Consider the following 72,089-nt stretch of genomic DNA (forward strand, 5'->3'; position numbering starts at 1 on the left):
AAGACGTTAAAGGATAATTTTGGACAAAAAGGTAAAATCATGACTATTTCACAAATATGAAAAGAGTATGTGTTTGAGATGTTATTTAACTCATGAGTGAATGATGGAACCAGGAACATCTTATAAGGGGTTCAAGGGGGAAGTCAAAGAAGCACAAATTTATAAAGAGTAAGGAACATGGACATAAATGTGCAAATGGATGCAGAACTGGCTTTTCCACAGAAAGGAGGATTGTCCTTCGTCAGGACAGTCCCTTTGCATTTCTGTAGGTGAGAATTATTTCCCATTGTTTTCAGATGTCTATAACTTAGAATTGTAAACTAGCTCCTGTAGAATCAGAATCTCATGTCAAGAAGACTATGTATTGGTTTCCACTGAAACATAAATATTTACCTACTAAGGCAGAAAGGTATATTCAACACAACATATTTAGAATTGTTATAAGGACTGGGGCACCTGGGTGGCTCAGTTGGTTAAGTGTCTGACTCTGGGTTTTGCCTCAGGTCGTGATCTCATGGTTCGTGAGATTGAGGCCTGCATCAGGCTTGGCATGGACAGTGTGGAGCGTGGTTGGGATTATCCTTCTTCCTCTCCCTCTGCCCTCCCCCCAAAGTAAATAAATAAACTTAAAAAAAAAAAAAGAATTGTTATAAGGACTAAATAATATAATCTCTAGTAGTATTTAATAAAATTGGCAGTGCCAGCCACTGTCACCAGTGTCCTTATTTCATGTACTCATGACTGAGTCTCCCCATTCAGACTGTAAACTCCTTCAGTAATAAGAAGTGAACGTACCATGACCTTCGTCTCTTCTATCTCTTCTTTCCTACTCTCCTTACTGTCAACGCCTCTGGGATCTTATACCAAGTCTGTAGCAGATACTAATAAATGCTTGCTGAATAAATGAATTCATTAACTTTATATAAAAAAGGATGTGTCTTCTCTGATATTACTATGTTTTTAAAAATTTCTGATAGTTTTTAAAGATAGGGATGATCAGGGGCACCTGGGTGGCTCAGCCAGTTAAAGAGTCTGATATCAGCACAGGTCATGATCTCACAGCTCATGAGTTTGAGCCCCGCGTCTGGTTCTGTGCTGACAGCTCAGAGCCTAGAGCCTACTCTGGATTCTGTGTTTCCCTCTCTCTCTGCCCCTCCCCCTCTCATGCTTGCTCACTCTCTCTCTCTCTCTCTCTCTCTTTCTCTCTTTCTCTCTCTCTCTAAGATAAATAAACATTAAAAAAAAGTAATAGATAAGATTATAACAATTCACTTTTCTTGGCATTGGGGCCATGACCACACCTCAAAGTCCAACAAAAATGCTACAGTTTTGCATGTCTATAAACATTTTGACATATGTGTATGTGCACGTGTGTATTTCTGCAAAGTTAGTCACTACGTGAACTATTTCTTGAAATATTTTAAAAATTGTTAATATTTAGGGGTGCTTTGGTTGCTTAGTCAATTAAACATCCAGCTCTTGATTTCAGCTCAGGTCATGATCTGACAGTTCATGAGATCAAGTCCGGCATTCAGCTCTGCACTGATGGCTCGGAGCTTCCTTGGGATTTTCTGTTTTCTCTCCCTCTCTCTCCACCCCCTCTACTCCTCCCCCCCAAAATAAGCAAATAAACATTTTAAAAAATAATTGTAAATATTTAACAGAAAAACAATATGCACTTAATACAAAAGGCAGAGAAAACAAGACAAATACCTGTTTGCAGCTACCTATATTGATAGCTTTTCACAGTTTATTTATATGACTGTGGATCAGTCAGATCATTATTATACTTTGCTTTGTGCAGTATGGCTAGAACCTATATGTAACGTAATTAAACTCCCCAGTTCCGATTTTTCATTATATTTAAACACCTGAGTGTATGTGTATAAATATATATCTTGGTTTATACCTGAATGAATTTTTCCTTTTAAAATTTTCTCTAGTAGTCTGAGTGTTTTCAAATTGGGTGTGTAGGGGAGAAAATAATTTTCCTCTGTCATTCAAGGTTCTTCTAGCTGGACTAAGAATCAAATTGACATGAGACAAATTAACAGGAGAAAATCAACTTAAATTTTGTACATATGGGGAACCCACACAGACATGAGATTCCAAAATCATTCCAGCAAAAGGAGCATATATGTCATCCTAAACTAAGGAGAAGGGTAGGAATCTGGGACACAAATGAGAAGGAATATAATGCACAAGAAGATGAAAGAGAACAAATGTTTGCTGCGCCATTCAGAAACAATGAGACATAGAGAGGACTTAGAGACAACAGGCCTTGTTAGGTTCCTCCCTTTCTGTCATAGTTAGTTCATATTATAATGTAGTTATCAATCGTGATAGCTTTCTTCCCAGAGGAAGTCCTCTATCTAAATTCTTTTAGTCAGTTATGGTGGGGGAGAGAGGAATAAAGTTTCTTCCTCAGTCTTTTGGGCTGATGTTTTTCATCCCGAAACTATCTGCATGCCAGAGTGCCCCATCTTGGGGATGCCTGCCCTTGGTCCCTATAGGTGCTATAAAACTTCAAGATACTACCAGACATCTCTATGAATTACTAGAAGAACATGTGCTATAATAAACATGCATCATTTATTTCTGCTTCATGATCCCCAGATACTATCCCAACCCCACATCAGAAATTATGATCCAAGAAATGAACAGCGACCCTCTCTAGCTTCAAATGTTTGAAGACTTTTAAATCCTTTCCAACTTTGTATTATTTTGTCTTGATTTCTAATTGAGTCATTTCTAATTTTTCCAAAACTTTATAATTTAGGAGTCCATGATTAGGCAAAATAATCTAGTTCTAACTAGTTTTAAGAATAGCAGATGTTCTACTTCTCAGTTCTTATATATCATGTGTTTACAAATATAATCCAATATCACGTTAGCCTATTTAGTAGCAGCAGACCAGCATTAATGCATTCAAATTATATTTCCTCACCTGGCTAAAACAATTAACCAAAGAATTCTAATCATATGAATTATAAGAGAGAACATCATTATTTCCTTCTATCTGTTTGAAATGTTTTAAGAGAATTCACTGCCACATAATATCCTAAAAGAAATTGATCATACTTTTCCTGTAATAAATGTTGCTCTGACAGTAAAGCATTAGTAACCAATTGATAACCTAGCAACAGTATTGTGATCTCTTTAGATAATTAATCTTAGCTATTTTCCTGTCAGAAGCAACAGTGCCTGATTTTATGTTGAGCTAGAAAGATTGCCAGTTTTGAAAATTAAAAAGCATTCCTTTTATATTATTCATTCCAGTAACAATTTATGATGGCGCATTTAGCTGCTGAACGCTTGTCAACAAACGTAATTATGTTTCGATATAAACAAGATTGGTGGTTTTACTATGCTGTTCCATCTTTGTTGAGAATGTTTTGATTTAGGTTCAGATTACCCAAGCTGTGTATTTATGTGTCATTTTTTTTCCTCCTTTGTTAATAGTTTTTTTTCTGATAATTACTTGTAGGCAAACAAGCATGCATTTGGGATCCTTATGCACTGGAGATATCAAACGCAGAAGAAAAGCTGCACCTCAACCTGGACCTACTACAGCAGGTAAAAGCAAGAAGGGGTTGGGGCAGAGCACAAATACAAAGTTCATAAGTCGTCAGGAAGAAAATGCAGATACTTCGAAGTCACTCGCACTGAGGAAAAAGCACAGTTACAAGCAACTGTTAAATCATTTGCAATTTGGTGTCAGGATATACTGTGTGTTCCTTGTGCAGACTTTTCAGGCAGTCAGTCAACAAAATATTTGCCACACACCTGCCCAAATGCAAGATTTTGTGTAAGGTATTAAAGGATACAGAAACTTCAAAGGCTGTGTCTTTGGCCTCCAGAAATTTATAGACTGGTTGGGAAGACAAGGCATTAATAGATGAAAAGGCAAATAACCCCAGAAGAGATTAATAGGAAGCAATTCAGAAGTATAAAGAGCAGCCTCAAATCACAAGGCCCCATATTATGGAAGATAGAAAGCTAACCATGATTGTGTCTGTCCGGTTTCTCACCCCAGCTCTACAGCAACCCTAGGTTTGTCTTTCCTTATTTAAACAGAGATGCCTGGCTGGCTCCGTCGATAGGGCAGGAGACTCTTGATCTCAGGGTCATGAGTTCAAGCCCCGCATTGGGCATTGAGCTTACTTAAAAAAAAAAAAAAAAAACCTGCCCTAGAATAAAAATCTCTCATTTCCACCTCAAAAATCACATTCTTCGAATAGCATGCCGTTGTAAAGAGTGTGGAATGTGGGGAAACAAGCGCTGAGCAGAGGGAAGTCAGTAGGCCGGAGAAACCTTCCTAAAAGACTCAAGCGTGGTGGTGAAGGATAGGAATAACAACATTAGCATGTGTAACAAAATCTCATGCAAGAGCAGTGGTAAGGAAGGCAGAGATGAAAACCAATGAAAGAAGAAGCCAACTGGGCATTAAAATGTAGACACCCCACAAGGAATAAACTACAGTTAACCATCATGGATTTGTGATACAGCAAACTGGCCCTAAGAAATGTTTTCAGTGTAGTTACTTGGTCAGTTACAAAGAAGAATAACTTTGGCCAATTGCCTGGATCCTTAACCATTCAGATTTATAAACTTTCTCTCAACTTCATTTGGGAAACCTTGTATAGGAGAAGTTATTGTTTCCATTGTGAATTGTAGAATATGAAAATAAGATTCACGTCTACCAGGAGAATAAACTGTGAGAAGGTGGGGAGGGGAATCTGGACACGGTGATTTCAAAGAGATAAAAGATGTGAAGATTTAGTTTTTATTTAGGGCATTTATCCTATAGTTCAGTACTAAAAATATTGCGTGCCTTACAATTGGAGCACTCATAATGCCATTGTTCCATCTATGTGAAGGGCGACATTATGAAATTAGGCATGTGGTTATGAGTAAATATAATATTGATCTCCATCTTGTGGCTGTATTGAGTTTTCAGAATTTGGAAGTGAGAAGCACCTGTGTGTGGAATGTGTTCGCAATAATGCAGGATAATATTTACCATTTATTGGGTGCCTAGTATGTAACAGAAAGTTTATTTTTCATGTTATCTTTGTAATAACTTTGTGAGCTAGGTGGCATAATCATCACTTTACACCATAAGATTTAAGATTCAGAGAAGTATTAGGTTTTTTCTTTGTTACCTGAGAAGACATAATTATTGAATGGCCAAGGGAGGTTTTAAGCCTACATCTACCTGCATGACTTCCAAGTCCCTAGTCTTTCTGTGACAGCATACTATGGCCTTTGTGTAAGAAAACATTTGTAAAGACTGTTCCATTGCATATGTTTATTTGAAATTGCGATTATGTCTTAAGTTTTGTGGAAAACTTATCTCAGTATTGCTATGTAGAGATATAGAACCTTTGTGAGAACACTTCTAATATATCTCTTTATGCAGGAACATATAGCCGCTTTTAGATCAAATACATGTCTTAAGTTCTTCAATTCAAATCTTTCATAAGGCAGGTGTAGGATTCTCTAATAGCCCCATTCCAGTTGAATGGTCCCTGAATTCTCTTATCTTTCAATGATTCAGACATTAGTGGCAGAAATAGTACAAGAACAATCTTAAGAGTGTGACTAAAGCACCTTTGTGCCAGCAATCAGGAAGAGAGAATATCAGGGTCAGGTTCTAACACTCTGAACATATGTGAAGTGAGAAGGAAAATGCATAATGGTTGAGGAGAGGATAATATAATTATTTCTACAAGGTGATTTTGACGTTACGTCTCAATAGCATCAGAGGAAATCATTTATACGGAGTATGGGTATAAACATTAAACTTTAGCCTAAAACATTCATAAGCTCATACCAGCATATTCCAGATGTTATATTTCAAAACTGTTCTGATTCTCTTAAGATTCAGGATTTTGATTATATTACTAGATTTCTTTTGCTTAAAGAATATAATTCATAGCAATTTAATGCATTTTTGTAATTACTCACAGTAGTCGAGTAAGAGAATTATGTTACTCATTTCCAATGCATTTTTTAAATCCTTGAATAACTGTTCCTCTCAAAGAGGAAGAGAATGAGGTTATTTAAAAGTCCTCAGTTTTAGGACTGATGGATGTGGGGGGAGGGGATGGGCATGGAGGAGGGCACTTGTGGGGATGAGCACTGGGTGTTATGTGGAAACTAATTTGACAATAAACTATTTGTAAAAAAATAAATAAATAAATAAAAGTCCTCAGTTTTAAAAAGAATATCTTCTAATACTAATGAATCAACTCAAAGGTGAAGATTATTATCCAAATTCAAGTAAGAAATGCTTTTGCATAAATACACTTTGATAATGAGGTTATGAATCCTAGATCATCTTGTCTCTTTTTGAAAATTATAATTTTCAAATTCTGAAGTATATTCAGTCCCCCAATAGTCAATTATATTTGTAAGCTTCCAAAGTTGAGTTAGCACATAGAACTATTTTAAAGTGAGTATTCTCACCATTTTATAGGCTCCTGCAGACCTCCCAGATAACACATTGAATTGAGGTATGTTTTCACAGTTTCTTCTGCCTTTAGTCCACATTCAATCTATGCCGGAAAAATGCAAGTAAAGATAAACTGCCTCTCTTTCAAAATAGGGGATAAGAGTTAAAAGACGGACAACTCAAATCTTGTTTAATGATCCCCTCTGATTTATATGTGAAATATTATCTGGTCACCCGGCAGGTTCAGAAAACATTTACCAAAACATTTTCAGAAAACTATAATGTGGCACTTTAACTTTATAATCCTGAACAGGGTTCATATGACAATGTAAGACTCTAAAAATAAACAATTCTATGTTTTATACATAATAAATAATATATTTTTAAAAGCCTCCTATGAAATGAATAACCCCAAATCAGATCATCTTTACCTGCTATTGTGTTGAAAATTTTACTCACCCTCTTGTAGCAATAGCATTGAAGCACAATTTCATTCTCTTTATAAGGCTATAGACTAGCCAACAGTGTTATCGGCTGAACATTTATTAATTGTGACAGGAACACCAAATTTATTTCAGTGCTTTAGCTTATTTACTGCTCTTTCACCTTTGTATTTTGTATTGACAAAGTAAAATGAATATTGATAAGGTTAGATATTGATTTTTAAATGTATGGCTTGTTCTCTGCCTCATTCAAAGTCACATACCAAAAGATAGTGGATGTCTCAGTAGCAAAGGATGTAGATTTACTATTATAAAATTGAGAACTGTTGAAGCAAGAAGATTTGCCAGGGGAATGCATTTTATAGTTTGAAAAATGTCATCTGTAAAGGTGAAGAAAAGCAGTGAACAAAATAGGAAGAATATTATTAACACATTTTTAAAAGGCAGTCAGCAATGTTGGTTATGGTCTGTGTTTTTGATAGAAGTCATAGCTTACTGAGGATTGGAGAGTAAAAAGATTTCAGTGTGCTTTCTGAAATATTGTGGCTACCACATTTTTTTAAATGCTTTGTTCTCTATGCATTACTAAATTCATTGTTATCTGCAATTAGTATTTGCAATTAACTATTTTGCGCCTTTTTTTCTTGTTACTGTTTTTGCTTTCTATTGAACAAGTATCATAGGGAAAATATTCATCATAAGGAGTCAACCTTCTTTCTGTACATTTTAAATTATGTAAAGAGATGCCTGTTGAAGTTTAATGCCTTGGTATAGATATTGCTACAGGGTAACTGTTGTTTTCTTGGACACACAAGAGGTTGGATTACAGCTTTTTGTGACTCACCGACTTTTTCCTCAGCATCCTACTGATATTTCAAAAATGAAATAATCTCTATGAATATTTAAGGCCATAAAGACAAGTTTCAGTCATAATAATGGGTGGAGATTTTTAAAAAGTGTGCTTTTAATGAACAGTCACACTGATCATAATTAGGAAGTGGTTGGTATGACCGAGTTCCCTTCCAAGGTGCTATATCTCTTTGGTTGTCCAAATTTATTTTATTAATAATTATATATATATATTTTTTTTACTGCTGGATCTATATGACCACTGCAGTTTATCTTATCTCTTCCAGGATTTTAAGACAGGCAGACTTTGGGAGAAAATTGTTGGTATTACATTTGAAGCCAGACTATATCTGAACCGATAGCAAAAGCCTAGGAGACATGTCCCCCTCATCCTCCTGACACAACCCATCACCAAACTACCCTTCAGTTCGGTGTTCTGGGAGAGTCTTACTCAGCTCTCCATTTGGTGTAAGGAGCACTTACGGAAAGGGGAAGCATCCACTTCAGATAGAAAACAGTTGTGTTCTTGACAATATAAAAGGCTAAATAATGAGAAAATATTCAAACTGCAGAACACCTGGACATGCTGAACAAAATGTAAAGCAGTTTTTTCAGATGTATAGTTGAGACTGAAATGGAAAGTAAATGGTGAAGACCAGAAATGATTCTAGGCACTCCGCTTGCCTGTGCCCAGTTTAGAACTGTCCCCGTCTGGGACATCCTGAGGTACATTAGTGAGTGCCCCTGTGGGTAGGGAGCTAAGCTGGGGAGTTGGGGGTAAGTAAGGATCTTGTCAAGCCAGAATCTCTGGAAAGCTCTATCCTCAGAAGAGGGCAGACTAGAAACAAAACTCCACCTACAGGCACAGAAAAATAAAGAATCTCATTTCCACCTGGGCTTCAAGTAGAAGACTCTGAAGATTTGTAACCAAGAACCTACCCTCCCATGAATTTCTAGTTTAAAATTACACCAAACCAAAAAAATTAACCAAAAACTGGTCTTTAAAGCAAATGCAAAGCCACTCCGGTGGTACATGCCTTAAACCCTAAATGACTCTTCTTATTTCACAAATGAAAACCTACTGAAAGTGATCTCATAAGCCAAAAATTTAAAAAAGAAAAAAGAAATTATAAATAGATTTAAAGAGCAATTTGAAAAGATTACCTGAAAGAAGCACTGAGGTAAAAATATGGAAGGTAGAATGGCTGGAAGACTTGTAGGAGAATGAAGTTCAACATGAATACATCTAATAGAGCTTCCAGAAGAGGTAGAAAGGAGAGGGAGGTACATTGTTCCAGGGGCATATTGACTGAATTCAATGAAAATGACAGAATTTTTGCAACTGAAGAAAAATGTGAACCTTCATATTCAAACAGTACACAAGTCTTTATCAGAAAATAGTAAATATAAATTTAGTCATGCCATAGGTCCATTGTAATAAAACTTAAGAACACCAAAGAGAAAGAAAAGAACTTAGTAGCCAGGGAGAAAAGATATAATGTACATAGAAATGACATTATACTGGTAGCAAACTTGAAAACAGAAGTATAGTTTAGAAGATAAGAGATAATATTTTCAAAGTGTGGAGACAAAATAATTATCAACATAGAGTTTTATTTCCAGTTAAACTATTTCCCAAGTGTGAGGATGAAGATAATTTCAGGTAAAGACCAATTATTACCAAACTTAGCACTTCATGTAAAAAGAAAATGGGACGTATAAAAAGAGAATCAAAATCAAGAAGGACTTGTGAGCAAAGACATTGTTAAACATGTCCATAAAGCTAAAATATTGAATATATAAAAGTTAATAATGATGGTGACAGTGCCCATGAAGATGATTAATTTGAATGTATAAAAGTAAGATGGAAGTAAAGCTCTGGACAACAGTATGGAAGTGTGAAGAAATAATAAGTCAAGTATGCATATTGACACTGAAAGGTAATAACCAAAAGAATAAAAATATAACATAATTTTCAAGCTAGTGTAAACAAGCAATAGATACCATAGAGGAGGAAACAAAAATGTGGAGAAGTCCACAATAATATAGAGGCAAGTAGCATTAAATAATATAGGAAAAATAGATCCAGACATACCAGTAATCATAATAATTGTAAATAGAGTAAAAATGCAACAATTAAATTCAGAAATTACTGTCATAGATAAAAAAACAAAACCCTGTAAATGCTGTTTTCAGTAAGTGCAACTAAAACTTACATTGTAATTTAAATATCTGTCAAAGAAAGCCAGATAAGCTGTATTTATCACAAGCAAATTAAGCATTTCAAGAAAGTTGAAACACTTTTCAGACAGACTTGCTATGGTAGGTTAGACTAGAAATTTTTCAGGAGTTGGAAATTTGGGAATAGAGTAAAACCTTAGTCATTTGGGAGAATGTGGCAAAAGAAATGACCTAACAGTTAAATTTTTAAGTTAAATTTCAGTCAGTGAGTCAACATTTAGACTCAAATGAGAGTTCATGCTTTAACTGGGACACTTTCTAGCTAGTTGGCTTTGTGCAGGTATGTTACGATACCTCTTCAAACTTTAGTGCAATCTGTAAAATGAAACCAGTAATACCTATCTTTTAGAATGACAAGAAAGAGGGGCGCCTGGGTGGCTCAGTCAGTTAAGCGGCCGACTTCGGCTCAGGTTATGATCTCGCAGTTCGTGGGTTCGAGCCCTGTGTCGGGCTTTGTGCTGACAGCTAGCTCAGAGCCTGGAGCCTGCTTCAGATTCTGTGTCTCCCTCTCTGACCCTCCCCTGCTCACGCTGTCTCTCTGTCTCTCAGAAAAAAAAAAAAAAAATCATTAAAAAAAAATCAAAAGAAATAGTGGATATGGAAGTATTTGTAACCTGCAGAGCTGCAGATGTCATTATGTATTGTTATCCACTTGTGTCAGTTTATTTTTTGCTGTATGTTGTCCATATGCAAATTAAGAGAAGTTACCATTACAGTTCACCTATAACCCAATCAGGGTTTTTTTTGTTGTTGTTGTTGTTGATTTTTTTTAGTTATTTGAAGCATCACTGCCACTAAAACTATTTTCTTGCCATTAATTCTCATGGAAAGTGTGTAGGCTTTTGGAGTAAACTTAACCAGAGTTTGAATCTTAGCTTACTCACTGCGTAGTCATGGTCAAGGGACATCTTGTCTCCAAGGCCGATTATGATTCCTTCCTAGCACAGTGGTTATGAGGAATGGAGATAATAAATGTCATATGCCTAACAAGTAAGCTACGTGCATGATACATAACAGGCAGACCATAAGTGGTCCTGATTCTATTATTGTAAAGAAACATCACTGTGTACCTTTAGAATTGATACCATTTTAAGACTTTTTTAGTTTTTGAAAAGACTATTCTTTGATTCATAACAATTCCATAAGAAATATGTTTCTGTGGGGCGCCTGGGTGGCTTAATCGGTTAAGCGTCTGACTTTCACTTAGGTCATGATCTCGCAGTTCGTGGGTTCAAGCCCCGCGTCGGGCTCTGTGCTGACTGCCAGCTCAGAGCCTGGAGCCTGTTTCAGACTCTGTCACTCCCTCTCTCTCTGACCCTCCCCTGCTCATGCTGTCTCTCTCTCTCTCTCTCTCTCTCTCTCTCTCCTAGAAATAAATAAAAAACAAACATTAAAAAAAAAGAAATATATTTCTGTGTAACCAAAATGTCTGTAAATAAAAACACTTGCTTCTCTAAACATGTCAGTATAGATTACATCTTCCAATTTTTATAAAGTTTTCATCACTTAAGAAAAAAAAAGAACAGGAAATTAGTTCTACATTAAATTTTTATTATTTATTATTTTAAAAGTATGTGCCTTGTGTTTTAGGCAATTAAAGATTCGAACTGATTTGATTTAACAAAATCCACATGAGAAATGTCTACAGTTTCGCATATAAAATGCCGAGTGAAATCAGGCTTTTCTATATTCAGACTGAAATAATTAAAACATCTGACAAAGAGTAGTAACACCTACCATTTTCTCACATTGTAGACTCTGCTAAATGCTGTTTCTTTAGTTAATAGTAATCAAACAACCCATGTCCTTAAATTAGTTATCAAGAACAGAGGACTGTATTATAACTCAAGATTTTAATAACCGCAAGTAATAATAATAATAATAAATAGCCTTGCCCCCAAGCTGGCTAGAAAAGTAATAGGGAAAAGAGGATGGGAAGCAAGAGTGAGTGCGCACCACAGATGCCTTCTGGATACAGGAGCGTGTCTGAAGGGGGGGTGCGTGAGCTGTTAGGTAGGAACCCTGCAGCATGTATGACCTCCCCCTCCATTGGCTGTTTATCCAACATCAATACAACAATTTAAAGCCAAATTACTAAACAAGCTGCCAATTAGGCTTGCAGTCAGCTGGACAGATTAGCAGCTAAGAGAGGCCGATACAAGATTTTCATCTCTTGAGCCAATTACGCAAGTGAATTACCATCCACAATACTCTCTGGAAGATTTGAGGGTAAAGGAGCGACTCGGCGGTCATAGATATGAGAGATCCGAGTGAAGGGGGCTGGGGACGGGAGAATGATGGAGGGATAACGGGCTGCGTGGTGCTAAAATTGCCCAAATGGGGGGAGAGCCTTCAAGGAAAGGACTTAAAAGATTTAACACTGCCAAGAGCAAAAGGAAAGGAAATTAAGGTTGTAGGGTGCTGTGCGGAGACAGTTGTTCCCCTCCCAAGTCTTAATCTCATAAAAAGGAGGAGAGACCAACAGTAGATCTCACTCCAGAATCATTGTCCATGAAAAGTGAAGTAACTGTTACCTTTTCTCTAAGGTCGCATAGAAAAGCGTTTTTTGTTTTTCAGGAATCTGTGTTTCTGTGTGGAAAGATTTAGCACTTGAGAACTTAAATGTTCTCCTTTTTTTCATTGTTTTACTTCAAAGTACAAAATAATACTTTGTTTTATTTTCATGAAAAAGAGAGATGAAAGCACATAAAATACAGAGGAGTGGGTTCTTCTCCATCTATATAGAAAACACAAGCATGGCAAGGATCAGTGTGCCCACCGCTGGGACCACCATGCATGAAATACCAACATTTGAAATTATGATAGTCTGTTACCATTTGATATTCCCTCACTTTGGAACTGAGAGTTGACCATAATTTAGCAATTTTTGAGGAGGTGTATTAAATTACCCTCATATTTTTTCTTAAATATGAAACAGATTTTAAACCTGAACTTTTGCAAGCTCTTGTATCCAAGGTATGATTAAACAGATGTGTAGCCAGAGCACCAGTAGACCTCTGATCTGATTGGAGCTTAGAGATGGAATTAAAGTAATTTGTAGCAGTCACTGAAAAATCAGGGATGTGGGACAGAACGCTAGCGCACTGTTCAACCTCATATTCCTGATCGGCGGCTGTTCAGAAAATATTAGATACCTTGGACATCCGTCTCAGTTGCCACCATAATCATGAAAAAACCTAATTGCTTTTTTTTGTTGTTATATTAGGAAAGAGTTTTAACAAAGAGTGTTTCATTGGGGTGTGTGTGTGTGTGTGTGTGTGTGTAACTAAAAGGTCCATTTTTTACATCTTATATGTGTGTGTGTGTGCGCGCGCGCATATGTGCACAGAGAGACATTATATATATACATATGTATGTATGTATTTGCCCTAGTCTAGCAGTAAATAATGTCAATTATGAAATTTCTTTGACAACAGTCATTGCCATTCAAGCTCTTTGGGTTTTTTTCCATTACATGTTAAGGTACTTGTTTCAGTGAGTGAAGACCCAATTTGACAAACCCAAAACTGACTCATTGTGGTAACCTAGTTCTTACTTACTCCCTGTAACTAATTTAGCAAATGGCAAGAATGTATTCTATTCTGAGTCCTAAAATGTACTGAGGATTGAGACTACCACAATGTCCAATAAAGGGCTTTGAAAATCAATTGATTATAGTAAGTGAGTGTCGGTTATTAAAACTTATTTCTAGCTCTCTGCAGTTTCTTTCTTGTACAAGTCAGAGTCAGGAGGAACAAGCCAGTTGCTCTCCCCCAGAATGCCAGCTACAAAGTACCCCGTAAAAGAAACTGTTGGTCCAGCCCTGGCATTTCTTTTATGATTTTTTATTGTGAAATATACATACCAACAAATACACAAAGATGCATAGGTACAGTTTAAAAAACAATAATGCACTGACCATTTCTGTAACCACCATCCAGGCCAAGCAGTAGAACGCGACACTTTGCAGTTGCATAGGTAACTTTTTCTCTTGGTGCCGGAGGGTCCTTATGTGCCTTGTATGACCATCCTAAGCATAGTCTTAGAGAAGGAGTAGGACAGAGAGTCCCAACCTTCTTGGGCAGTGGAGATGGAGTAGAAGGTACCCTCATAACCCCCGAGTTAGGGAGGAAAAACTGATGATGACAGAAAAGGTGTGGAGGGGGGTGTGGGTTGATGCCAGAGAGACATCTGATTCACAAGCATTCAAGAGCAGTGAGTGAGCTTATCAATAGCTGCCCATTTCGGCCCTCAAACTGTCCAGGAAGACAGCCCACATTTCAGAGCAGAAATATGCTGGCTCCCGGGCTGAGCTGGTATATATACCAGAGACATACTCAGATCTTTGAAAAGTGAGACAACTTTATCGCCGAAGGACTAGGGAGGGAAGGGTGAGCCAGCACCGCATCCCTGCAAGTTTGTGATCTCGAATTCTACCACAGACTTCTTGGAAAGCTCTGATAGAGAAGGTTGAGCTAAACATGTTCTCACTAAAACAAAGACTGTTTTCAGATGCCCTCATCTGCTTTCCCACACATTCTCCAGTGTTTGTTTGATGGTCACTTCCTTCTTCTGCAAGGGGAGTAACCATAAGAAATTGTTCTATATTTGAGAGTCCTGATTGCTTTTAACAGGTTATCTCTAGATTTGCTATATTCTCCTTTCACAAGCCACAGTCTCACAGCTCCTGCAACAGGATTAGCAGAAACGGACCACTCTCAGGGTGCCAGCCTGTGCTACAGCTGGAGCACACAGAGCAAAGCCAAGTCTGCAATCAAAGGAGGGAGCCCAGGTTCTTGTGGTTCCTTGAGTTTTACATTTGTTAATTTCTCAATCCCTGGACTTTAGAGATTTGGTACTTCTATGCTTTCCCCTAGAATCAGATGTACGGTTCATATGCTCAACTATTTCCATAAAAGCCTACAAGAAAATTAAGGTAAAAGTCAATCTTTGGGGGAATCTGGGTGGCTCAGTCAGTTGAGCATCTGACTTGATTTCAGGTCAGGTCGTGTTCTCACGATTCATGGAATCGAGCCCTGGGTCAGCCTCTCTGCTCTCAAAATAAATAAAAACTGTTTTTTTAGGTCAATCTTTGAAAATGTCATCAAATAGATAATGCTTAAAATGGCTGCATCTCTCAATTGTCTTTGCTAAGAACACTGGGGAAATAACAGCTATTTTTAAATCTCATGGTAAGCTCTGCCCAAACCTCCTTTCCCAAGCTAAGGAGCGAGGAAGGTAGGAGATCAGGTATGGAGGGCAAAGGGAAGGATTACTTTATATATAATGCCATCTATCACTGTAATATCCTTTCTTCTCTATTTTCCCCTTCTTGATCCTTCTGGAGTGATCAAAACATAGAAATGGGAAAAGGGGGGAAGAAAGGAAGTAAAGGGTGCATAGTTATAGTCCAAATAATAAATAACAAGAAGATTAGAGCAATGTCAACAATTCCTAGGGATGTTGTCAGTGTGATTTTTATTTGGGTTGGTTTTAGTGTTACTGAATGTCAAGGCCCCAGGCAAGTGTAAGGTACTGTGGCGTTAGGTTGGTGATCTTCAGACTCACCACTGACACTCACACAGCAGTGAAGTTAAATCTCTATGTATTGTATCATTTACCGAGAATACTTTGCCTACACGATCTCATCTGATCCTGGCAATTTTCTGTGAGGTAGGCAGTGGACATTGTTACACGTGCTTTACAGAAGAGAAAACAAAAGCCCCAAGAAATTAAATCACTTAATCAGCTACTTACTCGTATAGCTGAAACTCTAAACGAGATCTTTCTTCCATCGATCCCTCTACCACTACAACCTCCTTCTCCCAAGATGAATAAACAGCACCCTCCCTCCCAGACTCCGGGTACCTTGTTGAAAGAAAAACTTATGAGAATATGATTTTCTTAGCTTGAAAAGGGATCTTCACGTGTGTCTGTACTAATGTGTTTTGGGGGGTTGTTGTATTTTTATTTTTTGTCATTTTCTGATTTCAGGATTTGTAGGAGAAAACGCCCAGCCAATCTTAGAAAGCAACATTGGAAACCGGATGCTCCAGAATATGGGCTGGACGCCTGGGTCGGGCCTTGGACGAGATGGCAAGGGGATCGCGGAGCCAATTCAAGCCATGCAGAGGCCAAAAGGATTAGGTCTTGGATTTCCTCTACCAAAAAGCACCCCTGCACCTGCCACTCCCAATTCAGGAAAATCCACCTGAGAAGAAAAACAAAGAAAAAATGTTTTACAATTTTTATTCACTATGCATATATATATATACATAGATATATATATTCCATTGTCCTAAAATTACAACATAGCTTCCGTTTTCGAAGCAGAAACTACCTTGCCTCCAACTCCTCACTCTAGCGTCCTGACTGAGTACGGTATCACCACAGTGATAGAAATAGGGTTCCCTCACAGTTACTGGTGCTAAAGTGAAAATCTTTACCTTTATATTTTTTTTTTTCAGCAACTTTAGTAATTCCAAGGTATAAAGAACAGCTCATTTCCCCTATTTATTTTGATCTCCTTGGTCAGTCATTTCTAGTTTGATTCATTCATTGTGTGCAATGCCCAGGCAAACATGAGACACCCACAGATTTCTCTGTGGGATAGGTGGAAAGGATGTTGTTTCCTATCATCCCCAGAACCCAAAGACCCATCATCACATCAATGAAGTCCTAAGCAAATCTTTGTTTGAAAGGCTTGCCAACTTCACATTCCTTGAATCTGGCTTTTTTGTGAGGATTCTGTAATGGGGTGGTACCCATTCATCTATCTTTGGACAGGGTAGTATCAAGTTCACATTTGACAAACAGTAATTAATGTTTCCCTCTGACATTTTTCACCAAAACAAACCTCATCATTGTTATCACCGGAGTGCCCTCAACATGACTTGCAGATTTTACAAATTTTACCTCACTTAGAACATAAAATAATTATTGAAAGAAAAATGTATTTTTTCAATTCACCATGACTGAACTGTAAATTCTATTAATCTAGACATACTTCTACCTCTCTCTCCCCAAAGGTTGATATTTTTTGAGATCAACACAACTGTGGTAAACTAATTTTCAGTTTTAACCATTGGAGTAACCTATTTGAATTATCGAATCGATTTATTTGAAAATTTAAATGGCTCTCCCAAGAATTCAGACCTCTGGCAGTGATCCAACCCATTTAAAAGGTGAACAAGAAAATGAATGGTAATGATTTGCCCTTTCTAACATCTAAGTAGTTACTTTAAAACAAAGCAAAAACAAGTCATTTTTATTATGTGCCTCCTATTGTTATTTTGGAATCATGTGCTTTATAATGCCAGGGATTCTAAATTGCTCTTAGCTTAGAAGATGATGATCTTCATTATTAAGGACTGATAATATATTTATAATGGCTTGTATTGGTTGAGTAAAGGTCAAGATAACACATGTGAATCACCTTTCTAATGGAGTTTTTTAAGTCTTTTTAAGAGCAATTATAGGTTCACAGAAAAATTAAGGAGAAGGGACAGAGACTTCTCATATACCCTCTGCCATCAGACATGCACAGCCTCCCCCCTTATCACCACCCCCCACCAGAGGGGGACATTTGTAACAATTGGTAAGCCTCCATGACACATTATAATCACCCAAAGTCTACAGTTTACATTACAGTTCACTCTGGTCTGGTACATTCTATAGGTTTGGATCAATGTATAATGACATGAATCTACAACCATAGTATCACACAGTAGTTTCACTGCCCTAAAAATCCTCGCTACACTCTAATAGGTTTTAGAAAATTTATAAGTCCCCAATATTTTTAAAGGAGTACGTAGAGGTTTGTGCATATAGTAGACCTTTCCCAGGTGGTGCCCTAACTGCCAGTTAGGGAGAAGGTGGTCAGCGTGCTATTTGAGAGCCTCTGTGGTTTGCTAAACAGACAGGTTTCTTGAAAGAATTCCCTTCTTTCCTTGGAGGATTGTGGTAAGAGGACAGTTTGGCGAAGGGGTTGTAGACTACCAGGTGACTTGCTCTTTTGAGGCATTCTTACTGGATAGAGTAATCCTACTACATGATTATTTTCTGTTAGTTTGTTTCATAGAAATCTGCCATTTTTAAAGAACTGCATTTTGTTAAATACTCATTCTAGCTATGTAAGGGAAGAAATCGGGACGAGATCATCTGTATGCCAGGCTGAAACTTCTTAGATAGTGTATAATGCTCTAGGATCTATTCTAAAGATTTTTTTTTTTTTTAAGAATCCATTGCCTGGACTTTCTAAAAGCTTGGAATTTTAAAAAGCCAAATTTGGAGCCACTGTTAACACACAGCAAGGTTATTGTGAGACTGGTCCCAAACTCCTAATGTTCGAACCCTCATAGTGAGGAAGAGCAGAACACACCAACGGGCATGGGGAAACTCCTTAATTAAATATTGCAGTCTTTATGAACATTTTGTATTGTTTCCCATCTGGAGAGGTACATCTGAAGCAACCCCTCTGAGATGCTCACTTGCCATGGGTATTGTTCTCTAACACTCCCTCTAATATAGATCTTGTTTTCCTTTTTAGCAAGCAGAAGAAGGGTATTAGTCTTGACCTCTAGAGCCCTTTATGTGTCTCTCAGAGGATTTAAAATATTTCTTATGTTATTGAAGTACAGTAAAACCTTGGTTTGTGAGCATAATTCATTCTAGAAACATGCTTGTAATCCAAAGCACTTGTATATCAAAGCGAGTTTCCCCATAGGAAATCATGGAAACTCAGATGATTCATTCCACAACCCAAAAATATTCATATAAAAATGATTATAATACTGTAATAAAATACAACACAATAAAGAAAATACAAATTATAAAGAAAAATAAATTAACCTTGCACTTACTTTTGAAAACCTTTATTGCTGTTGTGAGGGAAACCAGAGAGAGAAGGGTTATTGTGTAGGATGAGTTTCACTATCACTAACTCACTAATGGAATCACTGCTGTCTATTGGCTCAATGAATTAGTTTTCTTTTCATGCAAGTAAGTTTAACAAGGAACCTATTCAATGACCTACAGTGAAGCAAAGCATTCCTAAGCTTACTCTTGTATGGAAAAACAAAGGACTGTCCGTAGGTGCTTTGAAGTGATAAAAAAAAAAATACATGAGTGCCAGTTGTGGGCACTTTCCAATGTTGTGAAAAATCACTGATTCCTGCCAAACACCTCACCCTCAAGTGAGCATCCGAGCATGGGAGACAATCACCCTCAATCCCACAGTGAGAGTGAAAGAGAGAGAGAGAGAGAGAGAGAGAGAGAGAACCATTGGATCAGTTGTGATCATGTGATATATATGGTGTCCTGCACTACTTGTATTGAAAGACAACCTCCATTTTTCAAGTTGAAATTTATTAGAAACTTTTGCTTGTCTTGCAGAACACTTGCAGAGCAAGTTACTCACAATCCAAAGTTATACTGTATTTAACTGTACAAAACATGAATCAATACTCAAAGTAAGGAAGTGGCAATATCCTAAGATTTCCCTGCTATCACACAAACATACATCAGAAGTACATATATCCCTTCCCCATTCAGTCCTTAAGAAAAACCAGTGCAGACCTTATGTTTTATTTGTACCAGAATGTAATTGGAGAATTAAACACAGTCAAAATATTGAATTCTTAATGTAAACCAAATACTTAAGACGTGAAACCCACTAATTTATGTTTCACATATATAGTTAATTTTTACCCATTACTATGCCCATAGAACCCAAAGCATCCAAAGGAGTTCATGATTTAGAAAGCATCATTCATGTCTCCTTTAAAAAGGTGGTAAGATTTTTCTCTGCTCGTTTGTGAAGCCACCTTTCTAATCTACAGTATCTAAAGCCCCATGTCAAATTAATTGGTTGTGCTAAATAATTTCGAGAATACACAGGTCTCTTCCTTTATTGTCTAATTTATCCATTCCTAACTGTAGCCAAGAAAAGCTGAGCATGTGACCTACCTTAGCAATTCAACTTTTTTTCTTTGTATACTTGTTACACTTGATATTGATGAGACTGCATCCTTGGGTCATTTCCTTTCTTTCCTTCTCCCCAAATATAATTTTTAAGGCTGTGTTCCCCTCATATTTGTTTACTTTCATTTTTCAGTTACATGGTACCCCTTTAAAAGAAAATTCATAACTGACTAAAATTTACCAATGAAGTGGTCTCAACATTTGGATACATAGATTTTATAACTCTTACTGTGTTTACCAAGCAGAAGTTAAGACAGTAGGGTTAAAGATATGCATAGTGTGTACATACAGGTGTGTTTAAAGGACACATATGTGTGCAAAAAACAGACATGATTGCAAAATACTGCGTTTTATTAGTATGTCGATTTTAACATTGTGAATTGATATTCTTGTTAATTGAACTAATGATTACTTCTCTTCAACACATTTTCATTTTGAGCAGATATTTCATGAAGTGAAAACCATTTCCTCCTGTATTTTGTCTCTCTAAAAACAAAAAGTGATCTAAAGGTTAACAAAGACTATTTTGGATTTTTTTTAGTTTTTTTTCCCTTTTGGTAGAAATCTATATTAATAGAACAACAAAGAATGAAAGAATAAAACAATATTTAAAAAGGTTATTTATAAGCAGTCGTTGTCTTCATGCTTTAAACATTTACCTCTTAACCTTAAAGTAATAAAAAGTAAAGTTAAAGTACTCTTAAATTTTTTTTTAATTACTGCCCTTTGACAGTTAAGATCAAACTGTTAAGTTGTTAATTTTTAAGCCTTGGAAGATTTCGATATTTTTGAAAAAAAATGGAGAAAAAATTGGTAGACATATTTGACTCACACATTTATTCACAGCTGATTGTGACCTGTTCTACCATATTTTCCTGCATGTGTTTATTTTCTCTGACATTGGGCTAGACTAACTGACTCAAGGTCTCTTTTCACTCAAGCACTCTATGATTCTAAAGTAGCTAGTACAAGTTCTTTTTCTGGCCACTTGGAATACCACCCAGATTCAGATGTGTTGAGACCCCTGAGTGGCTCAGTCAGTTAAGCATCTGACTCCTGGTTTCCACTCAGGTCATGATCTCAGTTTGTGAGTTCGAGCCCCATTTGGGGCTCTGCACTGACAGTACAAAGCCTGCTTGTGCTTGTCTCTCTCTCTCTCTCTCTCTCTCTCTCTCTCTCTCTCTCTCCCCCTCCCTTCCCTACTCACAGGCTTGCTCTCTCTCTCTCTCTCCCTCTCTCTCAAAATAAATAAATATACTTTAAAAAAACTCAAACATTTAAAAAAAAAAAGAATCATATGTGTTACAGTCACTCCATTTCCTCCCGGAAAGTTGTACCACTCATAAACCTGCCTGAATATTTGAAATATTCTGTAATATCCATTAAAGTGTTGCATTTTGTTTGCTATAAGAAACATTTTACCATATTGATAAAATTTTAAATTTTTTCTCCTGAATAAGTACAGTTGTTACAGTAAGTAGATTTTTTTTTATCCAATAGGTATTAAATACTCATTTATTTAACAGGCTTGCGGTAATATATACTCAACTGACAAGTGGACCATGAAGGCTCCTTCTGCTGGGTTCCTACTAAGCAAAGACTCATTACTTTATACACCTGACATTTTAAGTAGATCCAGATTTGTTTCTAGCGAGTCAGTGCCATTAACTGCCAAGAGTATGATCTACTATTGCCACTTTTAGTTTTATCTGTACATTAGAGTTGTCTTCTGTCTTTGAATTGTCAGACAGTTTAAATCATTCTCAGATTCACAGACCTCACTTCCGTTTCTTTATCAGAATGTCCTGTGTTTACCCTTTAATCTTTCGAGGATGAAGTTGAGTAACAGTTTAAGGCGATTTTTGTGATTGTTTAGTCGTGGGATTTTTTTTGGAGTTTGAATTTTCAGAATAAATCACTAGAATTCTAACTGTGTATGTGACACTTGATTTCTCAGGTATAAGATATAGAAACAAGACTGCATCATGATAGTATCCCAGATAAGAAGAAAGCCCCCCACAACTATTTTCTACCTATTTTCATCTTCCTGTTAAATGTCTTAAGAAATGTGTATTTCTTCCCGAAGGCAGCATCCATTAATAAAAATAATGAAGGTAAGAATTAGTGTCCTGATACTCAACACATCCTTAAAATATGCTTCCTAAAAGAGTAAATTTTTACATCTCTTATTGAAGTGAATTTCTTCAAATGCTAGAATTTCCTAATTATGACGAGCAAATGAGTTTGGGACGAGGGTGGGAAGTAGAGTCTGTCAGATGGCTGTGCGGCGAACCAGTAATTCAAAAGTTCTTTGTTGATGGTGAGAATTCATTATGGAAACTGTAGGTCATCCACAGCGCATGAACCACGTAGAAACTCACTATTTTTTTACATGGATGTGAAGCACACGAGAGCACATATTAAGGGTGTGAAATTGGAAGTGCAGAACGACAGTATTTCTAACCCAACGGCTGTAGTGTCTCAGTTCTCAGCAATCCAAACAGTGGTCCGTAATTTCTAAGGTTTGATTCTTGACTCCCCCCTCCCCCCCATATCTTTATATGCGCATCTTTTTATTGTACCACTTCAAACTCCTTTCCGCCCACCTTTGCCCACTTCACATATTTTAATCTCCCAGGACAGACTTCCAAAATGAGGAAACAATCACTACGCGCACAGAACCAGCATGTTTTGACTCTGGTGCCATTGTATTTCTCCATTAGGTCCCTTAACAACTCCGCTAGAAACAAGCAGCAGATTTTTTCCCCCACTCAGTGAGTAATTGTCTGCACTGCAGTGACAGATGTGCAATATAGCAGCTTCTTCAGGAAAAAATTAACAGTTTGTCCAGCATGTCAGCTCGCTCTTTTTAGTGCTTGGGAGGTCTTGGCCCCATTATGGATGATTTAGAAATTGAGGCAGGCGAAGACCAGCTGCCTGTGCTGAAAGCCTTCGTTAGTCGCCCTCATCTGCATTCCAAGACTCACTTCCATCCAGAAATTGGTGGAGCCCCTCTGGCCACAAGATGAGTATGGGCTGACAATGCCTTGATTTGTTGAGAGAGAGAATAAATGGGTTTTTCAGAAGATGAGGAAATATCACCATTACTGGCCAATTTGCAGCATTTTATCTGTTCTTCAAACATGTCACTTTTGTTATTGTTGCATGGTAATTACATAGTGAAACGGAAAGAAAACAAATTCTGGTTACGTATTCAGATGGATTGCAAAATCATATAATCCTGATAAATGCCCATTTATGATACACATGGATGAAAGGTTCATTTTAATTTTGAATGGCTAGCTCAGCCATAAATGGGATATAGGATTAAATTCCAGAGAATCTGATTACCTAAAAGCAAATAGTCTTTCTCTTCACTTCTTCAGATCCAGCAAATTCAAGGAGCAACCGTAAAGCATTTTCACAGGCACAACGTTCCTGAGACAACACAGAAAGTGAATTCAGAATTCGCATCCTGAAAAGACGGAGAACTTTCAGGGAAGCTAGAGAGTTATCCTGTCATGAGGATCATCAGTCCATCAGTCCTAAAGGCTGCCCGAGAAGCAAGTCGGGCCAATGCGGAAATACTTCCAGCTGGGGGACGAGCTCCATTCTGAAGCTCAGGCCCCTGCTCACCTCTGTCGTCTCACCAATCATTTGACTACTAGAAATCAAATGCTTTCCGTATGTCCAGTTTCTAAGAGTACTTTCCCCCCATCCTCAGGGCCCATTATCGTAAATAAATGTTGCTGGTACAAGTCTAGCCGAACACACAGAGAATGGAAAGCAAGAAAATATAAAGGAACAAGGAGGCCAGCATCCCAGGATTGCTACTTAAAAGTGTCAGTGTGTCGAGTAATGAGGCTTTGCTTAGTGGGAACCGAGCAGAAGGAATGTTCATGGTCCACTTGTCCAATGAGTAGATATTACTGTAAACCCCTTAAATGAGTACCTAGTATCTATCGGCTCCCAATGTGATGGGGAAAGAGGAGGCACATGGCCTCTTCAATGCCTTGACCCAGGGGTCACATGTGTCCCTCCTGCTCAGAATCAATCTGCCAGAACTCTTCACACGGACCCAGCTGGATATCAAAGAAGCTGCAGAAACCAGATATTTGTAAGCACTGCGTCTGCCACATGGTCTTAATATGATTTGCCCAGACTGTTAAATAGCATGGCAGCCTCTCCCATATTTTATTGAATATAAGATGCCATCAATTTGAAGATGCCCCTTAATTTTATGTAGCGTTAAGAAGGGAAACAAAATACTGGCCTCAACCTACCACCCAGGGCAAGATGGACCTAGAAACAAGAGAGGTTCATTTTTACTGACAACTGCCACTATGAATGATAGAAATGGCATAGGCGTTATTACAAGCCGGATTCAATGCCCAGCCCAAGTGCCTTCTGCGTGAGTTGAGGTTAATTCGTGAGTTTGGGGTGTCTATGCTGAAATTTGAAATAATAATAACAACCTCATGTAGCTATGAAGGTTAAGTGTAATAATATATATAAAATGCCCCAGTACGGTGTCTTGGTATGTTTTCCCATTTCTGATGAAGTGATAAATAGTTTTTATTGTTGATGGTGGTGTTTACTCCTCTGGTTGGAGAGAGAAGGTTGGAGAGAAATACTGACACATTTTTACTTTGCTAGCAGTCCCCAGTAAAGACAGTGATGCACAACAGTCCTAATTTCATAGCCATTGATGAACATACCCTTAATAATAAACTTCTGCTATGACTGCAAGTATTAGGTTTTAAAAATCTATTCAACTAAAACCTATCAATCATAAAAATACAAAAATACAAAATCCAATCACCTGCACTCAATAGTTTCTTACTATCTGATTGAAAATCATTCAGGAACCTCTGGCCATGCCCACCAAGGCCATTGGTAACCACAATGGCTCTTGCTTATGCCACTGGTCTCCCAGAGCTGGAAGGCACAGATCTCACTGAGAAGGTAAAATGCCCAGGATGCTAAGAAGAACTAGTGCTTTGATATGTTCCTCAGATAGATTGCTTGCTTAAGATATGTAGTTGAAATTCTGTCTTTTCACAGAAACTTTTTGAGAATATATTCTAGAGTAGGGCCCTCCAAACTTCAGAGTGCATACGAATCACCAAGAGAACACTTAAAACATGGAGATCATCAAACTGCACTCTCAAAAAGGCATCTGAGCATGAGTATGCAGTAGAGAAAGACTGTCCTGGAAAAGCCAGATTAAGTCATCCCCAAACTTTTGCTACATCGAAGCCCAGTCTCCTACGATGGACCCCACTGGGTCATCTGCCCCTGCTCTCACCTGGGGACTGCTCTCAACACCAGCACCCTTCTACCCTTTCCCAGAGACAATTCCCAGGAATTTAAAGGAGATTTTCTTCTGCTCTTGATGTGAAAGATCTCTTGAATGGAGAAGCAATAAACAAGGCAGCAGAGAAAGGCAGTACGTTGATGAGTTAAAGGATGGAGCAAAGCATGAAGATGAAAGAAAAATGGCAGGTCTCCCATACCTCTTGAACCTGGCAAATGATTGCTAAATGTCCTCTTCAAAAAAAAAGACCAGAGGTCCATGACAGGGAAGATGGAGAAAGCAACACTTTTCTGTAGGAGAATATGACATCTCTTTCCACGGGACTGGCCTTTTACATTATTGGGCAGAATGCTTCCCACGTGGGTGCAAATATCTTATTAGCAAACAGATAAATCAGAGGCTGAATCATTCACATTACACAAAGATTTTTCATGTTGTAAAAGAGCACAGGGTCCCTTCAGGTAGCATTTTCTCAAGTGCTTATTTACAGATCATTAAATACTTAACAGAGGGAAAAAGTAAAAGCTGAAGTGCTTAACCCAGTATTTATTAAATATCCACCATAGATTCAGATAAAGCAAATCTAAAATCATAATGACAGTTAATTGTCCAGGTTTTAGATTTTTATGTTAGCAGACAGGAAGCTAAAATAACAGCCTGTCCAGGTTAATACAAGACCCTTGAGCACTCTACCGTGGTTATAATTCTTTTCTGAGGGCTTATCCTCAGTCCCCTAAGACACCCCTTTGTCTCATAATAAATGTCCCTTTTTTATACAAGTTAAGCTTCCTGTTATTTCCATGTAGTCTCATTTTCTGCTGGATGTTGGCTAATATATAAATGTATTATAAAACACTGAAAAGTACTACCATAACTTGACCAACTGAATTTTTTCTGATTGTGCAATCACCTACGAATTTATAGTTTTAAAAGAGCTATTATGCCTTATAATGATTTAATAAAGTTCCACCTTGTAGGAAAGGAGTATTTTAAATGACTTGGCCTCATTTTCCTTTTCTTTCTTAAACAGAGAAATTCCAGCTCTATCAAATTCCAACTCAGTGGTTCCTGTCTGTGGGAGACGCCCATTACTGCAAAGGACTCTCATAAGATTGAAGAAGAATTCTGAGTATTAGTTACTTTACTTTTTAAATATGTTAATGGATATATAACATGGAACATTTTCCCCTGAGCTGTTTTACAATTTTTATGTGTCGCAGAGTAAGGAGAGCATGGCAAATCTGTACAATGTGATTAGAAGCCACTTCCTGCAGTCTCCCTTCCAATCTTACAGCTACTTGCTAATCACACTCCCAGGCTACTGTGTTCTGCTGCTGGTTGTTGAGGGGAAATGGCCGCCACTGGTAAGGTGGTTCCCCTGGAAATCAGCAGCTGGCCCTGTTTCCCCATCCAGCTCACCACCTGCCTCTAACCTTTCTGACAGGAGTTTCAGGAGCCCCTCTATAGAGACAAAGCAAGCAAACAAGCAAGCCAGAAAGAAAGGGGGGCAGAGAACAGAGAGAACCCTGTGAATTCCCATGGTTTCCTTTTGCATCTGGGACCCAGAGGCAATGTTACTGCAGAAGAAACACTGGGCAGGTGTTGGTAAAGCTGGATTCAAAGTAGGACACTCGCCTGACTGTTCTGGTTCTGCATCCACATTTATAAAATGAAGAGGGTGCATAGGAAAAGGAATTCATGTTTCTGAGAGCCTACTCTGTGCCGGAGATACCATACATCATTTCCCTGTGAACTTCACAGAAAGGTATTACTACCTCTCACTGGTCCCTCTCAGTCCTGAAGATCAGACAACACTTAACTTTCATAATGCAGGCTACCTGGGGAATGTGACTGGAGTTCAGACGGGGGGGGGGGGGGCCTTGGAGGAATGTATACCTAAAGTAGCAGAAAGTCCGAATACTTAATATTTAAGGACACACAATGTTCTTGTTCACTGGTAAATTACCAACCATTTAAATTAACATTTATAAAATTTAATTAAATATTCAAGTCTGTGTTTGTATGCCAGCAGCATTTGTACTGTATCAAGAGTTTTGAAAATTTTATTTTCCCTAAGTACTTTATTTCCCCTGTAGTGCATATTAATTGTATAAAACTATCATTATGGTGAACAGGCATACTACCCCAGCCCAACTCTCAATGACCACAAATTCAAAATTTGTGAGGTCTGTATAACTAAGATCTGACAATATCCTTTGATATATATCTCACAATGTGCCAGGTTTCTGTTCATACAGGATAACACTAACTTGACAATATGCCTTGGTCAAGAGCCCATGATTTCCCAGAACAATGAAGAAGAAAGTGATTTTTTTTTTCTTTTAAAGAACGAGGGTCCAGTGTAATGACCTTAACTCCATATAGAATTTGAAGAATTGGAACAGGTTCAGAAAAATCAAGACAAATGACTAAAGGCTAAGGGGATTAACTTTAAGAAAAATATAGGCAATGAATAATGTAGAGTTTGCTAAATAATGACCACAGAGAGGGGTCAATAATCTCAAGAATATTTTAAAGACACCAACATCCAGAAAGAATAGACTTCTTTCAAGAATCCTCCTGGGGCGCCTGGGTGGCTTAGTCGGTTGGGCATCCGACTTTCGCTTAGGTCAGGATCTCGCGGTTCGTGGGTTCAAGCCCCGTGTCGGGCTCTGTGCTGACTGCCAGCTCAGATCCTGGAGCCTGCTTCAGATTCTGTGTCTCCCTCTCTCTCTGACCCTCCCCTGATCATGCTGTCTCTCTCTCTCTCTCCTAGAAATAAATAAAAATATTTTAAAAAATTTAAAAAAAAAAAAGAATCCCCCTTTAGTCCTAGAATGAGAAAAGTATAGTTTGGTTGGCTTAAATTTAAAAAGAAAAAAAAAATGATGTTTGAGTAGAAGGAAACAGGCATCTATTTTAATGGAAAACATTAAAGTAATCTAGAAAGAACTTATGAAATCTTATTTTTAATAAATTGAAGCCTGTTGTGAATTAACTGAAGGCAACAGTTCAGCCCAGCTCACGGGTGATAGGCAGAAATATTCTAATATACCTGAGAAGCTAACCTCCCATCTCCACTACCAAACTCCTGGCAGCTGGATCAAGCCAGGAAAAGGTTTTTGGTGCATCTTCACTCTGGGCCTAGTCATTCTGTCCATTCTTTGGCTGATGAGTGGCATAGGGTTTTGCGGGGACCCTTTCTGGGTCTCGCCTTTAATCGGATTTTGCCACTGTGAAAATAACCAAAGTACCTCACAGGTCATTAGGCTAGGTAAACTGCTCATTACAGAGTGAAATGAGACCAATGATAGTCATATTCTGCCAATGCAGACGGTGTCTACTTCCTACCATCTAATTAAATGACACTTGCTAACTATTTATGGGGCCTCTACCATATGCTTATCACTGAGCTGGTCACTGTGAGGATTCCTAAGAATTCCTCACTGCCCACAAGAGACTGAGAGTCTTTTTAGAGGCACTTAACATATAGTCAGGGATGATATTTAAATATTTATAATGAGACCGGCACAGGTACTAGCCAGTGAGAGTGGACACCCATCTTATCTGAGTGGATGCCAGTTATAGGGTACGGTGTGTGTTGGTGAATACCAGCCCTACTTAACATCTGATTTTTTTTAAGTTGGAGGAAAAAAAATTTGCTTAAAATGTATCATTGGTATAACCAAACGCCAGTATACATGATGGAACATCTCTGATGTCTATGCTGCCCTTCCCTATCCATGGCAGATGGTATTGATGAAGAATTGTGCTCTTTCATGAAGGACCCAAGTTCAGTCCTTAGCAGTCAAAGGCAATCAAAGTTAACTCTTATGACAAAATCCATTTCCAATCCCTTATAGATGCTATAAGCATTGGTCCCGGAAGGTTATAATGTCAAGACACTTAACCATATAAACCTTCAGTGATACTTTCTTGATACTTTGTAGGAACTTCCTGGTTACGCTTAATCAAGTGAATCTACCTTCTTTCAAAGGTGCACATATTGCTTTTCCCCATCTCTTTTCCTTTCCTTTCCTTTCCTTTCCTTTCCTTTCCTTTCCTTTCCTTTCCTTTCCTTTCCTTTCCTTTCCCTTCCTTTCCTTTCGCCTCTTATCTGGCTAAAAAGATTTCCCAGTATTGTCCACACATTTAGATTCAGGTTAAACCTCATCTCTTTCTAACCATCTTACCCTTAAAACTTTTTATACACCTTTTTAAAGCACTGATTAGCATGGTTAAAATAGTATTTTTAACTTTCTTTGAAGCAGGGATTATTTTTTAATAGCTCTCTCATCATTTGCTTTGTATCTATTGTCTATGCTTATTTTTATTTTAAGCTCCTTGGCCCAAAAAGTATATGTTCACTTTTAGTTACACTGTACACAGTGTAACTGAAATTTAAGAGGCTAAATAGATGAATAAATTAAGGAAAAAAAACTATACAGGTCCAAAGGCAAATGCAAAAAATTAGGGATGTTTAAAATTGCCTCAAATTTTTAAGAATCCAAAATCAGAATAGACGTTTGCATAATTTTATTTAAGACAATACCTTTTCAAGCAAATGCAGTAAAATGAGTATAAATATTTCACACAGGGCTGCCTCTGGCCGCATCTCTTAACTAAGAGGAGAAGTTCACAGAACTGTGTAAACAAAATGTCTGCCAGAGGTGAGAAGAAAACATTAACTTACATTCCCTCCAGTGAGCGTAATTTCTTAGTGAGGCCAGCTGGCATTTTACACAAGTTTACCTGGTGTCAGGCCTGCTGGTAACTGTGTTGTTCTGATTTAGAAATAAAGGATTGACTCAGAGGTGCCTATAAAAATCATTCTGCAGGATGATAAATCCCAACTTTAACACCAAAATAAGTGGTAAACCGTGAGCTCTGGCCGCTGTTTGGACCTCGTGTTAACCAGGTTGCCAGAGCAGCTGGGGCGGAGGTCACCAGGCAGGCTCCTGGATCGGCTGAGCAAACACGGGGCTCTGCTTGATGCCTTAGCCGCCTGCGGAGGAGGCCCCGACTTGGGCCCTGTGCGAATGAATGGTCCAGAAGTCCACAAAGTGGTTTTCGAAATCTGAATAAGAGCTCAGCTATCATCTCCGAAATTGTGGCTCATCAAGTCGAAATTATGAAGAGATCCCGTTTTTCACTTTGTTTTATTGGGAAGCATCCTTAGTGAAACTGACTCTTTCCATAATAAGCTGTCATCGGATACAATTGTTTTGGAATATGGTCTCCGCGTTTGATTGCAGGGTCCGCAGGCTTCAGACGGTAGGAATGCAATGCTTAAGCTTCTTCACTTATTGCCTGCTGGTGTACAAATATAGGATTTGGCAATTTAGCCTAAAGCCTTAGTCTCTCCTGCTATCTACCCCCACTCTGGGAGGTACTGGAGTCACAACCTTCCACAGGCTCTGAGACAAGGGGAGGCCCATAGAACTGAAATCAGAGCCAAGGTGTGGGTCTGCCTCATGCATAATCAACCCACCAAATACAGTCTGATGGACCCCTCGCTTACAGTTGAACTTTGGGCTCCCCACCACTGAAAGAAAAATAAATAAATAACAGCCAAATCCTCATAAATGCTGAAAAGAAGCAGCGGGTAGCAAAAGGCCACTTTAATAATAGGAATAAAAACAAAGCCAAAGCTGGGCACCAAAAGGCTTATCTCCGGAAGAAAAAGAAGAATTAGTGTAAAGAAAGGGATCAAAGCCACTTCTGTACCATGCATCCCCATAGCAGAAGAGAAAGAAAGTTCCAAATCAGAAACCATTCTGACACTCCCCTAGATAATAGAAAACATTGTCTTTTTAAAATCCGCCTGTTAACATATTCTGCCAGCATAGGTTTAGAGTTATTTCTATTTCTCCCTTCAGTATAGGCGTCAGCATCAAAAAAAAAATGTTGATGGAACCACATTCTTTATGGAGGCACACCCACGCTGACCTGTCCCGCAGCGTAATTTCGTTACGAAAACACTTTGCTATTAACTTCCTTCCTAAGTCTTCTTTAATTTAGCAACCTGTCTGTTTAGTGAGGCTGGGGCCGCTCTTTTGGAACACTGAGTGCTCATGAGAAGATTTGAATACATATGCAATGTACACAAGGATAGGTAACGTTTGGTATATTTATAGACCTGTGGGCAACACTTAGGGCCAGCTGTCACTGTAAAACCTGAAAGTATTTAAGTATTTTGAGAGAAGTCAGCTAACTTCATGTGTTCTTGTTTTTGTTTTGGTTTGGTTTTGCCCTCATACAATGTTCAGCCCAAGCAGGAAAGACAAGAGGGATATTTTGCAATGCAACATGTATTCGAGAAAAAGCATCAGTTCATGGTCAGGGTCTTGACCTCAGCACACTGCGTCGTCCAGGCAGCCTGAATTTTGAGAAACCTCTAGTTTCTCCTTTTTCTGCTCTTGCCTTCTGCAGAGGCTGTGTTTAGGCAACCAACTTGAGCAATGGAAACCCAAGTAAGGTAAAAGGTCCCACGGTGGCCACTGGGCTGATTACAAACCAGTCCATCAGGCAACCCACCTCAAAATATCCATAGGCCCTAGCAGACCAATGGGCTACTTATGCCCAAGCACAAGTAGCACAAAAGGAAAATTCCATATGCTCCCATACCTCTTCACCTTCCCCGTTAAGTACAGCCCCCTCCCCCACTGCTTCGTGGTCTTCACCTCCCTACCTACCCCATTAAGTAAGCCCCCTCCCCACTAGCTCCTGGTCTTCACCTTCCCCTCTTAACTACAGCCACCTCTCACCCCCACCCCCCACCTCCTGGCAGACAGTCTCTCCTTTGCTGTCCCGCCCACTGCTCCCTTGCAGTGTATTCAATAAATTCCTATCTCCTTTGTTCCATCTCAAGTTAATTCTTTCACCACCTGCACCGCCCAGCCCCACCCTTTCAGGTTGCCCCACTCTTTCTAAAAAGGTTCTAATGAAAATCAAATGAAATAGCATGATGTAGAAACATTTTGAAAATTGAAATGTTGTGTAACTCTGTACAGAAGAGTTTATGACAACTCCCAAAATTTTTATATAAAGCCATAGAAGTTAACCTGCCTATAGAGATGATTAAAGTAGATCACTTCTTCCACTGAACTTTAAAGAAAACTAAGCCTTCCATACACAGACATGGAAGTAGACATTGTAGGTAGAGGGAACAGAGTGTAAAGCAGGGTGGGAGAATGTATACACGGTTTATTGAAAATGTAGATGGTCATCTTATTCATGGAGACCATGGGACAGATAGTATTAAGAAAGTTGTTGTTTTTGATGTCTGTATGTTAAGTGGCAAAATTTCCTATCTTTTCATTCCAAATGTTAATAACAGCCATACCAACAACTCCTCTCCCAGATGTCACATCTAAATGGGTAAATATTGGGGCTGGGCGGCTCAGTTGGTTAAGTATCCAACTTTTGATTTCCACTCACGTCATGATCTCACAGTTTGTGGGATTGAGCCCCATGTTGGGCTCTGCACTGACATCGCAGAGCCTGCTTGGGATTCTCTCCCTCTCTTTCTGCCCCTCCCCTGCTCGTGCATGCACACAAACTCTCTCTCAAAATAAATAAATAAAAGTTAAAAAAAATAAAAAAATAAATGGGTAAATGTTTACAGCTCAATCTGTATTTTAGCTTTTTATACACAATACTCCTCATACAAGAACTACAACCATAAAAAATTCAAAATTGTTTCCCAATTTCCTTTGCTGTTCTTTGCTATAATGGCTGATATTTTATGTTAATGTTTCTATTGTTTTAATATTCTTGCTTTTTTCATTCATATTCTAAGAGATTACTGTTAGTGGCAACTCATTTGATTTATCATTGAAAGAAAGCACTTGTTCAGAAAGTCAGCACTGGATATTAAATGATGATTGCCTGCAATGAATTCCTTCCCAACATCTGCAAAGACAATTTTGCCTTTTCTTCTTCCACTTAAATCTAAACGAAGAGATCTTAAATATACTTCAATAGGCTTCATTGAACATCTTCTTAAAATCTAGAATGTTAACAGCAGTGACATTTCTAATGCTTAGTTTTCTTGGTTAAAGTGAAATATGCCCGTGTGTACCAAGGTAGCCTTGAAGTATGAAACATACAACCTTACCCTAAAATCCTGGTTAATGCTATACATTTAAAATGTTTCTCTTCCTTTGCATACTATTCTTATATTTATAGAAAGCTTTGTAATGTATCCACTGTTTTCTTTTTAATTCTAGACAGTATTTATTTCCTCTTCACCACTGAGTTGTGAAAATTAAAGCAGGAAATTGTGAAGTTGCTCTTTTAAAATAAACTTTCAAGTTCTTTAAGCCCTCCTCCAAATGGAAATACTTAACGTTAGAAATACTATGTGACAGCTCTAACTGTATTTTTAATGTGTATATTATAGAGTTAATTCCTAACAGTGGGCTGGGGCTTCCTAACATTGAGGCTAAAGCAAACAAGATAATTCTAAATTAAAGCTGACATCTCAAGAGAAAATATAGTATAAACAAAAACCTATTTTATTTTGTCTTTAGAAGAGACCTTATGGTGGCCAGCAAACAGTTCAAAATGTTATGTATGTTCAGTTGTTTTTGTCACCTTTGTGATAGTATCTGCTATTTTATTTGATGCCGACATTGTTTCTGGGTGAAATGAGGAGACCCCAGGCCTTGGAGCCCCAACCCAGCCAGACTTGAAGCAGTTGCCAAAAGTTCTTGGTCTTGTCCTGAGAAGAAATCCAAGGACAGACACGCAGCACAGCAGGTAAGTAACAGAAGCAGGAAAGTACTAAAGCAAAAAGTACACTTTGAGCAATGAAAGCAGGCAGGAGAGAAAGACAGAGAAACCTGCACACCCCGTGGGCTGGTTTCTATCTTTTATTGACAGTAGCTAACTAGGGGAAAGAATATTCATTACTTGGGGTGGACGTACAGGGGCAGCACTGGTGGTCTGGAAGACACGGCATGAGGGCTTCCTCCAGTCATTCTTACATGGTCCTTCCTTTGTTATCTATTCTAAAGAATACATACACTATTTGCATCATGATACTCGTGTAAAATAAGGGGTGCAGGTCTTAGCAAGAACAGAAGCAGGAAAGACTAAAAAGCAGATTTTTACGCAGTCCTTCAAGTTTCCTTGTCTCAATAGCAGAGAACTGTCAAAGCGTGGTATATTTTTAGGAGAACAAATTGTTTGCCAACAGCGGAATGGAGGGATTTGGGGAGCAGTGGCATAAGATGATGATGGAGGTCAAGTGAGACCAGACGGAGAAAACCTGTATCTTCCATTCTAAGAAGACTACAGTTTAGAGATATTATTCTCTAAACTGTATATAGTGGGAAGTGAGAGTCAATATAGCTTCTTAAGCAGAAGGTGAAGGCTAATCACAATGGTGATCGGGACTGTGGGAATGACTAATACTTACAAAGCACATACTGTACTCGGGGCATTATTCTACATGCTCCATGCATTATAATATGATTCATCCCTATGATGATGCCCCACAACAATGTATGTGGTTAGTACTGCAATTTTTCTATTTTACAGATAGGAAAACTGAGGCAGAGAAAATTGAAATAAACTGCCAAAAGTTACTATAGATAGGAGAGCTATGATTTAACCATCACTAGACCATAATGCATCATCACACTTTTGTTTTCAAACAAATTTGGCAGTAGTCTGAAGGATAGATTTAGTGCAAAAGACAATGAACACATTTAAGAGACTATGCATTCATTTAATAAATATATAAAGCACCTACAGTCTATGGGCCTCTAATTTAAATGCTGGAGAAAATAGCGATAGACAAAACAATATCCTTCTTCTCCTGGAGCTATTATTATAGAATAATCTAAAAATGGAAACTATCAATTAAGTTAGAGATAATGTTAGACCAAGAATAGGGAAGCAAATCAGGAGGTATTTAGGACCACGAATGGACAGTCATTGGTAACATGAAAAGTAAGCAGAGACAGAGAGTTGGAAATATGAGAAGAATGTGAGTTTTCTAAATTAGACCATTAGGTAGCATCACAAGATCTGTTTGAAAAGACAGAGAATTTCAGACATGTTGAAATGAAGGTATCTTTGGAACATCCAAATGGGAATATAGGTCCAGAGAGCTTTTTCAAATATTTTTTACTAAATAAGTAAAAATATTTTCACACCATTTTATACACTCTCTTGCCAGTATAAGGAGTTCTAAGATTATATACTATGCACAAATCAGTGCTCCATTAGGAACTGAACACATGCTTATTAAGTGTTTATTAAGGTCAAGAACAGGACCAGGCACTGGAGATCCAGTACTGCACAGAATAGACATGCCCCTGGCTTCCAGCTCAAGACTAAGTATGTGCAAATAAAAATAATGAAGTACCATTATTTACCCATCAGGTAAATGGAAAAGGAAAGAACTAGTAATGCCCACTTTCTGGCAAATATCAGGGGAAACAGACTTTCTGATACACTGTAGGTGAATAGCTATACATTTTTGGAAGGTCATATGCCAATATCTTCTAAAATTCAAAATGGGCAAATTTCTCATCTGGGATACAAAAGCAATGGTACATATTAATATAAGTACAAAGATGTATTGCAAAATTTTGTAAAAGCATACACTGGTTTCAACTTAAATACTCATCAACTGAATAAATTATCATTCAGATAGATCATTTAACACTAAATATCTCTTGAAAGTAATATAAGGATGTATGTGTTTGGGTTTAGAAAGTCGTGCGTGATATAGTAGGTGAATAAAGCACTTATGGAGAATACTATTCCTATTAGAACCTTATTATGGTTTTATGAAGGAAGACTTTATATTTGTATGTATATTTGAATGAACATGGGGGAAAATATGAAGGGAGGCTCGTTCCCCCATTATCTCTTGTGGGTACAACTAGAAAGGAAGTGAGATGCTATTGACTTGTTTTTTTTCATAAATGACTTGTTAACTTTTGTAACCTAAAATACATTTTAAAAAGAAATAAAAGAATATCTTTCATATTTTTAAATATTTATTTATTTCTTTTGAGAGAGAGAGTGAGCAGGGGAAAGACAGAGATAGAGGGAGAAAGGGAATCCCAAGCAGGCTTTGTGCTGTTAGCACAGAGCCTGATGTGGGGCTTGAACTCGTGAACCACAAGATCATAACGTGAGCCAGAATCAAGAGACACTTAACTATCTGGGCACCCCCAGGTGCCCCCATAATAGTTTTAAATAAGAATTTGTTTGATGGTTTGTCCACTCTCACCACTGTTGTTTAACATAGTGCTGGAAGTCCTAGCATCAGCCATCAGACAACAAAAGGAAATCAAAGGCATCAGAATTGGCAAAGAGGAAGTCAAACTTTCACTCTTTGCAGATGACATGATACTCTACATAGAAAACCCGACAGACTCCACCAGAAGCCTACTAGAACTGATCCAAGAATTCAGCCAAGTTGCAGGGTACAAAATCAACGTACAGAAATCGGTTGCAGGTTTATACACCAACAATGAAGCAACAGAAAGAGAAATCATGGAACTGATCCCATTCACAATTGCACACAAAACCATAAAATACCTAGGAATAAACCTAACCAAGGATACAAGAGATCTGTATGATGAAAACTATAGAAAACTTATGAAGGAAATTGAAGAAGACACAAAGAAATGGAAAAACATTCCATGCTCATGGATAGGAAGAATAAATATAGTTAAGATGTCATTACTACCTAAAGCACTCTACACATTCAATGCAATTCCAATCAAAATTGCACCAGCATACTTCTCAAAACTAGAACAAACTATCCAAAAATTTGTATGGAACCACAAAAGACCCCGAATAGCCAAAGTAATACTGAAAAATAAAACCAAAACGGGAGGTATCACCATCCCAGACTTCAGCCTCTACTACAAAGCTGTCATCCTCAAGACAGTATGGTATTGGCACAAAAACAGACACATAGACCAATGGAACAGAATTGAGAACTCAGAAGTGGACCCAAAAGTATACAGCCAACTGATCTTTGACAAAGCAGGAAAGAATATCCAATGGAAAAAAGACAGCCTTTTTAACAGATGGTGTTGGGAGAACTGGACAGCAACATGCAGAAGAATGAAACTAGATCATTTTCTCACACCATGCACAAAAATCAACTCAAAATGGATAAAGGACCTGAACGTGAGACAGGAAACTATCAACACCCTAGAGGAGAAAGCAGGAAACAACCTCCTTGACCTCCACCGCAGCAACTTCTTACTTGACACATCCCCAAAAGCAAGGGAATCAAGAGCAAAAATAAACTGTTGGGACCTCATCAAGATTAAAAGCTTCTGCACAGCCAAGGAAACAACCCAGAAAATTAATAGGCAACCAACGGAATGGGAAAAGATAGTTGCAAATGACATATCAGATAAAGGGTTAATATCCAGAATCTATAAGGAACTCACCAAACTACACGCCCGAAAAACAAACAACCCAGTGAAGAAATGGGCAGAAGACATGAACAGACACTTCTCCAAAGAGGACATCCAGATGGCCAACAGACACATGAAACGATGCTCAGCATCCCTCCTCATCAGGGAAATACAAATCAAAACCACACTGAGATACCACCTCACGCCAGTCAGAGTGGCTAAAATGAGCAAATCAGAGAACTCTAGATGCTGGCGAGGATGTGGAGAAACGGGCACCCTCCTACACTGTTGGTGGGAATGTAAACTGGTACAGCCCCTCTGGAAAACAGTGTGGAGGTTCCTCAGGAAACTAACAATAGAACTCCCTTATGACCCAGCAATAGCACTGCTAGGAATTTACCCAAGGGATACAGAAATGCTGAGGCATAGGAGCACATGTACCCCAATGTTCATAGCAGCACTCTCCACAATAGCTAAAACATGGAAAGAGCCTAAGTGTCCATCAACAGATGAATGGATCAAGAAGATGTGGTTTATCTATACCATGGAATACTACATGGCAATGAGAAACAATGAAATCTGGCCATGTGTAGCAACATGGATGGACCTTGAGGGTGTTATGCTGAGAGAAATAAGTCAGGCAGAGAAGGACAAATATCATATGTTTGCATGTATAGGAGGATTAGGAGAAACTTAACTGAGGAACAAGGGGGAGAAGAAGGGGGGAAATGGTGGGGGAAAGGGAGAGAGCAAACCATGAGAGACTCTTTTTTTTTCTCTTTTTTTTTTTACAAATAGTTTATTGTCAAATTAGTTTCCACATAACACCCAGTGCTCATCCCCACAAGTGCCCTCCGCCATGCCCATCCCCCCTCCCCCCACATCCATCAGTCCTCAGTTTTCGTCAGCATTCAAGAGTCTCCCATGGGGATGGGCATGGAGGAGGGCACTTGTGGGGATGAGCACTGGGTGTTATGTGGAAACTAATTTGACAATAAACTATTCGTAAAAAAAAAGAATTTGTTTGATGGTTTAAAGAAAGAAACTTGGAGGATTGAAGTGGGATCAAAGAATCTATCCTAACATAATTAGCAAAAATTAGTATATATATCTGGAGTCCTTATGAAAATATTTGCATATTCTATAATAAACCAAAATGAAATGCTTTTAATTTTTATTAAACTCTTAATTTGTGATGTTTCATATTATATTGTTTATATTACGTTATGCTTATCACAAATGTCTAACAAAAAATTTTAAAAGAATAACAACTAAATGGGAAAATTTCATTATTTATTTATTTATTTATTTATTTTTTGAAATTCTTGACTTCTTTCCTGGGTCATAATCCATAATCTGCATAAAATAGATAATATTTGTTAAATCAAAACCAAGGTTAAAATTTGGAAATGGGTCGAGGTGGGGAATGGGGAGGACAGCAATCTGGTTTTCTTAAGGCGAAATGGTAAGGATTTCTTTAAATAGACACTTTATTACATCCACAGGCGATAAAATCCCAGAGCTACTGTTAGGCACGTAAATGCAGACCCTGCTAAATATTTAATGTTGTCGAGATTGTGCGACTCCAGCATGGTTTTGAGGCCGGCGACCTCAGTGTCTATCTTCCGGTCGGTCTGGGTGACAGCCCGATATGCTGGGCATGCAATGCCACCATTTCTGTCCTCATTTCCAGCAGCTTCCTTTCATTCAACGAATACAATTCCTTCACTCTGCTCTTTTCTAGATTGAACTCTAATTTGGTATCTGTTCGGACTTTGACCACTTCATCCATTATTTGTTGTTTTAACCGATGTAGCTCGAGGTTCATTTTCTCATTTTCTGCTCTGAGGGCTGAAAATTCACTCTTCTCCAAGATAATCATATCTTTGGGGCGCCTGGGTGGCTTAGCCGGTTAAGCGTCCGACTTTCGCTTGGGTCATGATCTCACGGTTCGTGGGTTCGAGCCCCGCGTAGGGCTCTGTGCTGACAGCCAGCTCAGAGCCTGGAGCCTGTTTCAGAGTCTGTGATTCCCTCTCTCTCTGACCCTCCCCTGCTCATGCTGTCTCTATCTCTCTCCTAGAAATAAATAAAACATTTAAAAAAAAAAAAAAGATAATCATATCTTTTTTTCACATTGGCAATCTGAGACATTAGTTGCTGAACAGTGATCTCCTGCTGCATCTTCGTGACCATATCCTTATAGACGATATCCATGTTGGCATCCGTGATCTTGACCAATGCAGAGACGGTGATTTCGGCTTGCTGCGTGGTAAACCCATTTTCTTGGAGTAAGCACACTAAGGCATGGGTGTCGAAGTAGAACTTCCTGTTCCCGCAAGAGGCGAAGTCCCCCCCTTTTTTGCTCCACATCTCTCCAGCTGCAGGCTCCCAGCAGAGAGGCTTAGCTCTCTCCGGGAGGAAGCGAGGGCGGCCACTCGGCTGTGCCTCCGGCCAGGGGGACGCAGGGCCCCGCGAGCGAGCGCTCCCGGTCCGCGAGGGGCCGGCGCGGGGCGAAAATTTCATCATTTGAACATGCACCTCTACTGTTGACAGCTTTTTATTTTTTATTTTTATTTTTTTTAATATTTATTTATTTCTGATAGACAGAGCATGAGCAGGGGAGGAGCAGAGAGAGAGAGGGAGACACGGAATCCAAAACAGGCTCCAGGCTCTGAGCTGTCAGCACAGAGCCTGACGCAGGGCTTTAACCCACTAACCGTGAGATCAGGACCTGAGCTGAAGTCAGATGTTCAACCAACTGAGCCACCCCGGCACCCCGACAGCTTTTTATCTTAACAGCATGTTCCCCCTCATAGAAAAGGCACCATATTATCATGGAGAAAAATCTTAGAAACACAGAAAAGCACCAAGAAGAACACAAACATGTCCTGCATCTTATTATCTACATCCATTTTTTTTTGACAGTGTCGTGTATATCCTTCCAAGAACTCTTCCAGCGATCCATTTATCTATCATCTAGTTAATTGTACACAATTTTTAAAGTCTATTTATTTTGAGAGAGAGAGAGAGCAAGAGAGAGAGAGAACACACTCCAAGCAGGCTCTGCGCTGTCAGTGCAAAGACCAACATGACCATGAGATCATGGCCTGAGCCAAAATTAAGAGTCAGAACGTTTACCAACTGAGCCACCCAAGCACCCCAATTGTACATAATTTTTCAAATAAAAAACTCACACATAGGTTTATAAGATGCTTTTCCTTTTCACTTGAGTGTATCAGGAACATTTTCTTGTGTCTCCTACAATACTATTTTTATTAGTCACAGAGCATTCCTTTGAGTAGATATGTAATAACTTACTCAGCTAGTTTTCTGTGACTAGATATTTGGGCTGATAAGTTTTAGCAGAAACAAAATATGCACAACACTTCTAGCTAAATTTTCATTAATGTTTTTTAATACAGTTTCCGTTATTGCTTTTTCATTTTTTTTTAAGATAAAGATACATTTTCTTAGTGGATTTAAGATTGTGTTTGGTAAGGATGACTCAAACTTAAAAGGATATTGGCAACTCCTGAGTCTTACACAAGGGAAAACAAACTGATACAGATGGTATGTGGGAACTGGGTCTTTGAGGATACCAGAGAGCAAAGTCACTGGAACTTTACAAAGACCTACACCATCACACTGTGACCAGCGGCAAAGATGCCCCAGGACCCCGTAGCTAGTTCTTCATTTTGCAGTGGACTTGAATGAAATGATAGTTATTTTTTTCTTTTTTTAAAAACAATTTTTTAATGTTTATTTTTTGAGAGACAGAGAGAGAGCACAAGCAGGGGAGGGGCAGAGAGAGGGAGACAGAATCCAAAGCAGGCTCTAGGCTCTGAGCTGTCAGCACAGAGCCCGATGCGGGGCTTGAACTCACGAACCATGAGATCGTGACCTGAGCCAAAGTCAGACGCTCAACCTACTGAGACACCTGGGCGCCCCGATAATTATTGATCCAACAAACTATAATAACTTTCCCCAGGCCCTTGGGGACTGTTGTGCAAATGTGTCCTTGGGGACCCTTAAATACTGCTTATTAATGGCTTGACAAGCCTAATGGCTCTGAAGGAGCCATTAAAGACCATGGTGTAAATCCTTTTGAGTTCTTACTTCTTAGACCCAACCTGTGGGAGACTGTCCCACATGCACCGTATCAGGCTGCTCAGAGGAAGAAGTGATAACCTAACTTCTGAACGGTACATCCATAGCATCCAGAACCAATGGGCAATTCCCTCTGAAATTCATTTCTTCTTCCACTTTACTCCATTTATACATTTAAATGGAGTACATACATGTATTTAATTCATCCTCTTAGACGTTTAAAAATAGTGTGTACATTTCCTTAGGAGCGATATCTCTAATTTTTCTGATCCATTTCTATATATTTTAGAATATAGTGAAAAGTCTTGGGTACTTATTACATAGTCTTTACGATGACTGGAATGAAGTCTGAAAAATGTATTTCTACAATATTGACATTGCTAAATATTCTATTATTGATTGTCAACCATATCAACATAGTCCAACTAGTAAAAACTTTTAATCCTCATCAATCCTGGGGGTTTTATGAGCCATGGGATCTCTTCACTGGCACATTTCCAACTAGTCCCCCAAATGGCATTGCAGCAGTAAACCTCTGAGCAGACTTTCACTTGGGCCCCACAGAATGCTCAAGTCGAGCAAGTCTTTGTTTCGTAACCAAGTTCCATGGAGACACTTACGGAGGCCAAATTACAGTGTTTTGTCAGCACAGATCTCATTCTGAGTTATCTTCTTTGTTTTACAAATCTAATCTGGAGGACCAAACTTCCAAGGCCTGTGATATGTTGCCGGAGGAGCACACGAGGGTTTAAATTGCATCTTTTCAATGCGTTCTGGCACCACAGCCTGAAGCCAATACTAGTTTTTTAACTGGCAACCTGCCTCCCACGAATGGAGGAAGCAGATTGCCTCTTTGCTGAGTACTTAGACAAGGTACTGATATAATAACAGTGGACAAGCAGCTGGGCGCGGGGCTGTCAGCCTGTCACACACTGACAAATCTGTTGTTCATATTCAGGCCGGACGTGTGCTTGCTGGCCATCAGTATCATCCATCTAGCGCAGGGTGTGAGGGGTAGCCTCTCCCCCGCGCCCATGGACCAAATGCTGTTATTACATCTTTCTGAAGGATCTCAACTAAACAACTCATTTGCTTTTTTATGATGGGGCTGGCAAATGAGACAAGTAAGATAGCCTGCTCAATTTTTGTTTCTCGTTCTTCGTTCAACACACCAACACAGCCTGGATTGCCATTTCACGTCACATACATAAAATCATAACTCTAAATGGCTCCACGCTGCTCTTCTGAAAATCCATGTAAAGGAAGGAAGGGCAAATAAGAGAAATAAGAAATTAAAGCATTGCTGTTTGAGGGGAAATAAATCATGTGAACACAACATGGGGTGAGTTCTTTTGTTTTTGTGTTTCTTTCTTTCTTTTTCCTTTCTTTTCTCTTTGTCTTTTAGTTTTCAGGCAGTGCTGACTTTCAGAATGATCTCTAACAAATTTCCCCTAGAGCCACTGAATTTGTAACACTCAGACTCTCACTCTCTCTGCAGATTCATTTCAGGCTGAATGTGAAGCCCACCTGAGACTAAATTTACAATTCCCTGGCCAAACCATATCTATATTTATATGGGCCTTTGTAAATCAATGAAATATATTTTCTTTTTTAAATGCGAGCATTTGGGGGAATTTAAAAGTGATTGAAGCTATATCCCAGAGTTTCTGATATGATGCCATTTACCGTTTGTTGGTCCTTATCTGAAAAAGCAAAATTCTGGCTATGGATTATTGATTTGTATCAGGTAAACAGTGTGTGTGTGTGTGTGTGTGTGTGTGTGTGTATGTAAATAGATTTCTCATTTATCATTTTTTTCTTCTCTCATGGAGAGCCTAAGAGTTCTTTCTTCTGAGGAAATATTTTGTGCAATATTTCAGATAATCTGACCAATCACACTCACAAAAATGTGCACTAATACAAGGAGTCAAAACAACACATTAAATTAAAGGCACAAATGATGCTAAAATGCCATATTAACATTTTGGCATTAAAAAATTTCATATTCCTAAGGTTATCAACAATACACCACTGCAGTTTGCAATTTAATGTTTTTATTTTTATATTTTTTATTTGAGAAAGAGTGTGTGTGAAAGAGAGACAGAAACAGAGAGAAGGCATGCAAGCAGGTGGGGTGGGGGGGCAAAGGGAGAGAGAGAGAATCCTAAGTAGGGTCCACACTCAACCTGGAGCCCAACTCGGGGCTTGATCCCAGGACCCTGGGATCATGGGCTGAGCTGAAATCAAGAGTTGGACACTCAACCGACTGACCACCCATGTGCCCCAGATATTTAATTTTAAAAATTCTTTTAGGTTAAACACACCTTTGTCTTGTCAAGAAGAATTTGTTAAGACAATAATAATATTTAATATTTATGGAATTCTCACTGTATGGTAGAATTTTGCTTTTCTGTTTCCTTTGCTTTACATTTATTTTGTAAATGGTGGAGTATTAGAAGAAAACCGTTAAAAATGCAAATGAAAAAGCAGAAAGAAGTTTTCATCTCTTGTTCGCTACCTACAATGACTATTATGACTACATAATGATTCTTGTACAAACACAGAAATTAAGGAGTGATATTTACTACTGATTTTCCTAAAATTCGTTAAAGGACATGAACTTTCAAGGATTACAAAGGAAGCAAAATACAGTAGTTAAAATTATATTTAAAGGGAATACATTTAAATTAATTATATAGGCAGGTGAGGAAAAATGGATACTGAGTAATGGCCTGTTATTTAGGAAATGCAGTTTCCGAGTCTGTTTCTAGAGTAGCACAATGAGAATGTACTCTTAACTGGGATATCTTCAATTCCTAGAAATATTATTATTCTCTCGATTTACCTTGGTTTAAAGTATAACATAGCTTTAAGCAAGTATTTTACTCTGTTACAATGTGTTCCCCACATTTTTTATGGGTCTGAATGAGAAGAAAAGTGAAAATATGCTCTGTTTAAATCAGTAGTGCAGAAAAAGTATGAAGGATTGATTCATACTTTGGAAATGAATTTATCCTAATAGAAAATAAGCCATAAATACTCAAGAGGGCCAAATAACTCATGTCAACTTTAATAATATCCACCTTAACTCCTCTATATATTCTCAAGTTTTAAGATTGTGCCTATTTTTGAATACAGTCAAGATGCATTCCCCATCCTTATAAGATTTCTGGGTGTTCTTTATTCGGTCCTGAGACTCTACTGATTTTTGACTGACAGAAAGATGACCTAATAAACCATCACTACAAACTAATTAATCACTTTGAATACAACACTAAATTGGCAGGCATAAAAAGGCAAATGAGATGGGTGTTGAGGACCATTTTCAAATGACCCTAGTGAAAAGCTAAGTACAGATTTAATTTTTCGTTGCTACTACCTTCTGCATGTCCACGGGGCAACTGGTTCAAATGTACGCTTTCATCCTCTCTCCCTACGCCCGCCCGCCGGGCTCTCCCAACAAACGTTCAGTGTCTGAATGAAACCGCCCCAGGAACCAACAAGTATTTGCTGAGCCCTGGGATCAGACTGCAGCAGGGCCGCCAGCTACAGGGATAACACGTCAAGTTTTCACGTAAAGTCCCAGATCCCCCCTCCCCCGGTCTGTCTCCGCTTCCGCAGCACCCTGTCCATATTCCTATAACGGCATAATGACCTTTTATATGTCTGTGGTCTCCGTACAGGAATATCTATTATTCATCTCTGTACCCTCTGCACGTGGCATAGTATCTGGCGCTTGATACTTGTGTAATAAATGCATACTGTCTAGAACAAAAGATGGTGGTTTTCAGTTACCTTTTCTATTTGAAATGACGATTTCTCTGCATTTTCACACGGATGCAATGAAGTCAAAAAGAGTACTATTTGGGCTAGAAAGACAGTGGTCCTTAATAGAATCAAGATCTCTTGTTCATTGCTTTTTGTTTTATTTTTTTATTTTTAATGTTTTATTTATTTTTGAGAGAGAGAGAGAGAGAACAAACAGGGAAGGGGCATAGAAAGAGGGGGACAGGGGCGCCTGGGTGGCTTAGTCGGTTAAGCGTCTGACTTTCGCTTAGGTCATGATCTCGCGGTTCGTGGGTTCGAGCCCCGCGTCGGGCTCTGTGCTGACTGCCAGCTCAGAGCCTGGAGCCTATTTCAGAGTCTGTGTCTCCCTCTCTCTCTGACCCTCCCCTGCTCACACTGTCTCTCTCTCTCTCCTAGAAATAAATAAAAATATTAAAAAAAAAAAAAAGAAAGAAAGAAAGAAAGAAAGAGGGGGACAAAGAATCCATGAAGCAGGCTCTAGGTTCTGAGCTGTCAGCACAGAGCCCAACATGGGGCTTGACCCACTGAACCACAAGATCATGACCTGAACCAACGTTGGACGCTTAACCTAATGAGCTACCCAGGCATCTCTGTTTGTTTGTTTTAAAAAAGAGAAAAATTTTAAAAAGGGAAAAAAAGAAGTATCTTGGTCAGTCTTACCACTAAGCCAACTTAATGCCACCCACCTGATCCTGGAAGACTGAGACACTCTAGTTTTGTCAATTTCATATGCACCGGATGATTTAGTGACATAGGATCCTCTTGGGCTTTCACCCCTTGCTATTTATGCACCACCAGTAATATTTCCATTACTCTGGTCCCACCAATCTCTGGGATTAGCAGCTCTGTTAAAGGGGAAAAGATTTTTTTTTAGTATAAAGCAGAGATTTCTTCAATCCATTCAAGACATATATCTCACCAAGTCCCCCAACCACTCTTCCTTTGCTGTTTATCTCAAAAGGAACAGACACAGTCCTCCAGGAATCTACCTCATTTGCCACCATCTCCACTTCCAAGTCACTCGAGCACACAGAGAATGCCTCCATCTTTTGTGCTACGTGCATTATACGATCAAAGTCCCAAAGGTGGTGGTGTATGACCCTGCAGGACCAAGAAAACATTTTGTAGATGCCCTCTGTTCCCACTTGCAACAAGTAACCTCTCATGGTTTATCTGATAATTCATCTTTTCACCTCAGGCCTAAAAATAAATAAGGACAAAAAAAATCAACATGGGGGACAGTCCAAAGAGACACAACACTCGTAATGTATTACTTTGGAAGGGCTCTCCCCACCCCCAGCTCTATCCTGAGCTGGCCTCCCTCTGCCTCCCAGTGTTGCCTGAGGTAGCTTTTGTCTGCTGTTCTGTTCATGGCTGGCTGCCTGTGCTGGATGAGAGGGTCCCGGGGATCTGTCTGCTGAACTCCAAACACAGACATCCCTCCAACCAGACAAGCTGTGGCTTCCCGGGATACTAATGAGCCCCCAGCTATTTCCTGGGTCTCCCTTTTCCCATCCCCCCCCTTCTCTGCCTTCCTGCCCCCACCCCCAGTCCAGCACTGTCCCTTCAGCTCCCTCTCCTCCCTGCTTTTATCCAAGCTGCTCAGAGACAGAGAAGGGAGAGAGGAATTATTTATTGTGCGTCTGTTTAAAATGAAAGGCTTTTACATTTTAATGAGCACTAAATAGGTGCGAGGAAATATTGTTCATTAGCTGTAATCTGCGGAATTGCTTGAGTGAACTTCCTTCGGAGGCTGCTTTAAACGGTTCACTCAAGTAAAGCAGTTTGTATGGTAATTAAGGGAGCATTTTTCTGTCAACATCTGTGCTGCTATTTATAACAGGGGAGGTAGCTGCGAGCAACACCGAGGAGCAGCAAGGGGTAGGTGCTCAAAGACGCAGGTGGGGTGGGGCTGCCACTTGGGTCGGTGGTGCCGCAACTGTTCCTTCGTGGCACCTTTACGTCCGCGACAGGCTCCTTTTTCTTGCTTTCCTTCCTCTCAATGTCTAATAATTCTTTTAAAGAAATCCGCTCCCACTCTTCCCAGCGAGAAGGATTCTCTCTCTGACGTCTCTTCGTTAATCACACCCCTCACTTGGCAGCCCAGGCAGGGAGGCGCAAGTGGGCTTCAGCTTTGTCACATGGTTTCCCTCGGGGTGTCACCCATCTTTCTCTCCGTCGCCCCGCCACGCACTTACAGTGGCCGCAGGATCCCGGCACCAGAACCTGCGACTCCAGCGCAGGCCGAGAACTCTGGAACACGAAGAACCAAAACGGGTATTTCCAACTCTTGTTCCCGCAGGGAGCCAGCCTCTCTCTGCGACGCGTGCTGTATCCCGAGTTCCAGCCCACCCAGCGGCCAGTCTGGTTTGATGTTTCCCTTAAGGGCTTTGTAGGACTGTTTGCTTTCTCCCCAGCCAAAGGAAGGCCTGGCTTTGCAACCCCTCACACTAGAGAGACCCGGAAGAGGGTGCCAATCTGGCAAGTTCCAGGGAGAGGCAGCTAGGGCAAAGGGGGTTCTTTAGAAGGGTGGCCTGGCTCTGCTGACGCCAGGACCCGGAAAACAAGAGCAGGCAATCCACAGAGGCGAGGAGCGCGTGGGAGGGCTGGCCCCGGGCGCCGGTGACCTTGAGGTCAGGGCTGGCGCGGCCCGTGCTCCACCGTTTGAAGGGACCAGAGAGCGAGTCGGAACCACAACCCTCGGAGGAGTGGGAATCAGTGAACATACAGTTCAAGCAGAAAGTTGTGTGGGGAGAATAAGGCAAGGGCTCCGTTCTTGGGTCCAATGAGCTACGAGGTGGAACCCAAACCAGCAGCCACCCCAGCTGGATATGCTGCCCTCAAACAAACGGCAGGTCTTCTACAGTCTTCTCTCACTGAGGGCAGAAAGATTCCAAAATTCTCAAAAAGAGCAGTTACTTTTCCTAGCTGTGACGTTTATGACAATTGAGGGACAAGGGGTCAAACTGATCTTTACCATTGAAGAAAGATCATTTACCATCTAGACTGGGATTCTTAAATGCAAGGAAAATATTCTATTTAGTTCTCTGTGTCTTTCTTTACCATTGAAGAAAGATCATTTACCATCTAGACTGGGATTCTTAAATGCAAGGAAAATATTCTATTTAGTTCTCTGTGTCTTTCTTTCTTTCTTTCCTTCTTTCTTTTTTTCTTTGTCTTTCTGTCTTTCTCTTTTTTTTTACTCTTTTTCTCTCTCTCTTTCCCTCTTTATTTTTTCCTTCTTTCTTCATCTTTTCCTTCTTTCCTCCCTCCTCCTTTCCATCTCTCCCTTCTTTCCCTCCCCTCCCCTCTCCCTCTCTCTCCTCCCCTCCCCTTCCTTTTCCTTCCCTTCCCCTCCCTTCCCTTTCTTTTCCTTCCCTTTCCTTTCCTTTCCCTCCTTCCCTTTCTCACTTTCCCTTCCTTCCTTCCCCCTCCTTCCTTCCTTCCCCCTCCTTCCTACCCTTCTCTTTCTTTCTTTCTTTCTTTCTTTCTTTCTTTCTTTCTTCCTGAGTAAGTATTCAAAACAAATATCTCTTGAATGAAAGAATATACCGTTGATGATTCTGTCAATAACTGGAATGACAGAATAATGAAAAAAATGAAATAGAAGTGAGAGTGAAAATCAACAACTTTTCTTCTCCTGGGAAGCTTTATTCAATCGGTGAACTAGGAAAGAATCAACAGCCTTAAAATTAAATGCTCTTATTCATCCCATTCAAAATATTTATTTGGAAAATACACAGAAAAACTCATATCAGGTGCTTGTTGAGTGGGGTTGTATAGTGCACACAGGAGTCTACTAACTTCTAACCAATTTCATTATAATTCTGAGTACCATGAACCCTCTCTTTTTATTAAATATCATCTTCACTGATAGAACTTATCACTAAGCACAATATTTTCTCCTAGCTATTTTTGTCTTGATTGTATTTGCATTTGATTATTAACTGATGTTTGGATTCTGTATTTTGTCCCAAGCAAGTTCACTAAATGACATTTTTTTTTAATAAATTTTTTAAGTTTATTTGTTTATTTTGAGAGAGAGCATGAGTGGGGGAGAGGGAGAGAGATGGAGGACAGAGGATTAGAAGCAGGCTCAGCAGAGAGCCCAGTGTGGGGCTCAAAATCACTAACCAGGAGATCATGACCTGAGCCAAACTCAGATGCTTAACCAACGGAGCCACCCAGGTGCCCTTAAATGACAAAATTTAAGGAGTAAACTAAAAACTTCAAAAATGTGGTAAACTTCAAATAACTAAAAATAATTTACACTCGGAGATACATAAATACCCAAATCCACAAGTGATCCCAAATTACCATCAGTGTAACATAACTTCCTTTCTATACTCCATCAATACAATAGGTTGCTAAAACCCTCTCATTTGATTGTTCTTTTCCCATATGATACAGTTCCTCCTCTAAGGGAAGGATTAGAGTCAAATATGGAGGAGGAAGCAACACAGGAAGAGTAGAATGAACATAATTGGCATTGGATCATTTTCCAAGTGTTTACTCACATGTAATCTATAAACCATATATGTAATATCTATAAACCTTGCAACATATAACTCAAGAACTAAACTGTTGAGCCAGTGGAACCAGAATGCCATCCCTAAGAGTTCTGAGACTCACTATTTCCACAGGACACACTACCAGTCTATAAACTCTATGTTAAACCTGATGCCAGCCCACAAAGGGTTTTAAGTGTGGCCATGGAGACCGATGTGAAATAAATAAGTACAATGGAGTCTTCTGGATTCTATCACATGGTGTGTACTCAATGGAGGGCAACATCAAGAGATTCTTATCAAGACTGCCTGGGAGAAACGGGCACCAGGAACATATGCAGGATGTGAAGGTGGGTGGCGGTGGGAGTACAAAAAACCTGTGAAAGTCAAGGCATAGTGTCCTGAGGAATTATAGTTTCACTTTCTATAGACAATGGAAAATGACTGAAAACTTTAAGTAGGAAATAAATATAACCCATATTTGAATCTAGGCCCTGGGAATATAATGAAGCATTGGACTTGGTACTTGCTCTTAGATTCCAGCCTGGGTAGTTAATGATGACACCTCTCCTTATAACTGGGAATTTTTTTTTTTACCTAGAGGCAGCTTGGATGATATTGTTTCTTTTTTATAATTGAGATATATATCACATGCCATAAAATCCACATCTTTAAAATGCAATACAGTGGCTATTTTTCAGTATATTCACTAAGTTGAGCTATCTGATATAATCATCACCACTAATTCCAGAAAATTTTAATCACCCAAAAAGAAATGCTATCCCCATTAGCAGTCACTCCCCATTCTCCCATCCTGGGGAGTCCAGTACCTTAAACTGAACTTGCTTTGGGAATTCTGATTAGAGCTTTCTGTAGGGCACAGATAGAGATATCTGTGGAGCATCAAGAAGATGTTTAGATCTGGAGCTTGGGGAGAAGACTGTATCAAAAATCGAATCTGGGACTCCCCAGCCCAACAGGTGCTGATGGAAATCATGGGAGTGAAAGAGATTTCTCAGAAAGAGGAAAGAAGTTTTCCAAAATGGGCCTCGAAGAGTTTTAACATCCAAGGTGTGAGCAGGCCAATAGCAGTGTGGCTTGTGTCTTTCTAACTGGGTCTTTCCACAAGCACAAAATTCCTCTGCCACTGACATACACATGGAACTTGCTAGTGGTAGAAACCCAGATGACTATGGTCATTATTTTTCCAGATCAACTGAAGTGAGCACAGTCAGAGGGTAGTCATTATTCATGCTCTTTAGGATATCATTTTCTACAAATTATCTGCTGTAGTGAAAAAATTCTAAAAATTCTAAGTTCCTTGAGGAGAGAAACCACGTCCCATAATTCTTTCTGTTTTCAGCTGGACAGTGTATATATAGGGGATGCAAAATAAATGTCTACTGATAAGAAAAATGTAATTTTGTGAGTGCTTAACCTCTATATTCTTTTATCTGATCATTTTTTCATTTAACAAATACTTGAGTACCTACTGTGTACTGCTGCGGTCTTATGGATGCAGCTTAAAGTATAAAGAATGTCTTAGATATTTTCTTATTTTATGTTGTATTTTATTTTATTTTATTTTATTAACGTTTTTATTTATTTCTGAGAGAGAGAGAGAGACAATGTGAGCAGGGGAGGGGCAGAGAGAGAGGGAGACACAGAATCCGAAACAGCCTCCAGGCTCTGAGCTAGCTGTCAGCACAGAGCCTGACCAAGAGCTCGAACCCACAAACCATGAGTTCATGACCTGAGCCAAAGTCGGATGCTTAACCAGCTGAGCCACCCAGGCACCCCTTTACTGTTGTATTTTACACTCACATTTCACTTTTACTTTTTTTCAAATTTTTATTTAAATTCCACTTACTTACCATATAGTGTAATATTGGTTTCAGGAGTAGAATTTAATGATTCCTCAGTTTTGTATATTATTAAAGCAAAGATAACCATTAAATTAGTTATAAAAATCATTTTTTAAAAAAATATGTTGATTTTTAAGGAAACAAGTCAGATATCATGTTTTAAAATTATTTCTTTTCATGGTTGGCCTAATGTAGTTGCTTTCTGCTTATATATAAAAGGCTCACTTAGGTAAGAGAGTCAAATATTTTAAAATGATTTCTTCAAAATTGCAAACTGGTGTTTCCTTTCACAGGCTTCATGTTCAATTTTGTTAATTTAGTATTGAATAGGAAGGCAGTATATGATGGGCGCCATCAGATTATTTTGAGCTGGGACACAGTTTTATTACTCCATATGAAAAAAGAGATTTTGACCATGGAATTTGACAACTGTAATCAACAAATTGCAACATTTGGCAAACTTAGACTTCTCGCTTACTTGAGGTGACATTGCACATATCATCCCACTGAAATTCAGCACTGGGAGGCAACAGGGCATATTTGGGTGCTCCATTAACTTTTGTCTTGGAGTTAAAACTTGATGCACTCAACCACTTGCTGCATGTATTAACGGACCCCTACAACATGCCCCAGACTGGCATGTTTTAGGACACACACAGAATGTTCTTTAACTTTCCACTTAATTTTAATCTGTGTTCCCCAAATATTTTCTAGAAAGTGTTTCTGTCAGCCGAAGACGTACTCTTTTAAAAATTCACAAGTGGAGCATAAAAGAGAATGAAAACAAACTTATTAGACTGTTTTTCCGCTATTGTTTGTAAAACGTCTCGATGAATGTGTAACTGGAAAATAACAACCAATACAGGATAGAAACCAGACGAAACTGTTGCCTAGACTGAGTTAGAGGAAAAGACTTATAAACACATATTTCAAAGCATCAGGCAATGCCTCATCTTCCAGAAGCTGCGTAGAACGGGGGTGGAGGCTGAAAAGAGCTAAATCACTTTGCCTAAGAAGTGGCAAACATGGTGATTAAAAAGAGCTGAGGAGTCTGAGAAGAGATGGAGAGAATGAGAAGCAGAGAGTGCAGGCCAAGCCACGGAGGTGACATGACTGAGGGGCGGTCCTTGGGAGGGATTTGTAATATTCAAGTTCCGGTTGTTGCTTTGCTGCAACAGAAATCCCTCCACACCTTCAAACTTCTGTAAAGTCTGATATGCATACAAATGCCCCACATGCCTATGTTGAATTGAGGATAATTTCTTTAATTCGTTTCATTTCTTGTTGGAGTTGATGAAACCTGGGAGAGGGACAGTCCCTGTAGGATGATTCAATACACAAAACTGTGCTTGGAGCCCATGGTGATCAGCGTAAGAAAGAGAGTTTCCCAGGGAAACTCTGGATGTGAAGCACAGCCCCTGCACTTACTAACTGGGGATCCTTACAGGAATTACTTACCTATTTCACTTATACTCTATCTCGATCCATAGGAGATTTTAGCCAAGGTGAATCACTGAACCTCTGAAAGCCTCAGTTTCCTCGTCGGTAAAATGGCAATAATAACTCCCAACAAAAGTACTGTTTTGAGAAGTGGTTTTCAAATTCCCTTACTCTTTTCATGTTGATCCTCCTTATCTGAATCCACCAATTTGGGGTATATTATTCATAAGAATGCCAATAATTGATTTTGAATTAGACTGGGCTATGGAGAATTATAAAATTTGGGGATATTTGGGAATTATTTTGCGAATATGACTCAGTTGTGCCTATTATCATCATTGCTTTTATGATTTAATGTTTTGATGCATTATTAGCTGAAAGTGGTGTTAATTCATGAGCAGTATGGTGTAGTGGTTTGACTCCAGGTTCCATCATTTACCACTTATTAGCTGTGTGAGGCTTTTCATGAGCCCTGGGCTTTAGTTTCCTCATAAGGTTGATATGAGTATTAAATAAATCCTACCTACAAAGCACTTAGAGTATACTCTTTAACGTAGTAAATGTTCCGGGTCACCTGAATGGCTCAGTGGGTTAAGCATCTGACTTTGGCCCAGGTCATGATCTCACAGCTCATGAGTTTAAGCCCCGCATCGGGCTCTGTGCTGGCACCTCGGAGCCTGGAGCTTGCTTCGATTTCTGTGTCTCCCTCTCTCTCTTTGCCCCTCCCTCCCTCGCACTCTGTCTCCCTCTCTCTCTCTCTCAAAAATAAATAAACATTAACATTTTTTTTTTGAAGTAGTAAATGCTCTGTTCACATTAGCTTCGGGAGGGGGTTGCAGGGCAATCCATTCAAGGAAATTAATAGACAGACCTTATTTTTTTAGAACAGTTTTAGGTTCACAGCAAAACTGAGTGGAAAAATACAAAGAGTTCCCAGAAACACTCTCCTTCCCCCAAGCTTTTCCTGCCATGAACATATGTACATACATATACATATCAGGGTGGCACTTACATAACAGTGAATGGACCAACATCAACATTCTAGCATCAGCCAAGTCTGTAACCTATGTTAGGGTTCACTCTTAGTGTAGTACATTCTATTGATTTCGACAAATGTATAGTGACATGTATCCACGGCAATAGTATACGAAATAATTTCCCTGCCCTAGAAATCTCCTCTTCTCTCCTTTTCATAGCTCCTTTTGCCCAAATCCCTGGCAACCACCATTCTTTTTATTGTTTCCACTGCTTGCCAACATATTAGCTTTTATTAAAAATAATAACAAATTGAATCACCTGGGTAGATCAGTGTCAAAGCTTTGATTTCAGCTCAGGCCATGATCTCAGGGTTCATGAGATCTAACCCCATGTTGGGCTCTGTGCTGATGATATGGAGATAGTGTGGGATTCTCTTTCTCCCTCTCTCTGCCCCTCCCTCTCTCACAATAGCATGCTCTCTTGCTCTCTCTCTCTTAAAATAAATAAATAAACTTAAAAATAACAAATCAATACTGCAGCCTCACAGGAAGTAGGCATTTTATGTAAATCATTTAACACTAATCATAGCATCTTGTGTAAATTATTTAATTAATCCTAATCACAGATTTACAATGTAGGAATTATTATTCTCATTTTATATGAGATTCAGAATTTAAATTCTTATACCTTTCAGATAACTTTAATGTATTAAAATTGTTGAATTAAAAACGGTTTCGATTTTGAATTATAAAGTCATTTGAGATATTGCATTGGCTGTTCCAAAACATTTTATATATCCTGTTTTCAATGTAAGAGGCTTATATATTAAGAGAGTATTCACAGGGCTCAGTGGTTGAGAGTTGGACTTAGGCTCAGGTCATGATCTCACAGTTCTTGGGTTCAAGCCTCACATCAGACTTTGCACTGACAGTACGGAACCTGCTTCGGATTCTGTCTCCCTCACTCTCTGTCCCTCCCCCACCCGTGCTCACTCTCTGTCGCACTCTCTCTTTCAAAATAAACTTTAAAAAACAAGTATTCACTATCACTACTGTATTGAATTCAATTCAGTGTCATTCTAAACCAGCAACTATTGATAAAATGTAGGTATTAGTTCAAGATTTTATAATATGCTTACCTTCGTATTCATAATAATTTAAAAGTGAAGTAATCTTTTGTAGACCTTTTGTCAAGTAAATTCTAAGTTGCTATATTGTATTGAAAGAAACAAATGAATCAAACTCTTACTGTATTTGTAGCTTAGTCTGAAATTTTTTGATAAAACATATTCACTGTATATTCAGATACTCTGTGAATATTGAAGATAATCCTATATCAAACTCTTGGATAAACTCACTTCTCCTTTGCTTTATTTAAATTGTTCTATTAGTTCTAACTTTTAATATGTTATCAGGAACACATACTGTGTTTCATACTTTGGTCACTAATTCTATCATTGTTACCTAATTTAAGCCATGATAAACCATGAATGGGTTACAAGCAAAAACACTTTGAGACAGTCACAGCACAACTCAATATTTGACTTCCACTGCATCATGAGTAAGTAAGCTCATTCATAAGGTCTGCTAAAGACATCCGTCCAAAAAAATGTATCCATGAACCCAGCGAGTAAGTAAAAACATTGAAATATAGTTACTCTACGAACACACTGCTCAAAGTTACACAGCTGACTGCTTTGGCACAAGTGAGTAAGCATTAGATGCTGTACCTTTGAAATTTTCTGAATTTTTAGACTTTTGCTGTATAGAAAATGAGTTCAAGCACTTCTAAGTTCTAAATTTCAGACTCAAAAATGTACACAAAACCCAAACACTGAGAAAAAAATTTTTATAACATTCTGTGCCAAGCAAAGCATTAAAAATTATGAAGGATGTAAAGAAAAGCATATGACTTTGGTTTACAAAAACTCTACAATAGACGAGAAGAGGAAAAGAATGTGTAAATATATATATGTGTGTATATTTATTTATACACACACACACACACACACACACATGCAGAGCTTACAGAGGAAAGATTACGGAACAAGATGTGTGTCCCAATGTCCTTCCTCTGCACCAATTCAATTCCTGCTCATCTTCAACAGTCTTCTGATTTTAAATGTGTATTTATTTATTTTGAGAGAGAGAGAAAGAGAGCACACGATTGGAGGATGGGGAGAAAGAGAGGGAGAAAGAGAATCCAAGCAGGCTCCACGCTGTCAGCACAGAGCCCCCTGCAGGACTCCATCTCACCAATTGTGAGATCATGACCCAAGCCAGAAAGACATTATCAGAATCCCCACAGAAGTCTCTATTTCAGAATTCCTAAACGCTTAAAGAGAAAATCAACACTGTACTACATCTTAGCTGTTTCTATGATTTTCCATGTATTGCATATACATTTCACAAAAAAGCAGAACATATTGCACGTCTTAAGGGAATACACATGATTGCTTTCCCCTGAAGTGTTCTTCCATGTCGCTCTCTCTGGCTACCATACCTCTCTCCTTTTTTATCACTTTCCCATGGGGAAGAGTTGTGTTAGATGGCTTCTCCTGTGTTTGACAGAGTTATCGTTCACTGGATTGCACTGGCTCAGATGTCTCTTCAGTAAGACTTAAATCCTCCACTGTTGGGACTCTGGCTTATTCTCTGATTTGTACCCAAAGGTTAGCAGAGTACTGAATACAAAGCTGGTATTCCATGAATATTTATTAAATTAGCAAATAGAATTTGTGGCTGCACTTTATTTATTAAAGACTGAGTTGAGACGGTCGTTGAAGCAATGACTATCAACTATTTTTGAGAAGTCTTGATTCCTTTCTTTTTTCACATCTCACATTTGTTCTTTCATAAATTGTATTAAGGTTGTCTTACACCAAGTGTCTAGCTTTTTCTCACCACTCCCACTTATAAATACTCTTCTCCACTAAACAGATACTTTGGCTAATCCTTGAGGAAAATGGCAATGGGGACTCACTAGTGGGCAAAACATTTAACATGAAGGAGACTTCAAATCTGGCCAAACATTGTTGTCACCGCTAACATTATAATAATCCAAGGCATGTGATTTTTAAAGCTCTTCAGCATTCAAATTTCTTTCTTTGATAAGGTGGCTCTAGAGTAGGTGTTATTGTGCCTTCATATGGCTGAGAACAAAAGCTCAGAAAGATAGAGATATGTCCAGGATGACACATGTAATTGAGTAGATTGAATTGAGACCAAGGCCTGTGATTCCTAGTACAATGCTTATCCCTCAATATTACACATATATGTTATGTTTACTAGTGTCACTAAAATGTTTTATGTTAGTTAATGATTTCAAATTATTTTTCAAGTATGTAATTTAAAACTTATGTCAAATGTCCCAGGTAATTAGCTAAGCACTTTCCCTCTCAAGAAATATGGAGAGAAAAAATGTGAAAAATATGCATACAAATAATAGTAAAATATGATTTATCAGAACACAGTGCCTTCAAAAATAATCAATTTTTCTCTCTGATGTCTGTTGAATATAAGGAGGACATAGCCTTCAAAATCATGTGAAATGAGATATCAGGTTAACTTTTTTGTTGGGGATTGCCTGTCTTTCCACAGGCCATATTGTTTACTTCATGTCAGCACTTAATGATGTTATACTCATTTAGTATGATATTAAGAACAGTAATTACGTGAAGTATTAAATATTAATAATATATTATTCTCTCCACCATTGGTATATAGGCAACTGATGTCTTTTTCAAATACAGTTCTTCTGTAACTCTAAATAAATTATAAAAATGTTTAATAAGTAGTCCGAGGTGTACAGTGCTGATGATAGCAATTAAAAAGCCTATGAATGGGGCATCTAGTTTGGGTCAGTTGGTTAAGCATCTGATTTTGGCTTAGGTTATGATCTCATGGTTTGTGGGCTCGAGCCCTGCACAGGGCTCTGTGCTGACAGCTCAGAGTCTGGAGCCTGCCTCAGGTTCTGTGTCTCCATCTCTGTCTGCCCCACCCCTGCTCACGCTCTCTCTTTCTCTCTCAAAAAATAAAAATATTTTTTAAAAAAGCCGAGGATTCACAGAATCAGTGATCATTGGCATTTGTTCAGAGATGACTCGGTGGATATGCCCTTTCGGCTCATGGGTTGTATGTTCCTTGAAGGAAGAACGTAGCCTTCCATCATCTTTGCCAATGCTCATTTAGCTGTGAGGAACGGAAATTCACCTAAAGACACTCAAGGGCAAGGCATGGGAGGAGGTAACTTTAAAGATGGAGGAGAACCCTTTGGAAGCACATATGACTGAGGAAGGGACATAGCCACACTTCACGAAACTAGATAATTGCTCCAGAGCTGCAGTACCCATCTTTTTCTCTAGAATTACATGGTTTATTCTCTTTGCTTCTTTCTGTTTATCTGTATCATTATTTTCTCTACTAATTTCTTCTGCAGGGCTCTGGTTTCTGCTTACTTAACCTACTATGTTCTGGGTTGTTCTAATTGTTACCTCAACCCAAAATATTTTACTTTCAGTGTTCGTGTATGTTACCTGGAGAAAGCCAAAGAAAAGGGAGTGAAAAAGAAAACAAACAGTAAAATCCTATTGGCTTCCAGTCTAAGCTAAGCTATTAGTTACCCTCAGGGTCATGTATTTACCACTAGTCCAATGAGCTGAAACCAGAGGGACGTGTAAACAGGGCTGCCTAAGCCCACTCATGGGGTCTAGGGGCTGGGAAAGAATTTTAAAGAAGGAAGCAGCAGTTGAAGGCAATGATAATCGTTTCTACTATGTCTCTTCAGATCACTTGATAGAGGCCCTACTTCATGCATTGTGGATGCCAAGTCTCAAAGAAGATAAAAAAGAAACGGGGAGAAATTTCTGTCTTTCTCTTTCTCTCTTTCAAACACACACACACGTGCACACCCTAAGATAAAGGTTTTAAATAACCTTCTGTCTCCTTTTTCTAACTATTTTCCACAGATTTCACCTTGCCTTAATAAATATCATTCCATATGCTTCTAGTTTTATGGTAATGATAAGGAAAGGAAAGGAGAAAAAGGAGATATGAAGTCAGATTATTACTATAGTTGAATGTTGGAAAACCAGCTGGCAAGTTATAATTTACTGCTGTTCACTAATCAGGTACCGCTTAGATCTCAAATATAAGATCTCCTACATGCATATTCTCGTACAAGGTTAGGAGATGAGTATAATAAAGGTAAACATTCAATGATAATATAACGTTTTGCATTGTCTGGTAAATTACTTTGTGAATATGCTTTAAAACTTAAGAATTTTTTTGTTTTGCCCCTCTTTGTGTAGAGCTTTTATTATACATGTTTGTGTTTACCATTGACAGGCAACCAAATACCATAAAACAAATAATGTTTTGATCTCATGGAAAGTCAATGCAAGGAAAGAGGTTTGAATTTGGAAAACTAAATGTAAGAAATAGAATGAGAGAATAAAAGCTGTCCTGGGAGGGTTTTAGGCTCAGAGGGGGAAGCCAATGGTCAGAACAGAATAATCCAGATGTAGAATCTGGACACAGAGCACAGTTGGGCAAATAGCAATTCTAAGGGTCAGTACTTGGCAGGCAGGAGTTTGGCAGGCATTGCTGCTTGAAGATGGAACACCTTCTCAGATCACGTGCAAGCCATAGGTCTGGACTACAGGCAGATATGGAGCAGACACCCAGAAATCTGGCCAAACAGAGACTGAATGACGAGGGATTAGGCGACCCACGCAAAGAATATGGCCAGCAAGTAGGGGGCACTAGTGCAAAGCAAAGAATTCCTGGCCAGAAGGTTTCTGAATAATGGCTTGTAACTGCTCTTGGCATGGGGAATAAAGAGACCCAGAGAGGATGAGGATTTCTGGAGGGTGGGAAAGAGAGGAAGATATAAATCCAACACCTTTTTATTAGGGAAGACTTAATCGCTGTAGCCTGGCATCGGTCTTAGAGAGATAGCTAACTAAGAACAGAATCTACCCTCTGATCTCAGCAGACTATTACATATGACACAAATATAGAAATGTTCAAGAAACAATATACAATGGCAATAAGTTTTATATGATCATGATCTTTGTTATAATATATTTATGGCATTGACAAATACCATTGACAATACATATGGCAAATACTCTGTTCATATGAGAAAAGGACTATAAAACTTGTTAAAGTTAACGGCTTGAACATTCCAGAGCACAGCCTTTCTTCCTTTATGTGTTCAATGTTTAACTAACTTGTTAAAAATACTGCTGTCTACATTTTGCTAGTAATATGTGTTTCCTGCCCTCAAAAAGATTAGAACTTAATAAATCCATCTGACTCTGCTTCATATCAAATTATTAATATGTATATTTACCTGTTGGTGAAATTCAATAAAAATTTAGTATTTTAATCTTGGGGAAGAACATTCTCTGGCAAAGAGAAATCTGTAATATTTACCAAGCCCGTAATATTTACCATAGCCTATAATATTTAGTATAGCATTTACCAGATCAGATAAATGCCAACATTTAAGAATGTTTAAATATTGTGTTCTATAATACTAAGTATTAATAAGCATATTAATAAAATATGTTGATATGAAATATATTGAGTTTAATGTTTATTAACTTTAATACTATTTATATTTTAATATTAATTTTAAAGTAATGCCCATGGAATATTGATATTATTGGGTTTTTATCAAGGAGGTTTTCAGAGAAAAGGTGTTTTTGAAAAATTTGTTAACTACTTTATGATTATACAATGAAGGTATCCCCATTAACGAAAGCCACAAGCAATCTGTTTATTTTGCTTTTGTGTAATACCATTTATACTTAAAACATTTAAAGTATCTTAACGGGGTGATAAAGCATTTTCATTTTACAGAAACTTGATTAATTTCCTACCTGATACTGTGAACTGCTTATCATCCTATCTTGCAATGGAATTTCATTTTGTTACAAAAGGGCTAGAAAAGTGAATTTAGGCTATGGAATTTAACAAAACAAGAACATAGCATGGTGTTTACTGAATACTACCTGTGAAATGCACTCTTTTTCAAATGGCACACTCCAAGCCAATGAGATTGTGATACAAACCAGATATGAAAGAAAGAAATAAAACCTAAAGGAAGCACAATCATCGCGCCAGTTATAAAGCTCTTTTCAAACACGGTTGCGTCGAGAATTATACTGTTAGCATTAACTACTCTGCTAAATGTAATTTCAGAGCAGCTTGGCTATGCTGGGACCAATAATGTTTCAGCAGATGTTAACAGTGAGGGAATTTAAAGATTACAGAGTTTCATGGGTGTAGTAAAGCTGCAGTGGGAACAGAAATATTACCGTAGCTGTTATGTTCTGAGTGCATCGCATTTACTGACAAGTAATACATGAGTGATAGTGAGGGCCAGGGGAATGGAACTTTATACTTACTGGTCAGCAGCATATAAATTCCATAAATTAAACAAAGTTTTATGTATTCTTCATTTCTTTTCAGACTGATCTTCCTCAGAGGGCCTTTGTTTCATGTTAATTCCATCATCAAAGCTTTGTTCAACCATACTGTTCTCCTTAGGAAATGTATATCTTCATTCAGGACTTGCTTCCACACATATATCCCCATTATTTTTAAATCTTGGAGTGATCTCCATGTGGAACTTCAGGCCATCTCCACATTTTTTATCATGGGCTCTCTCAGTCTCTTACTCCTTGTATAAATCCCATCCTTGTCCATTTAAAAGAGACAATGTTCAGCTTATTTCTTCCCTTAATGATCTAAAAGGAACAATATCATCATCTCGAAAGGGAGAACACTTGCCTGAAGGCATTATCTTTCCTTAAGCATAATCTGGAGGTGAGGGCAGTAAAATACAGGGGAAAGGTTCACTCTTTTTACCTGGAGCCAAATGAAAAATGGACATACTGGTTCGTATATTCCTTGATGTGACCTCCAGCTTTTTTAATGGGGCCAGATAATCAGTCATGAGGCAATCAAAACTTCTTGATGGGCTGAATGTCTTAGATCCTAATAACCCCATTGGATTTCAGGACAAAGCCAAAGTTAGATTATGAGAGTATGAGAAGCAAGAGTAATGTTACACTTTTATAAGAAACCAAGTCAACGATAGTTGAAGTTTAAAAACTTGCAGTTGTGTTAATGTTGGAAGTCATAAGAGTTAAAATCATGGTGTTTGGTGATGTCTAACAGACAAAACATGAGCTACATACAAATCCATTTTTTCTAGTCATCTAGACACAAAGAAATAACTTAATAGATGTTGGACCTCACGCCACTGTCCTGACCAGACACTGGAGTAGAATTTTCGAGTAATTGTCCCATTACCTGAAATATAGATATCTTCATTTAAAATCCTGAGGCCAGGGCTGCCTGGGTGGCTCAGTCCATTAAGTATCCAACTTCCTTTCGGGTGATGATCTCACTGCATGTGGATGAGTTCCAATGCCACATCAGGCTCTGTGCTGACAGTTTGGAGCCTGAACCCTGCTTCAGATTCTATGTCTTCGTCTCTTTCTGTCTCTTCTCTGCTCATGCTCTGTCTCTGCCCGTCTCTCTCAAAAATAAATAAACATTAAAAAATACAATAAAAACTAAAGTAAAATAAAATAAAATTTAAAAATCCTGAGGCCAGCTGTGCCTTTACTGAACCCTCACATGGCATTTCTATCCTTGTCTTTCTTCTTTACTCATTTGGTTCATGTGTGTAGGTCTTTCCTTTACTAGATAGTCAACTAGATTGAGAGCACAGATTATTTTATTTTATTTCTTGCTGTTCCTCCATCCACTAGCACTTTAACAGTGCCTTGTATTAGTAATCTAAGAAATATTAGAGAGAAAGAAGATATCACCAAAGATCTTAGCTCTAGCTAGCTAGAAAGTACATAAATGTCACGATATTATGTTAAAATTATTTTTGCTTATATGTTACTATGTAGACAAATTTTTCTAAATTTTTACATATAGTAGTCTGTTGGTATTTTTATTTATCATAAATATTTTTTGGGGGGGGCAAGTGAGAGAGGGACAGAAAAAGAGAGAGAGAGAGAGAATCCCAGGAGAGGCAGAGGGAAAAAGTGAGGGAAAGAAAGGGGGAGAGAGAAGTGGGGCTCACCCAAAGTGGGGCTTGTATTCACTCAAACCAGGGTTAGTGCTTACTCAATGTTGTGCTCACCAGAAGAGAGGCTCCAGATCACCTGATGTGGGACTCAAACTCATGAACCATGAGATCATGACCTGAGCCAAAGTCAGATGCTTAACGATTGAGTCACCCAGGTGTCCTTTCATAAATATTTCTTATATTTAAGTAAATTTGTGAATTTAAGAGCTAGAAGGGACATTGATTGGCCGCTTGATCATTTAGTTTATCTTGTCTTTTGTCAGAAGGCTGAGAACTTTCTCTCAGAGATTCAAGGAGAGTTCCTCAACAGCCCTCCCCCAACTACCATCATTGTCCTAGTTTCACATGGCTTATGGCCAATGGGAAATTGTACGCTCTTAAATGGGGAAATAGTGACATTATGGTTTAAGGTTAGTACTAGGTTCCTTTTTATTTGAAAAATTAGACAAATTGCTTTTCTGAGTCCACATTCCTGGTGCTTTTTACAAACTCTAAAGAGTTAGAGATTTTACCTGTTTATAAGCTAAGAAGCTAGCCTGCTCATGGATGCTGAGAGAAGACATAAGACTTGTGGGTCAGAGACAAGGGATGTATTACTACAGCAAAAGCAGCAGCCAGAGTATCAGCATGTGCTCCCATGCCCCGAGCCCTCATTTCTACAAGGCAGTATGAAGAAGGACAAGCAGCATCTGTACACATAGTGGATTATGTTATGGGAGAAGAATTCTGAGCTTCAGACCTGCTCTCTGTTCCCATTTTTCTATTCTAAAGCTATTTCTGCACACATACCATGTAAAGACAGTGTGAAGCGAAGGCAGAGAGTGCCTCTGCTTGCAGATAGACAGACATATGAAAGACTCCTGGGGAAATGTCTCCTCACAATGATCATCTAGACATGTCAAGTCATTAACCTTTTACCTAAAAAGCAGTTTTACTACACATCACTTTCAGATTCACAAAGGAAGGGCCTCTGTGGGCACTGGGCTGCATGCAAGGTAAGATGGCGACCTAGTTGTCTGGTATTTAATCGCGCCTGCATGGGCTCTAAGACAGATCTCCTTTCAAACAAATTCTTAGTCCATCGCTGGATGTATAAAGGGTAGAAGTTATGCACTATTGAAATATAAGTGGTGAAAGCAGTTTTAATTTTCTTGCTGGTGCTATTATCTTTTAAGTCCTAATAATCTCTCTCATGCACAGGCCTTGAGCCTATAAATCTGTACAAGTTCAATTAGCAATGCGGTAGAACTTTTCCTCAACAGTGCAAGGCACTGATAAAAGCAAACAATACAATTCTAGCATGCTGCTTATTAAGAAGGGAGACACCCACACAGCCGACGACAGACTGAAAGGCTTTTTATTTTGATGGTACTATTTCACTGTCTATCATAAACTTAGCGAAGCAGGCTTTCTCTATCCTGCTCTCCTTTTATTGGATATAAATCACCTCTGACAGGAAGTTTTATGCCTAAATCCGTTTACTGTCCTTGTTGGTAGTCTTTAAATTAATATTTATAAGCTGAAAAGACCTAAAAGGATGCAGCAGTAAAATAGCTAAATGCTTCAGTTGGGCTTGAACTGATTTCCACCTCCTTGACCATTGACATTTTTTAATTACTCCTGACCCAGTATCCATTGTCAATTCTGTCCCTATGCCTACAAATCACTGGCTTTGGTGGAATTGTGGTGGACAAAATAGGAGTTCAGAAGGGTTTAGACTCTGTGCTGCATGTAAATTTTGAAAAGCTTAAGTAGGAAAAGAAACAGACAGAAGAAAAAGAAAATTACAAATGAGCAGGGGCTGAAAAACAATGGCTTAGGAATTGTTCAAATTGGAATTGTGTAATGATGGATCTTTTTAAATTCCATGAAGATGCACAATATATCCTAAAAATTGCCTTTAAATTAAACATTAAGCTAAATTAATTGTTGGATTTTCATGTACAACATTAGCCCAATACCACGGAGCAGACGATGTTGATTCCATGACTTAATTCTTCATTTATGCCTTCTGCTAGCAGCTCTGATTATATTAGCCTCATTGTGTTCATCCCTGTTTTATTCAAGGGTCTAAGCTATTATTATTTTGCCTAGCCATGTGCTGCAGGAAGGCTGGCCCCCACCCTGCAGGGTGACTTTTGAGTGGTCCAAGTTAATCGTGGTGAAGGCATGAGAATGTGACACAACTCTGGCCAATGTGGCCAATATGACATGAGGGAAAGTAGAATAGGGAGCTTCTGGGGCATGCTTCCTTATTTTTAACAGACACAATCAAGAATGGCTCTTTTTGACTCCTTGTCACATCTAGAACTAATATGACCTTCTTGCCTCTATGAAAGGAGCCGACTAGATGTCTAATCTATCCCATAGAGGGGGACGCATCCCACAAAATCCCAGAGAAGCAAAGCTAAAACCCTGACATACCACTTGTGGATACTGCCCTAGCTATGAATTTCTTGTCTTAGGGCAACAAAGTCTTTTACGGTTTAATTAGAGTTAACATCTTCTTGTACTTGCCTCTGAAGTCATCTTTCTTTACATCAAGATATGTGATATTATCTAGGACACTGAAGCCTTATAAGAAGCTAGGCATTGTTTTTAAAAACAGAGCATTAAAATAAGATAAGCATCTATATATTCAGTTCTCAGAGAGTCCGGACTCCTTCCTCCCTAAAATAAATATAGCCTCTATATTGCATCTCTTTGGGAAGGCTTGTATTTTAGGATTCTACTTATCCTCCTCCATAATCCCTCCCACAGGATTACACCTGATCTTGAATGGGACACAAGTGTACCTGTTCAACTCTGAATCTTGCTACCACTGTCCTCTTTCCCCAGCTGCTCAAAGGGTGTTTAATTTAGGCCTGAAGGATAGCAAAGTGTTATCTTTCTCCAAACAGATTCTTCTTCTTTATTTTTTGCATCTCTGCTGAGGGTACTGCACATCCATTTCATGGTTCCCCTAAAAGTTGTCCTTGCTCTCTCCCATCCAGTTAGCTAATCTGACCAATTCTTCCTTCCTTTTTTCTGTCTCCTGATGCAGCAGAAAAGGAATCTGGCAATATCTTTCAATGAATTTCAAAAAAATATTAGTATTATTGGAATCAATAATAATAATAATAATATTAGAATCAACTGAAAGGATATAGATGCCTCCAAGAACTGATGGATGCCTTATAGAACAAGCAAGAGGCAAGGAGGCTGGGAGCCCATGCATATGAAGAGTCAGGTCTGTTCACCTTCACTCCACTGCCTCTGCTATAACTCTCCTTCAACTCACTCTGCATTCTTTTACCACCTGTTTAAGATTCAATGTCTATTTGTCAGGCTGAAGCTCATGTCCTGGTCCTGTCCTTCTACTCCTGCCCAATGGTATCCAGAGGGGGATCTTCTCCCTTGTAGTGGGTGATAGAGTGATGGATACTCACCCACTAAAACCATCTACAATAGGAGATTACCTCAAAAGGGAGATGAAATCCTCAAAGAAAGGCGTGAATATTTATATTTGGTTCCTCAAAAGCCAAAAATTTACTAATATCTATTAACCATAAATTTTATCTTTCTCTTAATTTACCCAACACAGCTCTAATCCAGATCTGTCTTTGTTGCAGAGTAAGCAACATATTTGGTCTTTATGCCTGATAGAACTGTCCATTCTCCATGCCCACTTTAACCATTTTTAGCTTCTAGAATTAGTGGCCTAAACTATGGCCTCAGCTTGGAGATTGGTCCTTCTCAAGGATCTCTCTTTCTAAACCTGAGCAGCCCATCACCACTTCTTAATCCTCTTTCTCATTTTATCTGCAATGACTCTTCATTTCCTCAAGTTTCCTTATTGTTTCCATGTCTGTAATTTTTACTCTCAGTATTTTTCTTATGTCTTCTTTTGCTCCTACACTTCCTTTTTCTCTTAACCTCCAAAGTATTCCTCAATTAACCAACCAACCAATCAACGAATCAATCCATCCAAAATTGCCTCCAAGGTGGTCTCCTACCAAATCCCACCATCTTTGTGTGACCTACTCATATTCAATATCCCTTCCTATTTATGTATGAAATAGAACAGTGAGCTATATGACATTAATTAAACAGTAAACTGAGAGGGACAGGGATTATGTCCTATTTCCTGCTGAAGGCTAAGTGTATGACAGGATCTGGCAGACAGAAAACATTCAATAAATGATTGCGATCACATTTATCTCCACTCCTAATGCTTGCCTCTCTAAGGCAACCACTTTTAATCCTCCTGAAAATTTCTTCATCCTCCTCTATCTTCTTTTTACATATTTCTAAATAATACAGTTTTCTTGATTTTTCCTTGATTTTTCACTTTTAGGTATTTATGTTCTGCTATGGAAAAAATACATCGACGTTATACCCCATTTTGCTCCTTAATTCTACCTCCCCACCAGCTCAATACATCCACATACCAGCTCGCCTTGTATCTTTCCAAAGTAGTTATACTATTGGTTTCGGCTAAGGCATTTTATAAAATTTGCATTATTGGGCCTATGTTAATTTCTTTTTTTCCACAGTAGTTTGTACTATTAGCTCCCCAGGCTACTGCTCAGGTGGTACTGCAGACTGTCCTTAACCATCATCCTAGATAACCCTCTTATCTCTTTGCTGGTTCTTTATCCCTTGCCTTCTGGATTCCATGTCTTCTTTTCTCATAGTTTATTTTCAGTGTTTTTTTTTTTTAGTTAAATAGGCTTCACAACCAACAAAGAGGCCAGCATGAGGCTTGAACTCATGACTCTGAAATCAAGACCTCAGCTGAGATCAAGAGTTGGATGATTAACCAACTGGGCCACCCAATCACTCCAGTTTATTTTTAGTTCTTATAGAGCACATGTTTTAATAGTTTCCTGAGAAAATGGTACATGGGAGATAATTTTTTTTCAGATCCTGCTTGTCTAATATGTCTTTATTTACCCACACCTTGACTGATAGTTTAGCTAGGAACAAAATTCCAGTTTGGAAATCATTGCCTTTTAGAATTTCGAAGACATTCTCCTTCTGTTTTCTAGTTTCTGGTATTGCTATTGAAAAAACTTGTGACATCCTGACTCTTCATTTTCTGTTCTTCACCTGTATTTTAGCTTGTTTATTTGTCTTTCTAGAAGGTTTAAAGATGTATTTACCCAAGAGTATTGAAGTGTATGGTGGCATGCATTAGTGTGGATTATTTTAAAAATTCATTGTACTATGAATCATCAGGGCCATCAGAGTTCAAATTGGAAATGTCAGTGCTCAACTTCTAAACTCATCTGACTTGATCTATCAGCTGAATCTGACATACTTGGTCACTATCCTTTCTTTAATTGGTGTCCAGCATATTCTTTTTCTCCAGCCTCTCTGGTCACTTCTTGGCAAACTTATTTACTAGTGCTTTTTTTCCCAGACCTGTTAAAACTGGCATATCCCAGAGCTCAATCCTTAGACCCCTTGTTCTTTCCTATCTTCACTAACTCTCTTGGTGACTACCTCCATGCCACCTAACTTTGTACGCCACCTATACCTCAGATCAACATATTGAACAGCTTCCTTGACATCCCCACTTGCATGACTAAGAGATACACCTTCAATAACAAACATGCTGCTGTCTTAGAACACACTAAGTCACCTGGAAGAACAGTTTTATTTTATCCTATGGTCATTCTGTCAGATTTTTAAATTTCTCTGATATTTTCAGAAGTTGTTTTTCTTTTCTTTTGATAGCATCCTATGTGTGTGTGCGTGCACGTGTGTGTGTGCGCACGCCCTCAATATCTTCTCTAGTCCTTCTGAAGACATTAACTAGGATTTTAAAAGTGTTTTCATCTGTTTTATGGGTTTTATTCATTCCCTGCATTGCCTTTTTTTCCTCTTCACTTTCCTTGTTATTAGTCTCTGCCTTTCCTGGTGGAGAATTTCCCCCCATGTCTGGTGATCCTTTCACTGTCTGTTTATTTTTCACAATGAGTCACTAGGAAGCTCACTGGAAGCCTCATGGGGCTTGTTGAATGGTAGGTCCTACTATAGAGTGACCTAGCGGAGACTAAGCCATTTCACTAGGAGATCCTCAATCACAGATCTTTTGTTCTTTTATTTTTGTCTTTTCTCTTGGATTGTTCATATTTCTAAATCTCCTGCCTGGTGGGTCTAAGTCTGTGTTTTAGTTATCAGGAAGCAGGGACTGGGATCTAAGTGGTTAGCACATTTTAACTTAATGGCCTAATTTTAGTGAGGACTCCCATTCCTGCCTGGCAGACTGCTGTTCCAGAATGCAGTCTCTTGGGAAGGTACTCCAGAGAATGGCCCTCATGTCCTTTTCTGGAGTTGATGAAGGGTTGCTGCCTGGATGGGAGAAAGAGATCTAGGGTTCTAATTGCTCCTTAAGGACATTTTCAACAACCCCTTTTTATCACCCCCACCTGTTTGTCACTCCTGCGTTACTTTTTTTTAATGTTTGTTTTTGAGAGAGAGAGTGTGTGTGTGCAAGAGCGAGGATGGGCAGAAAGAGGGGGAGACAGAGGATCCAAAGCAGGCTCTGCACTGTCGGCACAAGAGTCCAATGCAGGACTTGAACCCACCAAATGTGAGATCATAACCTGAGCTGAAACCAAGAGTCAGATGCTTAACTGACTGAGCCACCCCGGCGCCCCTCTGTGAGTTACATTTTACCTCTAATTCCTGAGGCAAGATTATCAAGTAAAATCAGCCTGTCTCTTAGCCATCATAATGATGGGCTCAAGTTTCAGCTTTCTGGGGTTTGCTAAGTCAATGGCCACTTCTCCATACATTGTCCAGTTTCCAAAGCATCGATTCCTATTTCCTCCTGAAACTTCCCTCTTGCTTTCTTTGTCTTTAGAGATTTATGCCCCTTTTCTTTCTTCATTGTCACGTTGGTATAGTTTTAGAAGGAGGCTGAAATAAACAGGTGTGCTTATATAATAGATCTTCTTTTATTACATATTTGACTTGGAAAACATAGGAACTAAATCTGCTAAGTAATATGCATCATCCTTCTGGGTAATGCTGTTTTTTGTCAAATGCAAACTGTGATGTGAAATAATGAGATTGGCTTTCTGATGTGGCTCATAATCCACCTCCAAAGGCAATTTTAAAAAATCAGTGTCAAAATGTTTTGAGCAATAGCTGTCTGCGTAGGATAAGTGTCTAACCTCCAAGGGGACTGCTCTGTAGGGGACAGCACTACTTTAGATGGTTTAATTCTGGTTTTGCATAAAAGTTGATTTTTTTACTTTTCTCAGATCAGGCCTCAGAATTGCTCTTTGCCAGTTTCCCCTGGGTGTGTTTGGCCAGTGAAATCATTACCTCCATGAGGGAATTCTGACTCTCTGAGAGTGGCCATTGGACCATCTCTACTAATACCATTTGGGCATTTAGTAAAAATGCACTTTCCTAAGCCTCAGCTCAGGTCAGTTGAACCCGAAGGCCTGGGGGGTTGGGGTCTGGAATTAGATTTTTAACAGGCATCGCAGCTGGTCTTTATGCACAAATAAAGTCTGAGATCCACTGCTTTGACTAGTTATGTGACTTGTAGTAACCCTCTCTTACATTTGCTGGGCCCGAAGCAAGAATACAAATGGAAGCCTGGGCACCCGGGTGGCTTAGTTGGGTAGGTGTCCCACTCTTGGTCTCAGGTCAGGTCATGATCTCACGGCCTCATGGGTGTGAGCCCCACATCCAGCTCTGTGCTGGCAGTGTGCAGCCTGCTTAGAATTCTCTCTCTCCCTTCTTCTCTGCCCCTTCCCAACTCATGCTGTCTCTGTCTCTTTCAAAATACGTAAATAAATTTAAAAGTATTTTTAATAAAAAATGAAGTCCACACACCATATGTCTAAAACATTTAAAAATCAATAAAAAACTTACAAATCAACCTAAAATTATTAAAAATTGTGCATTATCTTCTTATTCACAAATATCTCTTCATAACAACCGGGAAGGGAAATTTCAAACGTAGCATTCTCAGGCTTCTTAAAATTCCAGCCAGATCTTGAAATATGGAAAGAGGTGGCCCTAGCCCAGCCTGTGGCTTAGACTGTCCTTATGAATGACTTCAGGATCACACACAAGGACAGCCCTACATCCAGGCTCCATGGCAACTCATCCGCAAACAGCATCTCTTCAGTGCCTGATTGAGTACATTAGTGGTACAATTCACACTCAGGGGGTTGGACCCTAGGAATAAACCTATGCAGGTCCTGAAAGTTGACTCAAGACCATTGGGGTGCACAATTTTAGTGTCCTCAGAACCTGGAGCATGTCTCGAGGGAGGAGCATGAACTCATGGTGCTCTCACAGACTCCTCACCCAGGGTGAGGTGTGGACATGGCAGAAGCCTTTTACCTAAACCTAAGGGTGGTCCTGCTTCTTTACGCCTGATGCATGTGGTAGTGCAAAGCATTTAACTGGATGCAGTGAAAATGAGACACAGTCTGTGGACACTCTGTATAATCTCCTCCTCTGGCCCTCATTCCCTACCCCAAATTTTCCATTATCTTACCAAAGACAATTTGGGATGTTTTATATGGCAAGTGGTTTTTGGGAAATGTATTCCATTTCTCTTTTG

General features: G+C 38.8%; 2 protein-coding genes across 2 annotated transcripts in view; one reads left to right on the forward strand and one right to left on the reverse strand.

Annotated features, from left to right (window-relative positions):
• The window catches only part of GPATCH2 (G-patch domain containing 2), a 175,919-nt gene extending 159,684 nt beyond the window's left edge, over nt 1-16,235 (forward strand). The window contains exons 9-10 of the mRNA XM_039249898.1: nt 3,488-3,576; nt 15,985-16,235. Of these exons, the coding sequence (XP_039105829.1) occupies nt 3,488-3,576; nt 15,985-16,205 (310 nt within the window). The 3' untranslated portion in view covers nt 16,206-16,235. The remainder of the gene's footprint in view (nt 1-3,487; nt 3,577-15,984) is intronic.
• A 22,833-nt stretch (nt 16,236-39,068) lies between these two features.
• Nucleotides 39,069-48,329, reverse strand: LOC120243659 (mitochondrial calcium uniporter regulator 1-like). Its single transcript, XM_039249896.1, is given in 9 exon segments — nt 39,069-39,340; nt 39,343-39,577; nt 39,817-40,058; nt 40,061-40,135; nt 40,138-40,242; nt 45,234-45,342; nt 46,593-46,704; nt 47,802-48,053; nt 48,160-48,329. Coding segments are annotated over 9 exon segments (1,458 nt in total). The 3' UTR covers nt 39,069-39,182.
• Nucleotides 48,330-72,089: the final 23,760 nt, after the last annotated feature.

The sequence above is a fragment of the Hyaena hyaena genome, unplaced genomic scaffold (assembly GCF_003009895.1).
Source record: "Hyaena hyaena isolate Hyena2069 unplaced genomic scaffold, ASM300989v1 scaffold_349, whole genome shotgun sequence".
NCBI classification, from domain to species: Eukaryota; Metazoa; Chordata; class Mammalia; order Carnivora; family Hyaenidae; genus Hyaena; species Hyaena hyaena.